The sequence below is a fragment of the Heptranchias perlo genome, chromosome 13 (assembly GCF_035084215.1).
Source record: "Heptranchias perlo isolate sHepPer1 chromosome 13, sHepPer1.hap1, whole genome shotgun sequence".
Taxonomy (NCBI): Eukaryota; Metazoa; Chordata; class Chondrichthyes; order Hexanchiformes; family Hexanchidae; genus Heptranchias; species Heptranchias perlo.
Genome location: NC_090337.1, coordinates 10,957,325 through 11,029,413, shown reverse-complemented (window position 1 = coordinate 11,029,413; position 72,089 = coordinate 10,957,325). Strand labels below are relative to the sequence as shown.

Below are 72,089 nucleotides of genomic sequence, written 5' to 3'. Positions count from 1 at the left end.
TGTTGGGCCGAAGGGCCTGTTTCCATGTTGTAACTTCTATGATTCTATGATTCTATGATTCTAACACCACCTGCACGTTCCCCTCCAAGTCACACACCATCCCGACTTGGAAATATATCGCTGTTCCTTCATCGTCGCTGGGTCAAAATCCTGGAACTCCCTACCTAACAGCACTGTGGGAGAACCTTCACCACACGGACTGCAGCGGTTCAAGAAGGCGGCTCACCACCACCTTCTCAAGGGCAATTAGGGATGGGCAATAAATGCTGGCCTTGCCAGCGACGCCCACATCCCATGAATGAATTTTTTAAAAATCCATGCAATGGTATTGGAGGGAGGCAGGTCTGATAGACCAACACCATCAGAAGCAGAGTAACTGGAAATTTGTTCATTTGCTGCTTGTGGGGTTTTATGGTGCACAGTATGACTGCTGCATACAAACATATGAAAATGACGTGCCGGAAAAGACCACCTGGTCCATCAAGCCTGCCCTGCACTGTAGACACTTCCTGCCCACCTCCTCCCTCCCACCCAACCCCCACGCAACCATGTAATCTCCTGGGAGAGGCAAAAAACAATAAGGCGAAAAAAACCGTCTGGAAAATTCCTCTCCGACCACCTCCCCCTCCTCCCAGGCGATTGAAATCAGTCCAGGAGATCACATGACCAGATAATCCGTTTTAGTGATGCTTCCTACATTGCACGTCCGTGCATACATTAACTGTTCATCCAGTTACCTTCTATATGATGTGATCTCTGCCCCAGTCAAGAGGACATGCGGACAGTCAGCGCCCTCTGACCAGACGGCAGCACATTCCAGAGGCTCGCCACACACGGGGATAAGAAGAGCCTCCTAACGGCTACTCTATTCCTACTCTCGCGTAGTTTAAATTCGTGTCCCCTGGTCCTGCCCAATCTGTCAAACTGGAATAATCTATCAGTAGGCACACAATCCAGCCCTCTCATTATTTTATACACCTGGTTGTCCACATTTGTCCTGCGTAACAGTTCCTGCACTTCCAAGTATTTAAATGGCTGTGAAACGCTTTCAGATCTTTCTGAGAGATGTGATAAGGTGCTACATAAATATAAACTTTTCTTTTCTTTTTGAAGAAGATGTCTCGTATTAGGGTATGGTTCACTTGCACTGGAAGATCTCCAATGCCTTGAACAAGTGACTGCTCTTCGTGGTTCAGTCTACGTCATGACTATCCCACCACAATGGGCGTCTTAGTTGAGTCTTGTATCTAATGTCTCTCTGCCTGAACACTGTTCAATTCCTTTGATTGCCTTGATAACGGGCAGTTGGAAAGATTATCTGTAATCACCAGGCATTGTTCTCTGTCTATATATGCGATAAATTTCAAGGAATCCCACACACACCTGACGAAGGAGAAAGCCTCCGAAAGCTTGTGATTTTCAAATAAAACTGTTGCACTATAACCTGGTGTTGTAAGATTCCTTACATTTGTCCACCCCAGTCCATCACCGGCATCTCCACATCTTAGTTGATCATGGTCTAGAAGGATACGCTGATAGGATTAAATGAAGTAGGGTGGGAGGAGGCTCGTGTGGAGCATAAACGCTGGCATAGAACAGATGGGCTGAATAGCCTGTTTCTGTGCTGTATGTTCTATGTAATCTGTGTAATGGTTTCAGCTGACTTCCACACACATGCATTTCCAGCGGAGGTCACTGCTTAGCAATCAGGAGCTGGAACTCTGACTAATTTAGTTCCTTTGATGTCCAGTGTCAGCGTCATGCCCTCTTGGGTTAGGAATGCCAAGGTCAGATACAGTGCTAAGTTCTCTCTAGTCTGCCCCAGGTTCAGGAGGGTGGCCTCCTACCGTGTGACATTTCCCATTTCCACATCAGCTGCTCCGACTGAGAATTCTGAGATAGTGACAATGTGTGTCGCATTTGTGGGGCATTATTTGGCTGTAGACTCACCTCCTATAAGAACCGTGTTCAGAATGTGGCTGATGAGACGGCACTGCTTCATTTCGGTCGGGAATGTAGGAACAGGAATAGGCCATTCAGCCCCTCGGGCCTGTTACTATAGGAACAGGAGTAGGCCCACTCAGCCCCTCGGGCCTGTTACTATAGGAAAAGGAGTAGGCCATTCAGCCTCTTGGGCCTGTTCCCCAGTTCAATCATTCTATTAGATCATGGCTGATCTGTACTTTAGCTCCATTAACCCGCCCTTGTTCCATATCCCTTGATACCCTTAAAGAAATCTGTCGATCTCGGTTTTGAAAGTTTCAATTGACCCCCAGCCTCCACTTTCGGCGGAGAGAGTTCCAAATTTCCGCTACCCTTTGTGTGAAGAAATGCTTCTTGTTATCGCTCCTGAATGGCCTCGCTCTAATTTTAAGATTGTGTCCCCTTGTTCTGGATTCCCCCTACAGAAGAAATAGTTTCTCTGTATCTACCCTATCGAATCTTTTTATTATTATAAACAGTTGGGATTTTTCAGCCAGCAGACTTTCATCACACCGCTCTGGGCTGGATCAACTATACTATCTTTGTAACATTATCATTACTCTGTGTACATTAAACTTGTAGATTGTCAATAGTTATGTCCCTAAATCTCACCTGCAGTGCAGGACACATTTACGTAAATTAGGTCTTAGGCCCTTCCAAGTAGGAGATGGGCCAAATGTTTTGCTTGCCTGCCATCTCGTGGTCATCTCTATTACATCATCAACATAAAGAAAAAAAGAAAGACTTGCACTATATTTATTTAGTACCTTTCACAACCTCAGGACGCCCCAAAGCGCTTTACAGCCCATGAAGTAATTTTTGAAGTGTAGTCACTGTTGTAATATAGGAAACACGACAGCCAATTTGTGCACAGCAAGATCCCACAAACAGCAACGTCATAAATGACCAAATGATCTGTTTTAGTGATGTTGATTGAGGGATAAGTATTGGCCGGGACACCAGGGATAACTCCCCTGCTTTTCTTCAAAATAGTGCCGTGGGATCTTTTATCAGATCGAGCATCGGTTTAACGTCTCATCCAAAAGACGGCACCTCCGACAGTGCAGCACTCCCACAATACTGCACTGAGGTGGCAACCTAGAATTATTGTGCTCGAGTCTCTGGAGTGGGACTTTGAACCCACAACTTTCTGACTCAGAGGTAACAGTGCTACCTCCTGAGCCACGGCTGTCAGCCCCAACGTCTGCTTCCTTTCAATTCAAATCCGACTTGTCGGTGAGCTGCCTGGGGACTCCGAAGGTGACATTGCAAGGGTCGTAAGAGACTCCATTGCTAGAGAAGCAATGAGGGGACGGTCAGCAGTTTAGTGGGAATGTGGTCAAGGAAGCAGGAGGTGAGTCACATGGACAAGAAGGGCTCAGAGAGGGCATGGAGGGAAATGGAGAGAAACATGGGAAGGTCGGAGCGGGCAGGAAATTGGACATGAATTTAGATTTGAGGTTAGGATCAGATCAGCCATGATCTTATTGAATGGCCGAGCAGGCTCGAGGGGCCGATTGGCCTACTCCTGCTCCTATTTCTTATGTTCTTATGTTCTTATGTCAGGGATACCAGGCTAGAGTAGGGGGCCTGGGGCAGTTTGGCTCGGTAATCAAGAGGAAGGAGGCTGAGGCTGTCGAAGCAACTGAGTGGATCTCGGTGATGAAGAATTCCGTGAGCTCTTTTCACTTGTTTGAAGTGAGAGTGGAGGGGGCAGGAGAGAGGGCTTAAGGAGGCGGTGGAAAAAAGAAGCCGGTGGTAATCTTTGCTCTCCGGGGTGATCCTAGAGTAACAGATGGTTTAGATAGAGGACAGTGAGACAACGGTAGAGCTTGAAATGGTCCAGCCAGATCCGGCGATAGATGATTAAACCAGTTGTGCATCAGATATGCTCAAGTTTGTGCCCCCTTGGACTTGATGGAGAAAAGATGGAGGCCGTACCTGGGGAACAAACAGGATGGGATACATTGGGGTAAGTTATCAGAGGTACAGCCAAGCAAGGAGTCAACACTTTCAAGAGGGGTGAAGAAAACTGGCATGAAAAGAAAAGATAAGTCCATTGGTTCGCGCTCCAAGCGGGGAGCTGCACTTAAAGGGAGCTCAGGTTGGAGAACTGACACTGTGGTATTGTACAGTCCGCACTCCCTTCAACCATTACACCAGGCAGGGAGCATGAACGTAGGAACAGGAGGAGGCCATTCAGCTCCTCAAGCCTGTTCCACCATTCAATTAGATCATGGCTGATCTGTATCTTAACTCCATCTACACGCCTTAGTTCCGTAACCCTTAATACCCTTGCCTAACAAAAAATCTATCAGTTTCAGTTTTTAAATTTTCAATTGACCCCCAGCCTCAACAGCTTTTTGGGGGAGAGAGTTCCAGATTTTCACTCCCCTTTGTGTGAAGAAGTGCTTCCTGACATCACCCCTGAACGGCCTGGCTCTAATTTTAAGATTATGCCCCCTTGTTCTGGACTCTCCCCACCAAAGGAAATTGTTTATCTCTATCTACCCTATCAATTCCTTTGATCACCTCAATTAGATCACCCCTTAATCTTCTATATTGAAGGGAATACAAGCCTAGTCCATGCAACCTGTCCTCAGAATTTAACCATTCTAGCCCCGGTATCATTCTGGTGAATCTGCACTGCACCCCCCTCCAAGGCCAATACGTCCTTGAGTTGCGGTGCCCAGAACTGGATGCAGTACTCCAGATGAGATTGGTGAATTAACCCAATGCAGCAGTGCAATGTCAGATGATGGAGCACATCAAACTCTGAGGCAGGCTTCAAAACCTGGAATCAGGAAGACTGCAATGCCCCTGCAGTGAGAAGGAATCACTCTTGGGTGGTCCTTGTGTACGGGTGGTGTAGAGGGAAATTGACAGTCGCCTGTGAGCAGGACTTCTGGGACAGGTAGACAAAGAAGAAGGGGGCAAAACTGCAGACAAAAAAAAAAGGACAAAATATACCTCCAGACTGAGAAATTCATATATTTTCTATTAATACAGGTACACAAAAGGAAAGATTTAAATGATACAACGATTGAGATAACTGATGCTATGAGCTTGATATTGGAAACATGCTCCGTCTAAATCTTGTATTAACAAACGCCATCAGATTCTCCCTGTAAAAATTTAAATAATCTTTGACAACGCGTTATCGAACTATAGAAAAAATGTACAAAAAGAATGTCAAAATAAAACAGTTATAGTGTCATGACAAACAAATCACAGGATCCACCGCATCAACCATTAATAATGTTGAACCTTCCTTCATAGCACGTAGTGAGGAATCAATCGGGTTGCCAACTCTAGTTGGATGTATTCCTGGAGGTTTCATCACATGACCTCCTGCCTCCAATCGCCCAGTCAAACAGCCCTTTCCCCCACCCACCAACTCCAATATTGTTTATCACTAATAAATGAAAGCGTTCAAAGAAAATGAGAAAAACACACAATTTGTTTAATGGTTTTTCTCCCGGGTTTTGTTCGCAGGAGTGCCCAGGAGATTAATCTTTAACCCATGGGGACCCCAGGACAATCCTGGAGGGTTGGCAACCCTAGGAATCATACAGGAAGTGTTTATAATGAGAGTCAAAAGCTCTGCAATTACCCCAAACCATGCAATTATAATACCGATACACCTGCGTGCATCTTTTTGAGTTGGTGCTGTCAGCAGGCGCTGCATGTATCAGGAAATCACTGGCCTCCTGCCCATGATTTGCCATTCACTGATTCTGCCGACGATTTCCTGATACCCTCAGTCAGTGGGCAAGCCTCTGAGATTTCCGTCACGCTTCCGGTTAACTTATGGTGGTGGGGCAGAATTAGCTCCAGGGAAATTCCCGGTCTTTCCTTATAATTTAATCTACTGACAGTAGCTAAGGACCAGCTTCCAAAATAGGGTCGAGAGTTGGTTCTCATTATTTTTTCGGCTCGGCCAGTTTCTATGACGACCGGCCAATCCGCGACTACAAGTTTTACACATGGTGCGGCAAGCTGAACATCTACCCACTGAATCTGCAGAACAATTCAGTTATTGCCAGGTATATGTGGTCGAATAGTTAAACTTTGAACTTCTTTGAGTAATTAGTGGCCCACCACTCTCCAAACTAAGGCTGCAAACTCCTATCTCTTCCCAAAATGACAGGCCTCTGTTATGGGTGCAGCCTTATTTTGCACGTTGCAGTACATTTCTTAAACAATGAGACTTTATGCTGCTCGTAATTGTTTCCCTGAATTTGTCTCCAAAAAGGAAATAGAAAATTGGGTTTGTAATAGTGTTGAGAAAAGCTATAGGCCTTGTAATAGTATAAGCAGCCCTTATGGCCAAAATAGTGCAATTTGAAAGGCCGATATTGTCCAATCTGGACACCATGCGGGCATTTCGCATGATATGATAAGGAGTGAAGAGTACAGAGAAAATAACAAGGGCCAATATGACTAGCGTGAGAGGTTTTTCAAGAGTAATGTTCCGACTTCGTTCTTGATTTAATTTCTTTAACCTGCGTGCGGTTTTCACACAGAAGATTCCCATGATGCACATTGGGAGCAGAAACCCGAAAATGGTGAGACATATGTTGTAAATCAGATTATGAGTAGCATTCCCGGAACTTGCATAATCGACACACTTAATGACGGTACTGTTGTCACTAGTTTTGACACCATCGGGACCAATGAATGTCAACATGGGGACTACTTCCAAAGTGACAAAAATCCACAGAGCGATACAGATGAAGATGGCAGTCTTCTTCCTTTGAAATATGTGCAGCCTCATTGGGTTGCTCACCAGCAAGTATCGATCAATGCTAATGCAGGCCAGGAACAGCATACTTAAGTACATGTTGGTGTAGAGGATGTATCTGTTCAGCTTGCAGAGAAGATTGCCAAATACCCACTTTTTACCATTGCCATAATAGACCACAAACATTGGAAGTGTGCAGATAAAGACCAGGTCCGAAATGGAAAGATTGAAGAGGTAAATATTGCTGCATTTCCACTCCTTCAGGCAGAATATGTAGCCACTTATCACAATGACGTTCCCTATTAGTCCGAAGATGAACTCAATGGCATACATTGTTGGGATGTAGTAGGCATCCAGGGCATCATTAATGTTTGTGCAAGTCTCATTCATTTCCTATAATTTCAAACAAAAGCAGGTGAATAGGAATATTATATGGCAAGAAAGGAAAATCACAATCTCGAAGCAGTAACAGAAAGCAATTGCATCTTATAAGCATTTAAGCTGTTTTATTTTACAGACAGGAAGTGGGTGTGTAAGGAAACAATTATAATCAAGTGTCACCTTTAAAGAGTTTAAAGCAAACTTCAAAGGTTTGCTCCCTTAACAGTTTGTTGTTTTGATGGTGAGACTTCATCTGTATCTTTTTAAAAAAAAAACAATTTCCTCTTTTTGCTATTCTTGGCTTCCCTAGTCACAGTCTGTACCTGTGAGGCTTTATAGTCAATCCTGTGGAGTGACTCTCCCTCCAATTGCTCCTTGCTTCTTTTTATAACCCCAACCATTGTCCTGGCTGTGATCAGCTAACTTAGGACAAGACCAGATGATGGAACCTGCATCATTCCAGATCTGTGTTTACTTTAGTCACTGTTTTAATGGGCTGAGCCGTCATCTGAAGCTACATGTATTGTGGGAAAGGAACTGCCTTCTGCTTGGTACCTCCCGACGGTACATTATCAAGGTACCTGACGAAGGAGGAAGCCTCCGAAAGCTTGTGAATTTAAAATAAAATTGCTGGACTATAACTTGGTGTTGTAAAATTGTTTACAATTATAAAATGATAGCAGCGAGATCGGACATGAAATCAAATAGCACCTGGGAAGAAGGGAGCAAGAGGTAAGTCAGGATTTGAGCTCACTGTTTTTCCAGGTAAGTCAATATTTGTTCCAGGAGAGATGGAAACAGAAAGCAAGACGGGAAATAAACAACTCAATCGATTTTACTTGAAGAACAGGCCATCTCAATGAAACACTCACTGATTCAAATAAATTGGAACTATTTTCATTCATTCGAGTATTTCATTCACAACTTGGGAAAAAAATGAACCGTTATTAACTGCGACATATGCCCTAGCCTCTCTAAATGAAAAAATAACTGAATTAAGTTATATGTGTCAACTTTTTTAAAGACTTGTATCAATGAATGTAGTCAGCTTGTTACTTTTGTCCAAACTTTGCTCCCAAACCCACGATCTCCACCACCATCATGGGAACACCATCACCTCCAAGTTCCCCTCCAAGTCACTCGCCATCCTGACTTGGACATCTGTCGCCATTCCTTCATCGTCACTGGGTCAAAATCCTGGAACTCCCTCTACGTAACAGCACTGTGGGAGAACCTTCAGCAGATAGACTGCAGCGGTTCAGGAAGAAGGTTCACCAGCACCTTCTCAAGGGCAACCAGGAATGGGCAATAAATGCCGGCCTCGCCAGCGACACTCACACCCCAAGAATTGAATTTTTAAAAAGCGTGGACGTTTGGCTTGAAACAATAATTGGATACAGTACCTGATCCACTAAGATACATTGGGTCTCATGCCAAGTCTGCCAGTGGCCTCATTGACAGCATCAGTGTTAAATGCTCCTGTGCTTCTGTTTGTAACGAAACTTCAAGATCCCGTCCATTCATACAACTAACTGCAGGCTTGTGTGGGAGTTCAGGACTCACTTTCTGCGTTTATCTTGCCCCTTTCCCACCCCTTGGCCAGAATGTCTCTCCAGTGCCTTTGAAAAATCCCTTCTTTCTTCCGTTATTTGCCATTCTGCCCTTCTACGACTGAAACGAGAGACAATACAAATACTTCGACAAAAATCTTTCTACTGCTTTCCCCATGACTCACTTCACCTACCTTATTGTTACATTTCACCAGCAGAAGGAAATGTTTCTCTTAACACATTTGAATACCTTGTCGAGGGATTAGCTCCGTGACATGATATTAGGTATCATTTTGTAAAGGGATTAAACTAAATCCCCATAAAAGGTGATTAGTGCAGATTCTGGCAGCAATTTCACTGCAGCTATTTCCAGCATTCCCATTTCAGAACGAATTCAATTGCCTGGTTTTAAAAAGGACTGGACTTTACATTTCAATGAAAGGCAGGTTTGAATTGAGTGCCATAAAATCTGATCGGACGCATCTTCAAGTCAGCGAGGTGGGCGATTCCTGCTAGGGGAGAGACGATTAGACGTACTGATGGTCACAAAATAAATCTTCCCGCTCTGGAAGGCAGTTTGTTGGAGACAATAACGATTTATGATCCATGCTCTGAAGCCAGGGACTTGCCTTCCACATAACGGGGTTAGATTTGCAACTTGCCCCCTCCCCGAATGTAAAACTCGCGTTGCAGATCGACCGCCCATTATAGAAACCGTCCCATTTTCATCTCCCTTTGAAATCAATGCAAAATAGAAATTGGGCAGGTTTCTGTACCGGGCGACCAATCCGTATCGCCCTGTTTTACGCCCGGACAGGTTGGGGGGGAGCAAGTTGAAATCCAACCCCCAATTTTGTGAACATCATAGTTGAAAGGAAAAGGCACATGCCTGGATTGTAAATAAGAAGCATGAAAATGATGCATCTATTGGATCTTTGTCATCCTGAAATCTGTCACTGGTTTGCCGGATATGGAAAGTGTACCGACACAGTAGAAAGAAAAAACTTGCATTTATATAGCGACTTCCATGACCTCAGGACGTCCCAAAGAGCTTTGCAGCCAATGAAGTACTTTTGAAGTGTAGTCACTGCTGTAATGTAGGAAATGCAGCAGCCAATTTGCGTACAGCAAGCTCCCACAAACAGCAATGTGATAATGACCAGATAGCCTGTTTTTTAGTGATGTTGGTTAAATATTGGCCAGGACACCGGGGAGAACTCCCCTTGCTCTTCTTCAAAATAGTGCCAGGGGCCTCGGTTTAATGTCTCATCCAAAAGACAGCACCTCCAACAATGCAGGACTCCCTCAGTACTGCACTAGGAGCATTAGCCTAGATTTTGTGCTGAAGTCTCTGGAGTGGGGCTTGAACCCACAACCGTCTCAATCAGAAGTGAGAGCGCGACCCACTGAACCACAGCTGATACAGTAATGGAAGGGCCAATTCTCCAACTATGTGCACTGGCAGAAAGCCTTCCCTGCCGGCTGCCCATGTAGGAAAGTCATGGGCACATTATCCATGATTTCCCGTCCATCAGCAGCACATCCACTATCCCAGGGTAGCAAAGCTCTGGTATCTTATCCAATCAGCATCCCCTTGCACATCAAAGTCACAAAATCTGTGACAACTTGAAGATGGCCAAAGCTTTAAAGTCTGGGGTGTGACTTTCTTCCTGACCGGAAGGTTACGCAATTTCCTGGGGTCAGCATCATTTTAATATTTGTGGCAGGATTTCTGCCTCCGTCAGGGAATCTGTCCAGAGGGGCTGTGAGGGAAATTTCAGAAGGAAACCTTAGCTCTTGCCACAACTTTAGGAGGGAAGGTGGAGGGGGGGAGAGGGAGGGGGACGAGAGGGGAGGGGCAGAAGGAGTTTAACTGGCCATTTTGGAATGGATTCCACTCCCCTCAGGCTTTTAAACTTTAAGTCCTCACTGTCTACACACTTGGAGAACCACTGTGTACAAGGAATAAAAGGTGTTGCCAGCACCCAGCTTCACAATGGTCATTATGGGGAGCTCTTCATCACTTACATAGGAACACGAGTAGGCCATTCAGCCCCTCGAGCCTGTTCCTCCCATTCGGCCAGATCATGGCTGATCTGTACCTCAACTCCATTTCCCTGCCTTTGCTCCATATCCCTTTATACCCTTACCCAACAAAAATCCATCGATCTCCGTCTTGAAAGTTTCAACTGGCATCCACAGCCTTTTAATGGTGGTGGGGGAGGGGGGGAGAGAGTTCTGGATTTCCACCACCCTTTGTATTTTCCCATTGTAAATCCTTGAATTGAATGCTCTTTGGCTGAATTTTCCTCTTCCACTCGCCTCAGATCCACCCAAAATCAGGTGGAATGCCAAAGAAAACCTATCCTCTCATCTCCACATTGTGGCCTTGTACAAGAGTGGAAGTTTACTGCAGACCAGGTGAAGTCAACAGTAAAATACACTCACGTAACAAGTAGGGCAACAGCAGATGAGAATCTTTGTAAGAATTTGGTATCAGCTTCGTGAGTTTTAAAAATAATTTTCTCGTTCAATCTGCAATTGTACTAGTGACCTCAGGTTAATGTCACTGAAGCTATAAAATGTGCCTGGAGGATTTAAACTGCACTTTTATTTAGCTGGAATATAAATTATGCAACTTAAAATATTGAAAAATTAAAAAATAATGTTACTCATCAAACTAGCTTGATCAGCCTGCTATGTAATAACTGTTCAAGTACATGTACATGGTAATCTGCAGCATACTTGAAGGCATTCTCCACAAGAATAACGTGATTGTCCTGACAGTGGAACGGCTTGTTAACTCCTCGAGAAGCGTTAAGGTATGTGGTAATTATCCGCTATTTTCGCAGTTACCTCTAATCAAATCGCATTATCTGGAATTGGTGTCAAATCACATTTCCGCGTTCTTGTTAGTTGTTCATTCAGCTCCACAAGAAATAGGCATCTCATCTCCTCTGCTTATCACCGGGGTATACAACAACTTAAAATCACAGAATCGTAGAAATTTATGGCACAGAAGGAGGCCACTCGGCCCATCGTGTCTGTGCTGGCTGAAAAAGAGCTTTCCAGCCTAATCCCACTTTCCAGGTCTTGGTCCGTAGCCTTGTAGGTTACGGCACTTCAAGTGCACATCCAAGTGCTTTTTAACACAAAGAGGGTTTCTGCCTCTACCGCCCTTTCAGGCAGTGAGTTCCAGACCCCCACCACCCTCTGGGTGAAAACATTTCTCCTCAGCTCCCCTCTAATCATTCTACCAATTACTTTAAATCTATGCCCTCTGGTTATTGTCCTCTCTGCTCAGGGAAATAGATTCTTCTTATCCACTCTATCTAGGCCCCTCATAATTTTATACACCTCAATTAAATCTCCCCTCAGCCTCCTCTGTTCCAATAAAAACAACCCCAGCCTATCCAAGCTTTCCTCATAGCTAAAATTCTCCAGTCCTGGCAAAGTCCCTGTAAATCTCCTCTGTACCCTCTCTCGTGCAATCACATCCTTCCGTTAATGTGGTGACCAGAACTGTATGCAGTACTCTGGCTGTGGCCTAACTAGTGATTTATACAGTTAAGAACATAAGAACATAAGAAATAGGAGCAGGAGTAGGCCAATCGGCCCCTCGAGCCTGCTCCGCCATTCAATAAGATCATGGCTGATCTGATCCTAATCTCAAATCTAAATTCATGTCCAATTTCCTGCCCGCTCCCCGTAACCCCTAATTCCCTTTACTTCTAGGAAACTGTAGATTTCTGTTTTAAATTTATTTAATGATGTAGCTAGCTTAAACAGTTGAAAGCAAATATGCACTAGATTTTGAAGAGATTAACCCTTAAACTCCCACAAGAGGTTAACCCTTAAACTCCCACACGTACCAAACTCTCAGTTCACACTGTGTATCCGCACACCGTGCTGTTCGCACTGACAGGCCCCTGTATTTCTACAGTTTGAGACTCAGATGAGTCAGGCCTGCCCCACCTTCAAGTACCAGTTTAATCTAGCTAACCAATCAACTTGCTACAGCAGCTCTCTCTGCTGAAGCCTGACAGAAACTTAAAAATTTAAACTTTAAAATTGAACTTAAACAGTTAATAGCAATTGAACTTAAACAGTTGAAAGCAATATGCACTAGATTTTGAAGAGATTAACCCTTAAACTCCCACAAGAGATTAACCCTTAAACTCCCACACGTACCAAACTCTCAGTTCACACTGTGTATCCGCACACCATCAGTTCTAGCATAACCTCCCAGCTCTTATATTCTATGCCTCGGCTAATGAAGGAAAGTATCCCGTATGCCTTCTTAACCCCTTATCTACCTGCCCCGCTACCTTCAGGAATCTGTGGACATTCACTCCAAGGTCCCTCTGTTCCTCTACACCTCTCAGTACCCTACCATTTACTGTGTATTCCCTTGCCTTGTTTGCCCTCCCCAAATACATTACCTCACACTTCTCCGGATTGAATTCCATTTGCCACTTTTCTGCCCACCAGACCGGTCCATTGATATCTTCCTACAGTCTACAGATTTCCTCCTCACTATCAACCACACGGCCAATTTTTGTATCATCTGAAAACTTCTTAAATCATGCCCCCTACATTTAAGTCTAAATCATTGATATGTACCACAAAAAGCAAGGGATCTGGTACTGAGCCTGCGGAACCCCACTGGAAACAGCCTTCCAGTTCCCGTCAACCATTACCCTTTGCTCCTTGCCACTGAGCCAATCTTGGATCCAACTTGCCACTTTCCCTTAGATCCCATGGGCTTTTACTTTTCGGACCAGCCTGCCACGTGGGACCTTGTCAAAAGCCTTGCTAAATTATCTACCTTGTAGACTACATCAAATACGTTACCCTCATTGACCCACCTTGCTACCTTCTCAAAAAATTCAATCAAGTTAGTCAGACACAACCGCCCCTTAACAAATCCATGCTGACTGTCCTTGATTAATCCGTGCCTTTCTAAACGATGATTAATACTGTCCCTCAGAACTTTTCCAATAATTTGTCCACCACCGAGGTTAGGCTGACTGGCCAGTAACAAGAATGATACCAGAACTGAGAGGTTATAACTATCAGGAAAGACTGACCAGCCTGGGGCTTTTTTCTTTAGAAAAGAGAAGGCTGAGGGATAATCTAATAGACGTCTTTAAAATTATGAAGGGGTTTGACAGGGTAGACGTAGAGAAGATATTTCCACTTGTGGGGGAGTCCAAAACTAGGGGCCATAAATATAAGATAGTCACTAATAAATCTAATAAGGAATTCAGGAGAAACTTCTTTACCCAAAGAGTGGTTAAGAATGTGGAATTCACTACCACATGGAGTAGTTGAGGCGAATATAATAGATGCATTTAAGGGGAAGCTAGATAAACACATGATGGAGAAAGAAATAGAAGGTTATGCTGATAGTGTGAGATGAAGCAAGGTGGGAGGCGGCTCGTGTGGAGCATAAACACCGGCACAGATCAGTTGGGTCAAATGGCCTGTTTCTGTGCTGTAAAATCTATGTCATTTTTCTATGCCTTAAGGAAATATTAGGACAGGTGACCAAAAACTTGGTCAAAGAGGTAGGTTTTAAGGAGCGTCTTAAAGAAGGAGAGAGAAGTTGAGTGAAGGAGAGCGCTAAACTCAGGAAAATTGGCCCCAATGTATTAACTGGCTAGCATTCTGAAAAAATTGCTCTGTAACTCCCTGACAAATATAGTAATGAATCTACAATATCTTTTAACTCTATTTCATTGATTGTTTCAACACAATTATAACATACAAATTGGGCAAGCACCTGGAATTTAATTCCCTCTGTCTCACTCACCTGACGAAGGAGGTAAGCTCCGAAAGCTTGTGATTTTCAAATAAAACTGTTGGACTATAACCTGGTGTTGTAAGATTCCTGACATTTTAGCACACTAGTTAATGAGTTCACATAAAGTCCTTTCTGTGTATTTATGGGTTAACAGCCTGCATTAAAATCGTGCAGACAGGAATTTATGCAGGCCTACAGTTTAACAAATAACCCATATGGAAACAGAATATAAGCCCAGAAATTTTGAGATGCCATTTCATAGAATCATAGAATCATCGAATGATATAGCACAGAAGGAGGCCATTCGGCCCATTGTGCCATTGCTGGCTCTTTGAAAGAGCTGTCCAATTAGTCCCACTCCCCTGCTCTTTCCCTATACCCCTGTAAATTTTTCCACTTCAAGTATTTATCCAGTTCCCTTTTGAAAGTTACTATTGAATCTGCTTCCACCGCCCTTTCAGGCAGTGCATTCCAGATCAGAACAACTCGCAGCGTAAAAAAACTTCTCCTCATCTCCCCCCGGTTCTTTTGCCAATTACCTTAAATCTGGGTCCTCTCCTTATTTACTCTATCAAAACCCTTCATGATTTTGAACATCTGTCTTAACTCTCCCCTTAACCTTTTCTGCTCCAAGGAGAACAATCCCGGTTTCTCTAGCCTCTCCACGCAACTGAAGTCTTTCATCCCTGGTACCGTTCCAGTAATTCTCCAGCCAGAAAATCGGGAGCCCCATAAATCAGGCGTGCTGACCTCTGATCCAGATTTGCCGATTTGCACTCCCATCAAACCAGACTTTGCCCTGGGAGCAGAGTCTCGCAGTATTGGAGCTATAATGAGTGATTTTATGAGACGTCACTCCCACTACTAGTCTCACTGGAGTGGGACTGTGACATTCATAACCCCAATTATCTGTCTGTAGCGATTCTCCACATGGGGCCTTGCACATTTATCCCCATACTGTCTGTATTACATATTGAAAAATAAACAACAGTGTCTCATGACAGTTTAAAACATATTGCTATCTAATTTAAGGATGCTTTCCATTGATTTATTATAATTAATGATTTTCTCCAAATGAGAGGCACACACTTACCCTTTAAGATATATATCCGTATTTGGAGGCTTTTTAAGGTGATGATGCTACCTGTAGCTATACAGATTTTTAAATGAATAGAGATTTCCTGTTTATTGTGGCGCTGATTCAGTGCCAGGTCCATTACCATAATTATTCTGCCCAAATGAAACACATTGTGCTGTGCTTGACGTCTCTCAAGCGGAGCAAAGACTTTATCTTTGTTTTAACAGAGGCGTGTCATATGTTTTTCATTTGCCGTACATTTGTTTCCTGGATTGTTAACATAGTTCCACGAAAGAATCTTAAATAATAAATACAGTGTGCTAAGCTTTGCTTTTGAACAAAGAACAAGGAAGAAATAGTCAAATGTTGTAAAAAAGAAGAAAAGAAAACATTTAGATTAATATAGCACCTTTCACGGCCACAGGGAATCCCAAAGTGTTTTACAGCCAAGGAAGTACTTTTTGAAGTGTAGTCATTGTTGTAATGTGGGAAACGCGGCAGCCAATTTGCGCACAGCAAGGTCCCACAAACAGCAATGTGACAATGTCCAAATAATCTGTTTTAGTGGTGTTGCTTGAGGGATAAATATTGGCCATGACACTAGGGAGAACTCACCTGCTCTTCTTTGAAATAGTGCCATGGGATCTTTTACGTCCACCTGAGAAAGAAGACGGAGTCTTGGTTTAACTGTAAATCCCCTGGGTAGATTTTCAAATTTCTGACTGGGCATGAAGCTGCCGATGTGGATCAGCAGCCCTGCAAAGAAACTGCCTGATTTTCATTGGCATGGTTGTGACTTTTGGGCAAGCGACTGGCGGAACATGGCGGCGATGAAGATACGGCCACCATTTTGAGCCGCTGGCCTAGTTAACATTGGTCTGGCGAGTTGTGGGGCATCAAATGGGCGGCCCCGTGCAGCTCGCTGGATTGAGGCCTCCCAATATCAGGCCGCCTCGGCCGCCAGCGTGGTAAGTGCAGGGGAGGGTCGCGATCAAGGTGGGTGGGGGGTCCCAGGCTGGCAGCAGGCCCAGATTATTTTTGTGGGGCCAGAGGAGCACTCTTGGCCCCATAAAAATAATTCCAAGCTTACCTTGGCTGGGCCTCTTTGGCCTCGTCGCCCACGGAACTGGTCAGGGCGTGCAGGGGGGCACGTCCAACCTATTCAGACCTAAAATAACAGTCGGGGTCCTAGGACCCAGATTTGCATGTTGAAAGGGGCCTACCGCCTGATACAGACAGGCGCATCGTCATCGATGTCATTGCCCTGGGACCGCCGTTGTTGTTGGTTGTTGATTACGCTGACGAGGATGACGATTATGCCACTGCTGCTTTAGAGTACAGCCACCCGATTACACTGCGGACTCTGAGAGGGAGGAGAGGGACTAAAATGCACGGGATGCTGGTGACATGTCGGTGGAAACTCACCCACGTGTAAAGAACGGCAGTGACCACAGGACAAAGGATAATTAACCTCACGTACAATGGGCCTACTACACAGATAGTGTTGGGAATCTCTCATTATCTTGCACAAGGAATGGCCCTGTGATATGATCCAGCCACTCAGGTCAGGGACAGGTAAACTTACTCTTTTCATCCTTTTATAGGATCTCTTTGCCATCTCCTAAATGGATGTTGATTGTACATCACGAGACACTGAAACTGTGACACAAGACAGTTGCCGGATTGCATCTGAAGCCAGCTGTATGTAAAAGTAAAAAAACATTCAGAAAATCAAAAATGAACAGCATTGATTTTACATCTATATTAAATGATATTTTTATTAAAATTCCATTCAGGTGATTTCATCTGACTTTCATTTCCTTATTATGTGTCCTGGTTATTAATATTATTAATTGAAATGAGAATTGTAATGTTATTAAAACCTTGCTCTTCTGTCCTATTATTAACTAACAACTCATGTGAGTTAATCACTCAATTCTCATTTCTATTCAGAGAATATAGAAAGATCTGCATTTATATAATGCCCCAATTGCATCTCTCAAGAATCTCTCAAAAAGATTCGCTTAAGATTAAGTGACTATGTAAACAAATGCAGTCGTCATTTTGCACGCAGGGAAATCCTGCGAACGGAAATCAGATAAATGATTAGCTAATCAGCTTGATCCAGTTAAGAGGACTGTTGACCAGGATGTCTGTCTGCTCTTCAAATGGTGCCTTGGGATCTCCAATATCAACCTAAGCAACAGAAATAGGGTTTTGAGGCAGCATCTCTTCTGAAGGATAACACATGGAATTGTACAGTACTCCTTCAGTAACAAACTGGATTGTCAACGATAGACAATATTCCCAAGTCCTGGAGTGGAGCTCAAACACCCAACCCTCTGACTTGAAGTCAAGAGAACCACCAACTTGGCCCAGCAGGCACACTTAGCCAATAGATTCAGAGTGGTGGTAAAATCAGAAGAGATGTCCACTAACATCTTCTATCAGTCTTGCTCACTTGTTCATTTCTTTAAATTTTTTTTGTTGACAAAGACCCAATCTTTTCACATTTTAAAATCAAGAGGTCTATCGCTTTAAATACAAAAAACACAACCAGTGAATCAAAACTGCAAAATCTCACCCTAGACATGTACACCACCATTTTACACCATCTTACATTACAACAGTGGCTAATCTTCAAAAGTACTTTATTGCCTGTAAAGCACTTTGGGACGTCCGGAGGTCGTGAATGGGGCCATATGAATGCAAGTCTTCCTTTCTTTATTTATCCAATCACTATTTCACTTTTCCCGTTGACCTGGTGGCTTTTGAGGAAAGCGTTGGTATTTGTAATGGAGGTCACATCAATATAGATAATTGCCTTTTTCCATCATGGCATTTGTTGAACTATCTGATCAAGCTGGGACATCCAATGCCTGATAATCTAGTGAGGGAGACTGTGTAACCTATTTTACATTGAGTCCAATGGTGGAAGCATTTGATCCAAGTGGATCTAGTGGCTGAATTTGCATTCATTATATTCATTGGTGTTTGAGATGAGGGATAGGTTTGCACCAGGAAATGTCTTCAATCTTTCCCTGGAAGTGTAGAGATGAGCAATGTATGTTCCAAGGTGGTTCAAGATCACTTCCATAAGAACATAAGAAATAGGAGCAGGAGTAGGCCATCAAGGGATATGGAGATCGGGCAGGAAAGTGGAGTTGAGGTCGAAGATCAGCCATGATCTTATTGAATGGCGGAGCAAGCGCGAGGAGCTCTCAGGAGGCGGGTTGGTCACTAAAACCTTTCAAAGAGGCCTCCATTTCTGCAGGTTTTATGATTTTAGCCTCTGGAGGCCGGGATTCCCAGGTCTTTTGATTTACGCTGTGTGAGAGGAGGTGAGAAAGCCCAAAATTGCAGTTAAGTGCCTTTATAGTACAGCTTGTGGGCCCGGAGGAGCAGGAGTGCTTCCTCCAGGCCCAACAAGCCTGCCTGCAGCGACCTCGCCAATGATTGCAGACGCCCCCCGCCCCCCCCCCCCGACCCAACGATCGCCACTGCCCCCCAACGATCGGGACCCCCATGATGACCCCAATCCCTCCCTCCCCTCCCCCCTCGGTGACTGAACCCCCCCCCCCCCCCCGGTGACTGACCCCTGATTTCCCCGCCCCCGATGACCCCCGATCCCGACCCACCCCTCGGTAACTGACCCCCCCTCCAGGTGACTGACCCCCGATCCTCCTCCCGATGACTGACCCCAATGACTAACTCCTCCCCTGATGACTGACCCCCGATTACTGACCCCCCCCCGATGACTAACTCCCACCAATGCCTCCATGCCCTCATACCCCGAATGGCACCCCCCGATTCCCCCCCGCTGCCCCATCCGTCCAATCTAAGACTTACCTGAACACTTACCTCTTCCTTGCTCTTCATCCGTCTAACTGAGACCAGCCTGTCAATCAGGCCGGCCTGTCGGGCGGGAAACCGTCAAAAAAAATAAAAGACGTCCTTACGTCAAAATTGAATATGACGGGCGGCACAGATTGGATATTTAGGCACCTGCTTTATGCCTGTAAAACGGGCTTGGCACCAATGAATTTCTAGGCCAATGAGTCTGGCCAAGGCTTGCACTCGGAATTCTGTTTGAAGGCCTGACCGACTACCTTTGTCTGTGTCTCCATTTATTCACAGCACCCGGGATCAGAGACTTACCAGCAGAATGGGTGTGAGGTGTTTACCGATCAACGAGACAGGTTAACGAATTGGTTATTTTTTACAATCTGTGGAGAAAGCAACACCATTAGTTTATCAACCACCTTTTGTCTAAGTGCTTTTTTTCTAAACTTGTGTGAATGTAATATAGACTAAATGGTAACATTTTAAAAGGGGGTGCAGGAAGAGAGAGACCTGGGGGTGTACGTACACAAATCTTTGAAGGTGGCAGGACAAGTTGAGAAGGCTGTTAAAAAAAGCATTTGGGATCCTGAGCTTTATAAAGAGGCCTAGAGTACAACAGCAAGGAAGTTATGCTAAACCTCTCAAGGCCTTAGGGAGGGTGCAGAGGAGATTTACTAGCATGGTACCAGGGATGCGGGACTTCAGTTATGTGGAGAGACCAGAGGAGCTGGGATTGTTCTCCTTAGAGCAGAAAAGGTTAAGGGGAGATTGAATAAAGATGTTCAAAATCATGAAAGGTTTTGATAGAGTAAACAAGGAGAAATTGTTTCCAGTGGCAGAAGGGTCAGTAACCAGAGGACATGCACTTAAGTTAATTGGCAAAAGAACTAGAGGCGAGATGAGGAGAATTTTTTTTATGCAGCGAGTTGTTATGATCTGGAATGCGCTGCCTGAAAGGGTGGTGGAAGCAGATTCAATAGTAACTTTCAAAAGGGAATTGGATAAATACGTGAAGGGAAAAAAATTGCTGGGCGATGGAGAAAGAGCAGGGGAGTGGGACTAACTGGATAGCTCTTTCAAGGAGCGGGCAAAGGCATGATTGACGAAATGGTCTCCTTCTGTGCTGTATCATTCTATGTTTCTATGATTCCATGAATGCACTTTGCTTTAAAAGCCCAATATTTAAAAGTAACTCTTTTCCCGATTCCTCTCTGTGGAAAAATGGTCAAAAAAATCCCAAAACGTGATAATCCAACTCCCTCGACTTGATTCCCCATTGGATTGTAGGCATTGTTCTTCATTGTTTAAATACTGATGATTGGTTTGGAACTGTACTAGATATTACGTGTGGATTTTTTTTTGTACAATGTGTTCATTTATGCTTTTACATCCTCTGTATATGTCCTTTATTTGCATTATGTTGACTAATACTCCCTGTTAATCTATCACTTGATACAGTCACCACTCCAGCTTTGCCAAGCTCCACTGATGCCCTGCATCTCAGTATATCGACTTCAAGGTCCTTGTTCTTGTTTTCAAAACCCTCCATGGTCTAGCTCTGCTTTACCTGGGTGATATTCAACAGCTGGACATCCTAGGTCCTATCCTCCGCTTTCAAACTTTTTCTCAAAACTATTTTGCTCTGCAGCTCTCTCCCTGCCTAGTGTCAGAGAACTGACTGATGATGATAGGCTGGAAATACTTGGAATCTTCATCCTTGAAGGAAGGTGAGGGACAGGGGACTTTCTCAAGGTATAGGAGATACTAAGTGGAGTAGGAAAGCTTGATTCCCAAACACAATTCTCAGTTGAACCTTGATTTTGGGACAAGGAGACGTAAACAATAACTGGATAAAGGTACGAATACCACAAAGTACTTCTTCACACAAAGAGTGATTAATAGCTGAAATGGCGTTCCACCTAGAGTAGTGAAGGGAAAAACTCTGGAGACAGGGTGCATTTACACTCCAACTGTAGTGTTGCTGCAAATTGGTTTGGCCCTGCATTGACACTGCAGTTGTAGTGATAATGTGACCATAATGAAGAGATGGGTTTGACATGACATCAGAGCGAAGCGGGGTGAGACTTCCTTGGGGTGGTCAGTTCAGCCCTTACCACTTGACCTACCTGACACGGCCAACAACTCTTCACGTTGATGATAAGCTTGCGGTGTAAATGTGCCCTCAGATCTTGTAATAGGGGCGAACCGTAGGTTTCTATAGAAGGATGTGTTAGATGGGCTGAATGGCCTCCCTCACCACCCCTTATTTTTGTTCTGGAGACTAAAGTTAACTTCTTAACTTCTGCTCTTGCAAACGATAGACCATAAGTAATAAAAATAGATCCAGTGGTTTCCATCCCCTACAGGAGTGTTAGAACCAGTGGTATTGAATCACATTATAGCACATTAAAATACTACAACAGCCCATTGCCGTTTATCAGAATGGTGAGTGTCGCTAATTAACTCTGCTAATGTGGGCATGATTTTAATTTGGAGCTGGGAACTCAGCAGGTGGGTGGATTTGCGTGTGGGGAATCTGGAAGTCAAGTGAGCACGTTTAAATCTGCGATCGCAACTCGATTGCATGCAATTATCTTTACTTCCGGCTTTCACGTCTCCAAGCTGTGCGTCAGGCCTACTATGAATCCGAATGACGTGATTTAAAGTCCGTTATTTGAAGGGCCAGTCAAAGAATGGATTTTGAAGGAGAAAGGAAAAATGGATTCCAGGAAAGCAAAGGCTGCCTCTAGATTTAATGATGCCTCCCCGGATGTACTGCTGACTGCAGTGAGAGCCGGGAGGGAGGTAATGTTTCCAATCGATGGCAGGAAGAAACCTGGCTCTGTGACCAAAAATGCTCGGCTGGAGGTGGCAGGCGAGGCGAGCAGCAGGAGCAGGGTGCCCAGGTCTTGGGTGCAGCGCTGGGAGCGTTTTAATGACCTAAACAGGTTCATCCACAGCCTGTGCTGTCAACGCTCCATTCCCTCTCCCCTCCCGTCACTCTGTATTGGCGTGCCTACATCATCACATAACTCCTCACACCCACTTAAGTGTCAGCAGCAACGACCACCTTTCACTTTCTATGAACTGCCCTTTTATTCACCCACCACTGCTGCTCACCCCAACCTTGATGCAGTGTGATCTATCTGTCTGATAGTCACCCCCTGATGCATCTCTTTCACGGCCAGCCTCACCCAAAGCAATGCACAGGGTGAATACATCACATTCAGCCACTCACAGGTCCGTTCTTTCTCCCCTTGTAGGAGAAGAGAACGCAAAACACATGGGAGAGGAGCCGAACTGGAGGTGGCCCACCACGTAGTGGAGGTGAGGGATGTGGAGGAGGAGGCCATGAAAATAAGTCGGACCGTCGCATGCCTATCCATCGGAGATGGAGGGACTGGCAACCCGCAGATGGCTGGTGACAGAACTTTAACGTCTTTTCCACACATGCTGAATTAAGGGTGCACCGTCACATGACATACAGCCATGCACCGGCGCTGATACTTGCACTTCGGTGGGTCCTGTTAGACAGTTAGTTGGGTTGTCACCTGGTGATTCACCACTCATAAGTGAGCACAAAAGACACTGGTGACAGGGGCAGCTGTGGAGAGTCCATGTCCGGGGTCACACTCCTCTCCAAGCTCTGCTCAACTGGACATAAATAATGAATCTTGGGGGCCATCGTTGAGAAGGAGATTGATAGAGGTGCAGCAGCAAGTTTGTGAGGTAATGGAAAAAGTGCCACACACACACTCTCCACAATAACGGAGAGGATGGAGGAGTCCAACTCTATCGCTAGTGGATTGGTGGTGCAGGTAAGTGCGGGAATGTCTGTGATGGAGGGAGTGGCAGCCTCCATTGAACTTCAAGCACGGCTCTCAAATAAGTCCATGCAGGCCATGACAATGGTCTTGCAGGCTCTGGATGACAACATGTCTGCTGCCTTAAACAGGCAGACAGATACATTAGCCGTGGTCTTAGAACGTGGCACATCTGCTCACCAACCTGCTGGCCAGCAGAGTGGTGGGAGTGATGTAGCGCTGGTCCGGAAGAGGGATGATGGCAAAAGGGGACATGGAAGTGGGGACTCCACTCAAAGCGCCCCCATGTCTCACCCATTGCCCCCTCCTCAACCAATACCCACAACGCTGCCTCCTCTCCCGATGGCCGAGTCTGCCCTTGCACAGGTGCAGATGGACGAGTGTTTGGGGTCCACACAGACTCCAAAACCCAGAGGGCGTAGGCTGAGGGCATCTCAGCAGTCAGGGCAGGGATCTGAGCAACCTGCTATTACCTCTGCTGAAGCCACAGGGGATGCACTACGAGAAGCGGTAGAAAGAAAAAGGCTATGCAATTGTACTTCACGAAGAGTATGTTCAAAGGTGTTTGACGATCTGTCATATTGTTAACTTACATTTTTTTTTGTTATGGCACATTAAATTTAATCATTATCACCACCACTGCCAAGCCTTGGCCATTATTGAGTCCCTTTTGTGAATTCGCCCTTTCATGTGCGTCATCATGAATGTCAACACATGATGCCACCCATTGGGCATGTTGAAGGACTGTTTTGTGCGAAGGGAGGGAGGTGCGGGGTGGGGGGAGGTTGGTGGTGATGGCTGTTACAGGCGGCCTGAGTATTTCAAAGTCTTCAATTTGCACATCTCATTAAGAGAACCTGTCAGAGATGGGGGCATCCCTGGCATCACGGACAGCAATGTGCGCGGCTGCTCTGGCGATGGGTTCCCCATCTTCATTTTCCTCCTCCTCAGATGTACTGTGGAATAGATCCATTGCACCCCTATCCTGATCTTGCCAGTTTGAGGGGCTCCAAAATGTAGATAAATTTGTCTGAATACAAGAATTCTCAGTCTCAACAAAGAAATCTCAGTCTAAACACAAAGAACTCCCAGCCAAACGTCTGTCTGAGAGAACTGAGTGCTCGGCTGCAATACTTGGCCTTTTATTGAGATGTGTCAATCACAGGTTTAAAGGGCCAAATGAGGGTCGGCTGCAACTCGCCTCCGTTTCTATGGCGTGTTTTAGAAGCCACGGGAGACATGTTCAGGAGTAGTTAAATAGGTTTCTCTTGCTGAATCCACAGAAAGTAAAGTACCTAAAGTGTTTCAACTGCCTGAATTGGCCCTTTAAATATGGGCCCACCGGCTTTAAGTGGGAACGGGAATTCCGGGTTTCAGTTGTGCGCACACATCCAAACGCGCCTGGGTTAAACCCAGAAGTGGGCGCGTTGGAGCCGGGGTGCGGTCCTGCTCCAAAAAGCTGCTGCTTTAACCTCTCACTTGCCCCCAACCGACCTGTTCTTGGGGGTTAAAATTACCCCCCAGGGGTTAGCTGCGCCCTGCAGTTCAGGTGAACTATCATGCTATTACGGTCTGGTTACAATGGGAAAGGGTGTGCAACTGCGGTTACAACAGGGAAGTGATGACATTTAATCAAATATAAGAAATGAAAAACAGGTTGTTAAACAAGACTTCCCACAAATAATAATTTGAATATAATTGAAATGTTATCAACACTTCCTCTATGAATAACTTCATAATATGCACTTTGGCAACATGGTAAGGGCACCTGGAATCTTTTGGTAACCATTTGCTATTGTACATACTGAAGAGTTGGGAGAGGCTTAAATCTCACTGTGTGATACTAGTAACAATCGCTGTAACAAAGTCGCATGAAATTCTTCCGTCTCTCATTTTAATAAAGGCATCAATTTGTTTCTTTGATATCACACCGTGTCATCTAAACTTGTGCTGCGGGATGCACTGAAGCAAACTATGGGAAAGGCTACAGTGTGAGGCCGCCCCACCTTGTATCGTATTGTGCACCATGAATCATAAGGAATATACTGTGTTTGAATTGTAATATTCAGATCACACGTGCACAATCTGTAATGTATTGGTTTGAATTGTACTGGTTTGAAATTGTGATATTTACATTGGACTGTGTGTATCTTTAAATTCTATGAAATAAAGTATATTTTGAAATAAAAAAGGGCTATAAATTCGGCTGTGTACAGGCTGTCTTTAGGTGCTACGCAGCCTCCTAAGGTCCCAAAATGGCGTCCGGAATGCGTGCGCGTGGGCCGGACGCCATCTTGGTAAAGGCGCATGCACAGTTAACGAACACCGGTACCATGTAAAGTAGGGGAAATATGCGTTAGTGTGCGACGCTGATTTAAAGGGATAGATACCATTTTGGCACTCAACGCCCCAGCCAACGCACCGTCTTAACCATGAACAGCTGAACATGTCGTAGATGGCCTGGAGGACCTCCCCCATCAGCGCTATTTAAAGGGACCATGCAGGATTTACAGGTTAGTTGCTGGATTACTACTTCTGGCTGCTGATATATTTGTACCTGTTTTTGGAGGTCTCCTATACTTGAATACTAGAACGAGGAGACATAGCCTAAAATTTAGAATCAGGACTTGAAGGAGTGAAGCTAGGAAATGCTTCTACACGCTAAGGCTGCCATGCTTCCTACCTTTCAACAGTGACTACACTTGTAAAGTACTTAATTACATAAGAAATAGGAGCAGGAGTAGGCCAATCGGCCAATTGGCGGTAAAGCACTTTGGGACATCCTGAGGTGGTGAAAGGTGCTGTATAAATATAAGTTCTTTCTTTTTCTTTCTTATAGTAGATCAATATAAAGAGTTTCAATGTATCATATTCATTGTTGTACAACTGATCTAAGCATGGCAGTAATTGCAATTACTAAGTAATTAAGTGGTGCAGTAGGTTAGTCAACCTGTTAACCTCACAGAATTGGGTTCCACTCCAGCTGAGTTTAAAGTTTTCCCTTTTATATTGAGATGGATGGTGCTGGATCCTGACACGTGGGTCATACTGATGCTGAATTCGCCAAAGCCCTGGTGCCTGGCCTTAGAGCATCCGACAGCTTGACTTTGGGCCTGTAGCCAGTTGCGTGAGACTGGTGCATTGGGAGCTGGCGTTATTCTTGTAGGTTTCTTGCGATATATAAACAGCTTAAGGGTCCTTTGTGAAATGTGTTTGGGCAGCCTCATCTCCGTTCTTAATGGATTCTCACCTGCCCATTACAGAGTGCTAATTAGAAAGACAGAAAGACTTGTTGCATTTATATAGTGCCTTTCATGACCTCAGGATGATCCAAAGTGCTTTACAGTTAATGAAGAACTTTTGAAGTGGAGTCACTGTTGCAATGTAGGAATTAGTTGATAATATCACTCAGGAGAGTCCTCCTGAAACTTGAGCGAGACATGGAAAAATGTTGCTGCTTTTATGAGGATTAAATTTAGGTGCATTACTTGGACATAGTAGAGGGAGGTTTACTGTGCATCTGGCATTGCCGTGCCTGAGGTGACAATGCTCGTTGATAATGCTGGATGCCAAAAAAGAAAAGTGGTTCGTTCGCCAATACAGTAAGCACTCGCATTGATAAATACAATGGGGGAGAAATTGGTATTCATTGCATCAGTTTTTAGGGCATAAAACAGTTGTAAAGTATACCAATTTAGCAGTGGGACATTCTGCGCCCAATGTGTACGGGTGTCGGTCCCACTGCTAAATTCGTGGGGCCTGTCTCTTTAGGTGCCTTGGTCGGGGCCTGCCCCACTTGGGAATCTTCAGCAGCCCCGGTGGTCGACCACTAAAAGTAGGCAGTGAAAAAATGTTTTATTTAACGAAAACGTTCCCGTAGAGTCGGAGGGGCAGGAGTGCTCCTCCCACCTCGACTCCGCAAGAGTCACGATTGGCCCCCACCCCCTGTAGCCCACCCCAACCCCTCCATCCAGGGACTGCCGGCGAGGCAAGCGGCCCGAAATTGAAGCCTTCGCTCAGGAGAGCTGCCTGTGGAGGCGAGACCAGCGTCTGCAGCTCACGCCGAGTACAGTGACGGGCCTTGAGGACCAATTTCGATCAGTCCTCAGACCTCTCGCTTTGGGCGTGGGCTGGTCGCACAGCGCTTAGTCTAACGGGTCCAGACGGTAGCCTACAAATGAGTGTTATTGCTATTTTTTTAAAATTCGTTCATGGGATATGGGCGTCGCTGGTGAGGCCGGCATATATTGCCCATCCCTAATTGCCCTTGAGAAGGTGGTGGTGAGCCGCCTTCTTGAACCGCTGCAGTCCGTGTGGTGAAGGTTCTCCCACAGTGCTGTTAGGAAGGGAGTTCCAGGATTTTGACCCAGCAACGATGAAGGAACGGCGATATATTTCCAAGTCGGGATGGTGTGTGACTTGGAGGGGAATGTGCAGGTGGTATTGTTCCCTTGTACCTGCTGCTCTTGTCTTTCTAGGTGATAGAGGTCGCGGGTTTGGGAGGTGCTGTCAAAGAAGCCTTGGCGAGTTGCTGCAGTACATCCTGTGGATGGTCCACACTGCAGCCACCGTGAGCCGGTGGTGAAGGGAGTGAATGTTTAGGGTGGTGGATGGGGTGCAAATCAAGTGGGCTGCTTTGTCCTGGATGGTGTCGAGCTTTTTGAGTGTTGTTGGAGCTGCACTCATCCAGGCAAGTGGAGAGTATTCCATCACACTCCCGACTTGTGCCTTGTAGATGGTGGAAAGGCTTTGGGGAGTCAGAAGGTGAGTCACTTGCCGCAGAATACCCAGCCTCTGACCTGCTCTTGTCGCCACAGTATTTATATGGCTGGTCCAGTTAAGTTTCTGGTCAATGGTGACCCCCAGGATGTTGATGGTGGGGGATTCGGCGATGGTAATGCCGTTGAATGTCATGGGGAGGTGGTTAGGCTCTCTCTTGTTGGAGATGGTCATTGCTTGGCATTTGTCTGGTGCGAATGTTACTTGCCACTTATGAGCCCAAGCCTGGATGTTGTCCAGGTCTTGCTGCATGCAGGCTCGGACTGCTTCATTATCTGAGGGGTTGCGAATGGAAGTGAACAATGTGCAGTCATCAGCGAACATCCCCATTTCTGACCTTATGATGGAGGGAAGGTCATTGATGAAGCAGCTGAAAATGGTTAGGCCTAGGACACTGCCCTGAGGAACTCCTGCAGCAATGTCCTGGGGTTGAGATGATTGGCCTCCAACAACCACTACCATCTTCCTTTGTGCTAGCTGTGACTCCAGCTACTGGACAATTTTCCCCGATTTCTATTGACTTCAATTTTACTAGGGCTCCTTGGTGCCACACTCGGTCAAATGCTGCCTTGATGTCAAGGGCATTCACTCTCTCCACACCTCTGGAATTCAGCTCTTTTGTCCATGTTTGGACCAAGGCTGTAATGAGATCTGGAGCTGAGTGGTCCTGGCGGAACCCAAACTGAGCATCGGTGAGTAGGTTATTGGTGAGTAAGTGCTGCTTGATAGCACTGTCGATGACACCTTCCATCACTTTGCTGATGATTGAGAGTAGACTGATGGGGCGGTAATTGGCCGGATTGGATTTGTCCTGTTTTTTGTGGACAGGACATACCTGGGCAATTTTCCACATTGTCGGGTAGATGCCAGTGTTGTAGCTGTACTGGAACAGTATGGCTAGAGACACAGCTACTTCTGGAGCACAAGTCTTCAGCACAACAGCCGAGCGGTTGTCGGGGCCCATAGCCTTTGCTGTATCCAGTGCACTCAGCCGTTTCTTGATATCACGTGGAGTGAATCGAATTGGCTGAAGACTGGCTTCTGTGATGGTGGGGATATTGGGAGGAGGCCGAGATGGATCATCCACTCGGCACCTCTGGCTGCAAACGCTTCAGCCTTGTCTTTTGCACTCACGTGCTGGACTCTGCTATCATTGAGGATGGGGATGTTTACAGACCCTCCTCCTCCCGTTAGTTGTTTAATTGTCCACCACCATTCACGACTGGATGTGGCAGGACTGCAGAGCTTTGATCTGATCCGTTGGTTGTGGAATCGCTTAGCTCTGCCTATAGCATATTGCTTCCGCTGTTTAGCATGCATGAAGTCCTGAGTTGTAGCTTCACCAGGTTGGCACCTCATTTTTCGGTACGCCTGGTGCTGCTTGTGGCATGCTCTTGCTACACTCCTCATTGAACCAGGGTTGATCCCCTGGCTTGTTGGTAATGGTAGAGTGAGGAATATGCCGGGCCATGAGGTTACAGATTGTGCTGGAATACAATTCTGCTGCTGCTGATGGCCCACAGCACCTCATGGATGCCCAGTTTTGAGCTGCTAGATCTGTTGTGAATCTATCCCATTTAGCACGGTGGTAGTGCCACACAACACGTTGGATGGTGTCCTCAGTGCGAAGACGGGACTTCATCTCTGCGAGGACTGTGCCGATGGTCACTCCTACCAATACTGTCATGGACAGATGCATTTGTGACAGGTAGATTGGTGAGGACAAGGTTAAATAAGTTTTTCCCTCATGTTAGTTCGCTCACCACCTGTCACAGGCCCAGTCTGGCAGCTATGTCCTTCAGGACTCGGCCAGCAGTGGTACTACCGAGCCACTCTTGGTGATGGACATTGAAGTCCCCCACCCAGAGTACATTCTGTGTCCTTGCTACCCTCAGTGCTTCCTCCAAGTGGTCCATGGAGGAGGACTGATTCATCAGCTGAGGGGGCGCTCTCCCAGTTTTGGCACAAGTCCCCAGATGTTAGTGAGGAGGACTTTGCAGGGTCGACTGGGCTTGGTTTGCCTTTGTCGTGTCCGGTGCCTAGTGGTCCATTCAGTTTCATTCTTATTATGATGTTTTTAATGAGATTTTACAACTGAGTGGCTTGCTCGGCCATTTCAGAGGACAGTTAAGAATCAACCACATTGCTGTGGGTCTGGAGTCACATATCGGCCAGACCGGGTAAGGATGGCAGGTTTCCTTCCCTAAAGGACATTAGTGAACCAAATGAGTTTTTATGACAATCCGATAGTTTCTTGGCCACCATTACTGATACTAGTTTTAATTCCAGATTGCATTTTAATTAATTGAATTTAAATTCCCCAGCTGCCATGGTGGGATTTGAACTCAGAAGTCCAGATTATTAGTCCAGGCCTCTGGATTACTAGTCTAGTAACATAAACACTATGCTACCGTACCGCTGACTGACTATTAGAGGACGGACTCAACACATTTGTGTAGAAATTCTCTGCCCAGTAAAACACAGCCATTAATGAAATGTCACACGAGTGTGTTAAACATTCATCTGGTGAAAAAACCAACAACAAATTCTAGGCTAACATAATTTACAACAAACAAATTTTTTAAATTAAATACAAAATACTAGAGACAAAAAAAAGCCAGATGCAAAAGTAAGAAGCAGCATTGTCGGGGGTAGTTGGAAAACCTTTTAACAAGAGCAAGTTCCTTTTCCGACCCCACAGCGGGTAAATTGGCAACTAGAAACAGATTGAATTGCGGCAAAAACCATTTCAGGTTTTCCCAAGATAAGATGCCATCTTTGGCTTTTCAGATACTAACCATCTTTGGAAGGAGCTCATCATTTGTAATTGTGTGTCCACACATGGGATGGTCCTTTTCAATTGCAGCCTGGGTCGTAATGGGGGGGAGCGGATGGTCCATCCATTACAGAACCTGTCCAATTTCCGTTTCCATTGATTCTCAGCAGACATCCCCAAACGAATAGGTCATCTCAATGACGTGCGGATGTTTGTAGGAAGCCATGTATGAGATAATGAATTAACTATTGTCTCCAGCCATTATGTCATATTCATGTTCAGTTCAAACTCATGTTCAGTTCCTGGTCCATTAACATATAAATCTCTCTTTGTGACAATGGCTACAGTATTCGAGGAATTTTAAGGGGAATTTTAAACCTGTGTGAGCACGCCACTTACATGTAAAGTATTTCCAAATACTTTCTGCAAACAAATGGCCTAAAAATTCTATAATGCGACATTGAGATTGGAATCACACATCGGTCAGACCAAGTAGGGTGGCAGGATTCCTTTCCTGAGATGAATCAGTTGGGGTTTAACAAGGTTTCATGATCATTTCTTTCTGGTGCCAGTCCACAACCAACCAAATTTATTGAATTCAATTTCACGATATGCCATGGTGAGAGTATGAACTCACAACCTCTGGGTTTCTAGTCCAGTACCATAACCCCCATCACGCTACCATACCAATAACCCCCATCACGCTACCATACCAATAACCCCCATCACGCTACCATACCAATAACCCCCATCACGCTACCATACCAATAACCCCCATCACGCTACCATACCCATTAAACTTCAAATGCAATGATGAGTCTAGATTATAACCCACTTCAACAGAGAACATTACTTTTTTAGGTTCTATCGATGACTGTACCAGTTTATCAAGTGAGTAGTTGAGCCTTACAGACCGGGCAGAGTGGTGATCCATTGGGAAAGACAGTGGAAACTGTGCCCAGGTCCAGACATGATGTGGAGATGCCGGTGATGGACTGGGGTTGACAATTGTAAACAATTTTACAACACCAAGTTATAGTCCAGCAATTTTATTTTAAATTCACAAGCTTTCGGAGGCTTCCTCCTTCGTCAGGTGAACGATGTGAAAATGTTCACATCGTTCACCTGACGAAGGAGGAAGCCTCCGAAAGCTTGTGAATTTAAAATAAAATTGCTGGACTATAACTTGGTGTTGTAAAATTGTTTACAACAGGTCCAGACAGTCATGTTGTGAGCATCTGTCTATACTCTCTGACCGTTCAGTCAGTTCAGAGGAAACTCAGTGTGGATTACGTCATACTTTAGTGGTTGTTATACTTCTGTGATTTTAGTGTTGGCATAATCGACATGTGATCAACTATGTTATATTGTACATTTATGTTCCCTGGTGGTGCAGTAGGCAATTTGTGGCTATGTTCCCAGGTAGTCTAGACAGCCTTGACGCTGCTCTGCAGCGAGAAAGAAAGAAAGACTTGCATTTCTATAGCCCCCTTCATGACCTCAGGATGTCCCAAAGCACTTCACAGCCAATGAAGTATTTGTGAAGTGTAGTCACTGTTGTAATTTAGGAAATGCGGCAGCCCCTCAAATAATGAAGCAGTCCGAGCCCGCATGCAGCAAGACCTGGACAAAATCCAGGCTTGGGCTCATAAGTGGCAAGTAACATTCGCGCCAGATAAGTGCCAGGCAATGACCACCTCGAACAAGAGAGAGTCTAACCACCTCCCCTTGACATTCAACGGCATTACCATCGCCGAATCCCCCACAGTCAACATCCTGGGGGTCACCATTGACCAGAAACTTAACTGGACCAGCCATATAAATACTGTGGCTACGAGAGCAGGTCAGAGGCTGGGTATTCTGTGGCGAGTGACTCACCTCCTGACTCCCAAAGCCTTTCCACCATCTACAAGGCACAAGTCAGGAGTGTGATGGAATACTCTCCACTTGCCTGGATGAGTGCAGCTCCAACAACACTCAAGAAGCTCGACACCATCCAAGATAAAGCAGCCCGCTTGATTGGCACCCCATCCACCACCCTAAACATTCACTCCCTTCACCACCGGCGCACTGTGGCTGCAGTGTGCACCATCCACAGGATGCACTGCAGCAACTCGCCAAGGCTTCTTCGACAGCACCTCCCAAACCCGCGACCTCTACCACCTAGAAGGACAAGAGCAGCAGGCACATGGGAACAACACCACCTGCACGTTCCCCTCCAAGTCACATACTATCCCGACTTGGAAATATATCGCCGTTCCTTCATTGTCGCTGGGTCAAAATCCTGGAACTCCCTTCCTAACAGCATTGTGGGAGAACCGTCACCACACGGACTGCAGCGGTTCAAGAAGGCGGCTCACCACCACCTTCTCAAGGGCAATTAGGGATGGGCAATAAATGCTGGCCACATCCCGTGAACGAATTTTTAAAAAGCCAATTTGCGCACATCAAGGTCCCACAAACAACAATGGGATAATGACCAGATAATCTGTCTTAGTGGTGTTGGTTGAGGGATGGGGTCTCCTCCTGGCCACACGTCAGAAAGAAAGGCTGAACAAGAACGAAAGCCTTTTTTAAACAACCCTATTTCTCTCCTGTGGGGAAGGTGATTCCACAAAGTATTCCAATAGCGGGAGGGTCTCAACCATCATTGGAATCTCATCTTGTCATAACCTTCCAGTGCTCTGGAACTTTTGTTTGGCATCTTGTGGTACTGGGGAAGCCATTTTATTTGCACCCACCTCCTCAATGGTGCACGTTCACGATTCTGACTATGCTCAAAACCGATAGGAGAGAAATTATAGTAAAACAACCTGACATCAAAATAAAATTAAAAATAAAACATTACAGCTAATCTAGGCACTATAGGATTTTTAATCTCAGGGCTGTGCATGAACCATAGAGTAGTGATAATGTGGGGCTTCAACTATCCTACTATAGACTGGGATAGTAATAGTGTAAGGGGCAAAGAGGGGGAGGAATTTTTGAAGTGTATTCAGGAGAACTTTCTTGGCCAGTACGTTTCTGGCCCAAAGAGGAAGGAGAAATTGCTGGGAAATGAGATGGGCCAAGTGGAGCAATTTTCAGTGGGGGAACATTTAGGGAACAGCGATCATAATATCATAAAGTTTAGATTAGCTATGGAAAAGGACAGGGACCACTCTAAAGTAAAAATATTCAATTGGAGGAGGGCCAATTTCAATGGAATGAGAATGGATCTGGCCCAGGTAAATTAGAATCAAAGATTGGCAGGCAAAACTGCAATTGAACAATGGGCTGCCTTTAAAGAGGAAATGGTTCGGGTACAGTCTAGGTACATTCCCACGAGAGGGAAACTAAAACCAGAGCTCCCCAGATGACAAAAGAGATAGAGAGTAAAATGAAGCAGATAAAAAGGGCGTATGACAGATGTCAGGTTGATAATACAAGTGAGAATCAGGCTGAATATAGAAAGTTCAGAGGGGAGGCGAGAAAGGAAAAAAGTGGGGCAAAGAGAAAGTATGAGAATAGACTGATGGCTAACATTAAAAGGAATCCAAAAGACTTCTATCGGCATGTAAATAGTAAACGAGTAGTAAGAGGAGGGGTGGGACCAATTAGGGACCAAAAAGGAGATCTACACATGGAGGCAGAGGGCATGGCTGAGGTACGAAATGAGTACTTGTCTTTACCAAGGAAAAAAATGCTACCAACAAGAACGAAAGCCTCTTTTAAACAACCCCAATTTCTCCCCTGCAGTGCCCAATGGAGAAGGTGAAACTACAAAGTATTCCAATAGTGGGAGAGTTTCATCCATCATTGGAATCTCATCTTGTCATGACCTTCCAGTGCTCTGGAACTTTTGTTTGGCATCTTGTAGTACCGGGGAAGCCATTTTCATTTGCACCCACCTCCTCAGTGCTCAAAACCGATAGCAGACAAATTAAAGTAAGGCAACCTGGCATCAAAATAAAAATAAAAACAAAACTTTACAGCTAATCTGAGCATTCTTAGATTCTTAAACCATGTGCTCACTTGGCAGAGCCCCTTCTGTGTACGATTGGCTGACGACGAGCATTAAGGCTGTAGATTAATCACAAGACAACAGTCCCCTGTGAATGGGATCCCTGCTTTTCCTGAATCTCATTGAAAAGAGTTGTCTTCATGTTATTCATTTTCCAATCAATTTTTTTGTTAAATACTGAGAGGCGTAAATAGTGTAGATTTATTTAACTTGGACTCATGAGGACGAGAGGACAGGAACACAATTAACAAAAGCTTCAAACATATGTGGAAGAATTTCAGTTCCCTTCCCACCACACAATGTGGATTAGACTTACAGTTAATAGGATAGATTTTCAACTTGATGCCTGGGTGTAAAACCAACGTTGGCCGCCCGTTACAGAAACCGCCCGATTCCCATTTTTGTGATTTCAACAGAAAGGAAGGTCGCACGGTTTCTGTAACTCAGCGGCTGATCTGAAATGTCGGTTTTCCGCCCGGGGAGCAAGTCGAAAATCTACCCTAATGTGTCAAATAAAATCTTTAAAAAGCACTGGGTGGAGATCTGGTTAGGAACAGGATTGAAGCAACAAAGGTTAAGTCCAGATACAGTTACTCAATGCTGTAGGAAAATGTTGACTTTTAAACTGCTGGGCTGTTGGAAATATCTGAGTTAAAACCTTGCCGTGCGATATTAGAATGAACACAATCACTCCTTTGTCCACCAAATTAACATTTTTACTGGCTAATATATCACAGTACAAATTGAACTGTCAAGAAACACAATTGGTCTGGGATGAATAATAAGAACATAAGGAAGCTCAGAACAAAACAAAAGGCCATTCAGCCCATCAAGCCCACTTCATTCTGAGTCCATGCACGATTATTCAAAATGGACTCTTCTTCCACATAACCTGTTGTTCCCCTATTTCTGGAACACTCAGTTCCTTCCTCAACTATTGTGTATAAAATGTCGTTAATGTCTCTAAATCTCACCCAGATTCTCAACAGATGTTGATCCAGCTGCTTTTTAAAAGGTGCCAATTGATCCCAATTCGACCACCTTCTCTGGATATCTCTTCCACATGTCCACATGAACAGAGAAGTGCTTTCTATTCTCTAACCTTGGTTGAGATGATGTGGAATGAAATCAGTCGGTTAGAGTTCTCCACAGAATAAAGATGATTCATAACTGTGGAAGGAATGGGTTGGATGAATCAAATGGTCTTTTCTGGTTCCATGTTCCTAAAATTCTTCTCAATATTATCAATTCCCAATAATGAAGGACTAAGAAAAACAAAAATGATTATGTTCTCATACAAGTAATACACCAAGCCTTCAAGAAGCAAATGATCATTTATTTTAATTCAATGTCACAATAGTTTTTCATACCATTTTAATGTGCAGATAACTGAGTTAGAAGAGAAATGAATTGTACTGTATGTCTAAAATATTCCCAAATGGAAATCTTCAAATTACAAAAATATTCTTATTTTACATTTTGTTTACACTGAGATTAGAATAGATCATTTTTTTTGGGTGGGGGTGGGGGGACGCTCCATCTGTACCAACATTTCTAGGATTCTGTGATGTGACATGCAAGAATATAACACAAAACATCATTGTGTCACATCATCTCAATCAACATCAAGTGTAGCTGTTCCCATCACTTTGTAATCGGTGTTAGTTTGATTGTTATACTGATGTGATATACAATATAACAAAAAAAGTTGTGCATGATATAAAATTTTCCCATGAACACAAGTTACTAGTAAGTGACATAACAGTACACTCTCCTTCTAAACTGTGCTTACACTGTTCACAATACTTGTTTGTTTTTCTCTTTAGGTGTGGTGTGAAAGGGGAACTGTATTCATGAAAAGTGTTTGGCAAACCTTTTTAAAATTCAAATATTGTCTCCATCTCTCCTGAAGGCATTAATTCCTTGCAGGGGAGTGATCTCACAGGCACTAGAATCTCTGGAGGTTGTAGGGCTGGAGGAGGTTACAGAGATAGAGAGGGGCGAGGCCATGGAGAGATTTGAAAATAAGGATGAGAATTTTAAAATTGAGGTGTCGTCCGACCGGAAGCCAATGTAGGTCAGCGAGCACAGGTGGTGATGGCGATCAGGACTTGGTGCGAGTTACACACCTCTTCTAGCTTTTCTCTGACCGAAACTAAAGAAAGTTTGCCAAAAATGTTTTCCCAGAGCCAATGCCCCTTTAATAACTTCCGCATAAATTTTGGCAACATGGTGATATGAATCTTACCAGGGAGGTATCTCAGACAGATGTGGTACTGACTGGCAAAGGGCAGACTAGGGGGAAATGCCTAAAGTTTGCCTGTTGCTAAAGTTACAATCACCAGAAATTTAAGCCTAGATTTCCGAAGCCACTGTTATTTTAATGCTGCCATGGATTTTAAACCAGTTAACAACAGCAATAAAATAATGCTGATTGGGAAATCCAATATTTCACTTCTGTCCATTGACACCACATGGATCATTGGTGCAGCTTGGATGCTATGGGACTATTGAGATACGCAATATTCGTAACGATAAATGAGTTAACTCATTCATGTGAAATCCCCTTGTTATTTTAACTAAGATTAAATGCCTTTTTCAAACAGCAAGCACGAATTCCATATGAACGTATTCATGTTACTGGTATCACACAATGGGGTAGATCATGACTTTGTGCGATCGTGTAAAATGGGTGATAGCGAGTCGGCAGCCTGTTTTAAATCCATCCCCATTCCGTTGATTAAATGGAAATAAAAACGGGGAGAGATGTAAAGCGGGCTGCCGACTCGTTAACACCCGTTTTACAGAATTGCACAGGATCTACCCCAGTGTGATTTAACCTATATATCTATGTTCAAATAAAACCTCAAACGATGTCACGTGTGTACAGACAGAGCTGACATTTTAGTGCTGAAACTAGTCAGCCTTTGCTAATGATTCATGGTTTCCTACCAATCATCCATGTGGAAACCTGGGAGCAACTCATCACTGTCAGCAACTTCATTGTCCTAGAAAGGCTCCAGCGATGGAATATTGTGGCCCTGCAAGACAGGCTGATGTGACCAAATAGAGAATGTCCCTCTATGGGTGAATACAATTGCCACACTTGGCCACTGGTTGGTTATGAATCCTCGCGGTAGATTTTCAACTTGCCGCTCTGGCATAAAACTGGCATCACAGATCGACCGCCCGTTACAGAAACCAAACGATTTTCATTTCCACTGAAATCAATGGAAACAACTTTCATTTATATAGCGCCTTTAACATGCTAAAACAACCCAAGGCGCTTTACAAGAGCGTTATCAGAAAAAAATTGATACCGAGCCACATAAGGAGATGTTAGGAAAGATGACCAAAAGCTTGGTCAAAGAGGTAGGTCTTAAGGAGTGTCTTAAAGGAGGAGAGGGAGGCGGAGAGGCAGAGAGGGTTAGGGAGGGAATTCCAGAGCTTAGGGCCTAGGCAGCTGAAGGCACGGCCGCCAATGGTGGAGTGAGGAAAACCGGGGATGCGCAAAAGGGCAGAATTGGAGGAGCGCAGAGATCTCGGAGGGTTGTAGGGCTGGAGGAGGTTACAGAGGTAGGCAGGGGTGAGTCCATGGAGGGATTTGAAAACAAATGAAAATTTTAAAATCAAGGCATTGACGGACCGGACAGCTTCTATAACAGGCGGTGATCAGCATTTTCAGTGTTATGCATGAACAGGAGTTATTTTCAGCTGTTCCAGAAATCACTTAAAGGCATCTTAAACCACCTCAGATAAATCTAGCTGGAAAATCACATTCCTTGCTGTATTAATTGCTGTTTGCAGTATATTGGGTAATCCAGTTAAGAAAAGGATGGAGCCTTCCACATATGAATTTATGTTATACAGCAGGCAAATTATTCTGTTTGATGTTTGAATACAGGGGCTGATAGTGTCATCCCATTAGGGCCAGGACCACTGCTCTGGAGGTGGAGAGGGTTTATTACTCATTCTTGGGATATAGGCGTCACTGGCAAGGCCAGTAATTATTGCCCATCCCTAGTTGCCCTTGAGAAGGTGGTGGTGGGCCTTCTTCTTGAACCGCTGCAGTCTGTGTGGTGAAGGTTCTCCCACATTGCTTTGAAGTTAGGGAGTTCCAGGATTTTGACCCAGCGGCGGTGAAGGAACGGTGATATATGTCCAAGTCAGGATGCTGTGTGACTTGGAGGAGAACTTGGAGGTGATGGTGTTCCCATGCACCTGCTGTCCTTGTCCTTCTAGATGATGGAGGTCTTGGGTTTGGGAGGTGCTGTTGAAGAAGCCTTGGCGAGTTGCTGCAGTGCATCCTGTGGACAGTACACACTGCAGCCAATGTGTGCCGGAGGTGGAGGGAGTGAGAATTCCATGTACGTTTTTACAAATGAGCTGATCTCTCCACGCAATGCAAGGGCACCTGGTGCCTCAAGAAGGCAAGATCCTTTTTTGGGGGCGAGGGTCTGGGCGGGGGAAGGAACAAGGCAACATAGAAAAGACCCAAATAGTTGAGTAGGAGGTAAGTCAAGTAGGACAAGGGGAAAATTCTACAGGCCTTTCTTTGGATTCTTTGTTTGCAATGGGTGATGAGCAACTGAACTATGACTCAGATGTTCCAACAATAATGTGGGCAGTAAGCCTAATTGCAATGAAAAATGGGACTTTCATGAGCCTGTGCGCAATATGTGCTGGCCGACGGTATTTAGGTATGCTTGACGCATTAGGCATAGAGTCGGCCTCAGGCCTCTCCACTTGATTATACAAGGAAGCAGTGCCTGATGCATATCAGTGCCTTGTTCGTCACACTATTGGCCCCACAAAGTTATTTTACGCTAGTGATACATTCTGATGGTGATGGTGACACACTTACTGATGATGGTTTTTGTACTGTGCTGCAGGAATTCACCATAGCCCTCTCCTATGAAACTATTTTACTCTTTTACTGTTACAACTTTATTAAACCAGGATGTCTTGAGCCTAAATATCCATGTGAAATCTTGTATAGGAGCAGCTAGCACACGGAACTAGACCAAAGAGGAAAAATCTCTTGTTTCTCGACTCAGTACCAGTGGACTGAATAAGGTAGGCCTAAATGGTGATACGTAGCTAGGCCTCAAGTCCTCTACAGTGTTGTCCAATAGAAATGGCTGACTAACCATAAGCGTGATTATAGTGATACTGTTCTAGCCACTTGCAGTAATTTTAGTAGAAAGCACCTTACATACACTCACAAAATCCAGGTAAATGTACTTCACACATATATTTACTTAACAAACATCGACCATCATTCAGTGCAAAACTTTGCGGTCCTTCTCGTTCACCAAAATTTGGAATTCTGTCCTGAATTGATCAGGCCCGGCACAGCTTAGTGCAGCTTCTAGGTTTCTCTCCAGCAAGTTCTGAGCGGTACTTTGACTTCCTCAGAGCGATTGGTGAGAATGTTGACTCGCACAATGAGACACATCAGACCCGGCCCTGTTCTCTATCCAGTCCCGGCCCTGTTCTCCATCCAGATCCGGCCCTGTTCTCTATCCAGACCCGGCCCTCTTCTCCATCCAGTCCCACCCCTGTTCTCCATCCAGACCCGGCCCTGTTCTCCATCCAGATCCAGCCCTGTTCTCCATCCAGACCCGACCCTGTTCTCCATCCAGACCCGGTCCTGTTCTCCATCCAGATCCGGCCCTGTTCTCCATCCAGACCCGGCCCTGTTCTCCATCCAGATCCAGCCCTGTTCTCCATCCAGACCCGACCCTGTTCTCCATCCAGACCCGGTCCTGTTCTCCATCCAGATCCAGCCCTGTTCTCCATCCAGATCCAGCCCTGTTCTCTATCCAGACCCGACCCTGTTCTCCATCCAGACCCGGTCCTGTTCTCCATCCAGACCCGGCCCTGTTCTCCATCCAGATCCAGCCCTGTTCTCCATCCAGACCCGACCCTGTTCTCTATCCAGACCCACCCCTGTTCTCCATCCAGACCCGGCCCTGTTCTCCATCCAGACCCGACCCTGTTCTCCATCCAGACCCGGTCCTGTTCTCCATCCAGATCCGGCCCTGTTCTCCATCCAGACCCGACCCTGTTCTCCATCCAGACCGGGTCCTGTTCTCTATCCAGACCCACCCTTATTCTCTATCCAGTCCTAGCCCTGTTCTCTATCCAGACCCACCCCTGTTCTCTATCCAGTCCCGGCCCTGTTCTCCATCCAGTCCCGGCCCTGTTCTCCATCCAGAACGTGATTGGATGCTGCTTGTCCTTTGCCATGAGGTACCCTGTTGGAGATGCTCGTTATTGGTTGGGCTTGATTTCTTCCGCTGGCCTGGAGTGATTGGTCAAGGTGACCACGATGACAGCTCCTCTCTCCCTACAACGATACTGGTGTTTCCATGGTGCTGAAGTTTTCACCCATGCTACACACCATTTTACCAAATAACCAATAAGCAGTCTGCCCACGCAGTGTCAATCTAAAACGTTTCCACCGAAAACCAATGGGTGAAGACTGCTTCTGCTGCCTGACAGACAGAACTAATCCCTTTTAATGGCAATATATGTTGATATTACAGAGTGTGTTTTCCCCCCCTCCCTCTCCTTGCCGTTCCCCCTGCTCCGTTCCTATTTAAATGCTGTTCATCTACAATACCTTTCAGTTTTGAGGAAGAGTTTATTACATATTTGTGCTCTCTCGATAGATGATGCCTGACCAGGGGTATTCTGTTTTTGTTTTTTAAGTGTAACCTACGCAGGAGAAGGAGGAGTGTGACAATGCTTGTGGTGATAATCCAGAGCGATACTGAAATACTTTAACTGCACAGACCACAGTAGAAGCAGAATAACGGAGGATGCTAAGTATAGTATTGAAACTTTCTATCTGGTTATATTTTCACACAGGTTGAGCTTTGCAATAAAGGTTATACGTGTAAAGGGATAGGAACATAGGAATTGCTAGACGATCCATCTATTTCCCCGTCTATCAGCCTGCTAGATGCATGATGCAACAATAATGGAGTTGTGGCTTATCAGTAGCATTCAATCTACCAATTAGTCTACATTGGACATGAGGCGAAGATAAAACCCCACTGGTGGAGACCTTTGGGAACCATAGGTCCAAAGTTTCCTCCCGGGCATTCTACACATACCACATGTCATGTCACAAATTACTCCTATACTATATCCTAAAATGTTATTTTCTGAAAGAAATCTACCCAATTTGCATATGAATGAATCAATTCTAACTGCTTCCACCGTCTCCCTAGAAAGCCCGTTCCATAGATTGACCACTCACTCACTGAAATAATGTTTCCGCAGATTAGTTTTAAATTTACTCCAAGCACAGGCCGTGTCGTCTGGTTCTACTGTTCTGGACAAGGTGAAATAGCTTGTCACGGCCTATGTCCTGGCTACCAATTGTGTTTTTTTTTATTTATAGAACCGTCGCATCTGAACCTATATTTAGCCCAGTGGGTCTGGTGGAGCTGGCTTCTTTCGATCGGAGAGCTCCGGCTTTCTTAAGAAGGTGGCTTTCAGTTTGTTGAAAAATTGCTCCCTGAAATTGTCCCCCAGCATGAAATAGAAAACGGGGTTTGTAACTGAGTTGAGGAAAGCTATAGGCCTAGTGAGAGAGTAAACAGCCTTTACAACTAACTTGCCACACTCCGACATGCTGACGCCCTTCATTCTAGAAGCAAGGCGGACATTGCGCATTATGTGATAAGGGGTGAAGAATGTGATGAAAATGCCAATGGCCAATATGACCAACGTGAGGGGCTTTTCCACCCGAATCTTGGTGCGCTGTTGCTTTATTTTCTTCAGGGCGCGTGCGGTCTGGATGTAGAAGATGGACATAATGCAGTATGGCAGGAAAAACCCAAAAACTGTGAGGTACATACTGTAAATCAGATTCCGGGAGGCATTTCCCGAGCTGGCGAAATCAGAGCACTGGACGAAAGTGTTATTGTCTGTGCTACTGATATCATCAGCACTGATAAAAGTGAATATGGGAACTAACTCCAGTGTAACAAACACCCAGATACTGACACAGATGATAACGGCATTGCACTTTTTCTGAAAGGAGTGAAGCTTTAGCGGGTTCCTCACCAGCAGGTACCGATCGAAACTGATGCATGTGAGAAACAAAATGCTCGTGTACATGTTGGTGTGAAGGATGTATCTATTTAACGCGCACATTACCGGACCAAAAGTCCACCTGTTCCCGCTGCCATAGTAGACTACGAGCATGGGAAGCGTGCAAATGAATGTCAGGTCTGTGATGGAAAGATTGAAAAGGTAGATGTTGCTGCACTTCCATTCCTTCAGACAGAATATATAGCCCCATATCACAGAGAGGTTGCCTACAAGTCCGAAAAAGAACTGCATTGCATACATGGTTGAAAGGTAATACTTCTCCAGCTGTGGGTTGATGTCTGAGCATGTGTTGTTCATTGCCTGGAAATTAAAAAAAATAGATGTAACTCAATATAGGCATAGCAAAACGGCTTACGATATATCATATGCACATCTTATAGTTTTAGAGCAATAGTTGTGATATTCCAGACTGAATTATGTGAAGCTATGCTTACTATTTCAATGTTTCATTATACAATAGTTTCACTGTATCAGGAGGTATTTGGCTGATTTTTTTTTACTCAATTGATAGATTCACAAGGTGAAGAACAATCAAGATCAGTTAAATTGAACAGTTGGCTCAACCTACTTAGAGCCATAGAACAATAGAAGTTTACAGCACAGAAGAAGGCCATTCGGCCAAGTATGTCTGTGCCAACTCAGCAATCTAAAAACCAACCTCCCCGCCGTGCTCGCTCCAAATAGCCCTGTTTCTTCTTCTGCTTCAAACGTTCACTCACTTTTCCCCTAGAAGATGCCCTGATCCGTGCCGCAACTATTCCCTGTGACAAGGCATTCCATGCTCCAGCAAACCTCTCAGAAAAGAAAGCTCTCCTAACCTCTCTTCTCTTTCCCTTAGTCACCATTTCAAATTGACGACCTTCTTGTCACTATTCCTCAACCAAAGGAAATAGTCCTTCCCTGGTGACCTTTCATAATTTTAAAAACCTCCATTGAATCTCCTGTCCAAGGCGGGTAACTGGAGTTAAGATACAGATCAGCCATGATCTAATTGAATAGCAGAACAGGCTCAAGGGGCTGAATGGCCTCCTCCTGCTCCTAGTGACCATGACCTGAAACTGACTCTTCATTGTTACTCAACATGAGCTTTTATTTATTTTTTGCTCCTTGAAGTCACTGCAATGATTGCTTTTGCTATTTTCTTGCCCCACTGCCTCCCCCCACCACTCCCCCACCCCGACCCTGCAATTATCTCCCTTTCTTTCAGGAAAGGTGTGACCTCTTGCCAAATGCAGCACCGTTAGCCGCTGCTTTCTGCTTCGCTCAAGTGGCCGTTGTTCGTGCGTCAACCTAGACTGTCGGTAAGACTTTGGACTGTGGAGGGCACCACAGCCTAAGCCAGATCCTGTCCTTGCCCACCATCCTTACACCAGCACTTTCCGGCAGGAACGCTCTATAATGATCAGAATTCCTGATTTCCCAGGAGTGCTGACACCAATCATATTAAAGGAAGAAGAAAGAACTTGCATTTATACAGCGCCTTTCACGACCGCAGGACATCCCAAAGCAAATTACAGCCAATGAAGAGATCGATGGATTTTTGGTCTCTAAGGGAATCAAAGGATATGGGGATCGGGCAGAAAAGTGGAGTTGAGGTTGAAGATCAGCCATGATCTTCCTGAATGGCGGAGCAGGCTCGAGGGGCCGTATGGCCTACTCCTGCTCCTATTTCTTATGTTCTTACTTTAAATTCACAAGCTTTCGGAGGCTTCCTCCTTCCTCAGGTGAACGATGTTCACCTGAGGAAGGAGGAAGCCTCCGAAAGCTTGTGAATTTAAAATCAAATTGCTGGACTATAACTTGGTGTTGTAAAATTGTTTACAATTGTCAACCCCAGTCCATCACCGGCATCTCCACATTATGTTCTTACAACATGGTTCCACAAGGATCAAATAATGGGGGTGAAATTGATCTTCGGGGCAGTAACGTAAAGCCGGCGGTAGCGAATCGGCCGCCCATCTTACATCCTGCCCAATTTTCTATTCCAAGTCAGAGGAAGAGTCCCACGGTCTGTTCCTGCACACTTCAATTCTCATTCTCTGTGTCAATGAAACTTTGTTTGAAGTGTAGTCACTGTTGTAATGTAGGGAAATTCGGCAGCTACTTTGTGCACCGCAAGGTCCCACAAACAGGAATGTGATAATGATCAGATTATCTGTTTTAGTAATGTTGTTTGAGAGATAAATGTTGGCCAGGACACCGGGGAGAGCTCCCCTGTTCTTAATCGAAATACTGCCATAGGATCTTCTACACCCACCTGAGAGGGCAAACGTCTCATCGGAAAGTAGTTGCGATAGTTATGAGGAGAGACTTGAAATACTAAGATTATTTCAATGGATGGAGCAGAGAAGGCTTTAAGGCAGTGGAGGTAAAAATAGATGGATGAGATAGAATGGCTTTCCCCATCCATATCCACCTTGTAATATTAAACCTTTATTATTAAACCTTTATTAAATTGGGCAGATGCATATTGAAAAAAAGTAATTATTCTATCTGATGAAGATAATCATCTGCTACTATAGTGCTGAAATTAGAAAATACAAAATATGTATCTTACCATATTTGGGTGTAGTTTCCTCCACTAAGTCAGAGGATGTGACGCTGTGGGGAGTTCACGCCTCCAGTACTGTGCCCAGTTTTTGGTAAGAAGGACTCGTCCAGTAATTCACGAAGTGCTGGTTTCATAACCTGGAAGGATGTGAAATAATTTTTTGTATTCTGAAAAATAGAAGGGAACCAGCTTCTGTTAAGTGGAATGAAAGTATTCTGCCGACAAAGACACGAGGAATGAGAATTGAAGTGTGCAGGAACAGACCGTGGGACTCTTCCTCTGACTTGGAATAGAAAATTGGGAAGGTTGTAATATGGGTGGCCGATTCGCTACCGCTGGCTTTGCGTTACTGCCCCGAAGATCAATTTCACCCCCATTATGTGATCCTTATGGAAACTTATTGTAAGAACATAGGAAATAGGAGCAGTATGGCCCCTCGAGCCTGCTCCACCATTCAGGAAGATCATGGCTGACCTTCGACCTCAACTCCACTTTCCTGCCCGATCCCCATATCCCTTGATTCCTCTAAAGTCCAAAAATCTATTGATCCCAGCCTTGAATATACTCAACGACTGAGCATCCACAGCCCTCTGGGGTAGAGAATTCCAAAGATTCACAACGCTCTGAGTGAAGAAATTCCTCCTCATCTCAGTCTTAAATGGCCGACCCCTTATCCTGAGACTATGATCCCTAGTTGTAAACTCTCCAGCCAGGGGAAACAGCCTCTCAGCATCTACCCTGTCAAGCCCCCTCAGAATCTTACATGTTTCAATGAAATCATCTCTCATTCTTCTAAACTCCAGAAAGTATAGGCCCATTCTGCTAATCTCTCCTCATAGGACAATCTTCTCATCCCAGGAATTAATCTAGTGAACCTTCGTTGCACCACCTCTAAGGCAAGTATATCCTTCCTTAGGTAAGGAGACCAACACTGTAAACAGTACTCCAGGTGTGGCCTCACCAAAGCCCTGTACAATTGTGGCAAGACTTCTTTACTCTTGTACTCCAACCCCCTTGTAATAAAGGTCAACATACCATTTGTGTACAAATTGGCTGCTTTGTTTTTCTATATTCCAACAGTGAAGGGTTTTGATAGACTAAATAAGGAGAAATTGTTTCCACTGGCAATAGGGTAAGTCACCAGAGGTCACAAATTTAAGATAATTGGCAAAAGAACCAGAGAGGAGATGAGAACAATTGTTTTTACGCAATGAGTTGCTATGATCTGGAATGCGCTGCCTGAAAGGGCGGTGGAAGCAGATTCAATAATAACTTTCAAAAGGCAATTAGATACATACTTGAAAAGGAAAAATTTGCAGGGCTATGGGGAAAGAGCAGGGGTGTGGGACTAATTGGATAGCTCTTTCAAAGAGCCAGCACAGGCATGATGGGCCGAATGGCCTCCTTCTGTGCTGTATCGTTCTATAACAGTGACTACAATTCAAAAGTATTTAATTTACTGTGAGTAGCTTTGGGAGGTTGCTATATCCTTTTTCTTGAGTAAACTATTGAAATTTGCTTAATTTTAAACAGGCCGGGACACTTCTTCTCTTTTGACTCCGGTCTAGTGTGTCCTCCGCTCCACCAGGATGATCAGTTGGCACACTCCTGCACACTGGAGTACACTGCATCTCTCCCCACAAAACCTATCCCTCCTCAAAACCTATCCCTTTGACCACCCTTTCAGTCACTCTTCCCCCCCAACTCCTGCTCAATGACTGTTTCCAACACCACCCCACCCCCCTCCCTGTGAATTGCCTTCGGAAGTTTTGCTCTGTTAAAGATGCTATATAAATGCAATCTGTACTTATAAAAGGTCCAAAATAAGGGCTATCACAATTATCAAAAGAATTAAATTGATCTCAGCTTTGACATTTCAGCACTGAAGTGAACACTGCCAGAAGTCAAGGGGGAATAGTTTGTAACATCCTGCACAACTAGGCAGTTAGTTGTGCTGATGCCTCTCCTTGTACGTTATACGTTCTTTCCTTGTATTTGCGATCTTCTTTAACTGGCACGGTTTTACTAGTGCGCCCTGTGCTGACTACCGTAAGAAACATCTTATTGTAAAAAACCTAAGTGGGTTTGTATCTGAAATTCCAATCAGTGAGACAGATTCATTTTGTTTAGATCAAAGCCGCCTATCACTTTCGGTCCGGAGAGAAAACAGTTTGGCCTTATTTTAGCCCAATTAACCTTGCAGTAGTGTGCACTGGGAATAGAATGACAAAGAGACCAGTTGAAATAAAAAGTTGGCACCAGTAAAAGTGCCCGTGAAGTTGTTGGATTGTCGTAAAAAACCCAACGGCCCCACATCAACGTGGTTGACTCTTAACTGGCCTCTGGAGTGGCCTAGCAAGTCACTCAGTTGTATCAACTCAGGGCAGCTAGCGATGGGCAATAAATGCCAGCCTTGCCAGCGACGACCATATCTCGAGAATGAATTTTTTAAAAATTCCTGTCCTCATAGGGATAACATTTTTAATAGAAATTAGAGAAGTAAGGAGCTGAAATGATAATTACACTGAAAATAAAATTACAAATAAAAAATGAAAACGGTTCACAACAGTGTTCTGACTGTCTGAGCCTCCTTATTAACCAAACCCACATTATCTCCCGTGTACTGGCTATGTGAACTCGTGATTGTCTGAATCATTTTATAACAAAGTGTTGGGGTTCATTTCTAGAGGGATAGAATTGAAAAGCAGAGAAGTTATGTTAAACTTATATAGAACCTTGGTTAGACAACACTTAGAGTAATGCACACAGTTCTGGTCTCCATAACACAAAAAGGATATAGAGGCACTGGAGAAGGTGCAAAAAAGATTTACAAGGATGATGCCAGAGTTGAGAGGTTATACCTATCAGGAAAGTCTGAACAGGCTGGGGCTCTTTTCTCTAGAAAAGAGAAGGCTGAGGGGTGACCTGCCTAAAATTATGAAACAGTTTGATAGGGTAGATGTAGAGAAGATGTTTCCACTTGTGAGTGTCCAAAACTAGGGGCCATAAAAATAAGATAGTCACCAAAAATCCAATAGGGAATTCAGGAGGAACTTCTTTACCCAAAGAGTGGTGAGAATGTGAAACTTGCTGCCACAAGGAATAGTTGAGGTGAATAATATGGATTCATTTAAGGGAAAGCTAGATAAACACTTGAGGGAGAAAGGAATAGAAAGTTATGCTGATAGAGTTAGATGAAGAGGGGTGGGAGGAGGCTCGTGTGGAGCATAAACACTGGCATAGACCAGATGGGCTGAATGGCCTGTTTCTGTGCTGTATGTAACTATGTAACAGGGCGACCGATCACATGTTCATAGTTGAAATGAAGGCAATTTCAGAAATCAGCTCTTTCACTTTATGTTTGTTTATTTATTATTTCTTCCCAATTTGGTTCTTTCTGATCAAGTGTCCATGCCTAGTCCAGGAACGGACCCTGTCCAGAAACTCCCTAAAAGGATGATGAAACTCCATTTCCAAAAAAAGCAGTTTGTTTCCCTGATGACTTATTGGTAAACATACTTTATTTTCTGGCATTGAGCCTCACCGATAAGGAATGTCCCTGGTTCGATTCCCGCCCTGTACTGAATCAAATGATTTCACCCAGGTCAGCAGTAATGGTGCTATTTTTGGCCTCAGTGCCCAAGGGCTAAGGAAAGGCCTTTGTGCCCACGGACTAGGAGGAGGAAAGATTTTAAATGATAAAGGGATTCGATAGGGTAGATACCGAGAAACTATTTCCTCTAGAGCAGGAATCCAGAATAATGGGGCTTAATCTCAAAATTAGAGCCTCTCTGTTTAGGAGTGAAATCAGGAAGCACTTTTCACACAAAGGGTAGTGGAAATCTGGAAGTCTTAAAACCCAAAAGTCTGTGGATGCTGGGAGTCAATTGAAATTTTCATGACTGAGAGGGATAGATTTTTGTTAGGTAAGGGTATCAAGCGATACGGAGCAAAGGCAGGTAAACGGAGTTGAGGTTCAGGTCAGCCATGAACTAATAGAATGGAGGAACAGGCTTAAGGGGCTGAATGGCCTACCACTACAGTGAGTAATCAACGCCTACATGAAAGAGGTGGTGTAACTGAAAGGAGTAAAAATGAACACCTCACTATCTGGTTATACTCCTGCTGGATAAAAACCCTTACAAGAGTTAACACATGTCCTCAGCAATAGTCTTACATAACTGCTCAATTCCTAGTGTTAAGTTACTAAATGTAAGAGCAGTTGTGTTATTTGGCACGTCAGGGACTTTTTCGGGCCAGTCCCATTAAACGAGAATATCACTTAGCTGATTCATACCACAAGCCTTTTGTCTTTGACAATTGCTGACTGATTTAAAAGAGTAACACGAGATAGTTAATTTTTTAAAAAATGTTTTACGTTTCCTTCTATTCTGACAAGAGTTGTCGAGACTCTTCTCACTTCCCATTTGGATGGGAGTGCGTGAGACTGTGTACTGCTCTCTGTCAATGCTGAGGCTGACCGGCTGCCATGGGCAAGTAGGGTATGCAGGGACAAGTAGGGTATGCAGGGACAAGTAGGGTATGCAGGGACAAGTAGGGTATGCAGGGGCAAGTAGGGTATGTAGGGGCAAGTAGGGTATGTAGGGGAAAGTAGGGTATGCAGGGACAAGTAGGGTATGTAGCGATTACCTAGATTACTTCCTGGTCCTCCCCCGATGGAATGACGTACTACGAGATGACAACTTCATTAAGAAATACACCTGAAAACTGATAATTCCTGTTTAAGGAAGATACATTTGAGAGTGAGCAGGGAGCCCACTAACTTACAATTGGCAGCCTTCAAATTGAGACTTTAGATGCCTTCAGCAGGAACTGAATGTCGATTTTTTTTCTTAATAATTAGGGACCCAATCACTCTATTTAGTTTGGGAATCTCCCTCATTCTGTCTTTCCTCTTGAATGGAACAGATAGATCTTTCTGAGTTTTCTCCTCTCCCCCTCCTGAAGGCATTCGGGTGTGAAAATGGACATGGATGGAGACACAAAACAGGTGGTATCGCATTTTCCAATAGATTTGTTGCTAGCCAAGGGTATTAAAGGATATGGAACCAAAGCGAGTGGATGGAGTTAGCATACAGATCAACCATGATCTCATTGAATGGCGGAACAGGCTCAAGGGGCTGAATGGCCTACTCCTGTTCCTATGTTATACTCAAAACACAATTCTTCACCACTCTTTTGTCTCCCTACCCTAATCCATTCCATTTTCTTTTTCTCCCTTCTTGGCATCCACTATTTTTTTTTCACCTTAAGGTAAGGTGCTTTTAGCTGTTTTCCTGCAGATGATGAGCACTGTATAAGTGCAAGCTCTTAGTGTAGCAGTTGCACCAAGATAACAAAACTGGTCAATTATATACAACAACACAACTTGCATTTATGAAGTTGTCTTTAACGTAGTAAAATGTCCCAAGGTGCTTCACAGGAGCATAATCGGACAACAATTGACACCGAGCCAAAGAAGGAGATATTAGGACAGATGACCAAATGCTTGAGGTAGGTTTTAAATAGTGCCTTAAAGGAGGAGAGCGAGGTAGAGAGGCGGAGAGGTTTGGGGCGGGAATTCCAGAGCTTAGGGTCTAGGCAGCAGAAGGCACGGCCGCCAATGGTGGGGAGAAGGAAGACCTTCTTAGCCAATGCAACAGAATTGCTGCCTGCTGGCTCCCTCTTTGATCTTCTAACTACACCTTGAACTTAGAGGACCTGAAATCCTTTGAGGCTTCTGCCGGTCTCCTGCTGTAAATCCAGTGGGAGATCGGGAGAACTTTTAGGGAAATGGCGGAGATCCGCTCACACAGGGTCTGCGTGGTGCAATGCGGTAGACAGTGGCTTTCCACTTCTAGGACATGGGATCAAATTCAGACTGACGGGCTGAAATTCCCCTCTGTCTGTTGGTTGTAAGAGTCCTATGTGAAATGACTTCGGGCAGTCTCGATCTAAGGTGCGTGCAGCTACAGCAATAAACTGTCCCTAATTGACAATCTCACTCAGAGAGGCCACAAGAAGGGATGATGTGGGAAATCCCACCCTGGGACAGTAGGAGACAGTCTTCTGAATTCAACAATGAGGCGCTTGTTCGGGCAAAGGAGAGGGAGCATCACTCTGCAGCGAGCTTTGCAATACCCGACCCAGGAATTCTTAATGCTGATGCCTGAAATGGAAAGCACTCCATTTCTCAGTACTAACATCCCTCAACTTGATAAGCACACGGAATTAAAATTGAGGAAGGTATTTTGTATTTTGTTTCATTTTTAACCCTGCACCCATCATTTCCTAACCCTTGATTTTGAACAGTGACCTCCAGTGGAATATAATGGTATCTGAAGTTGCTGCAATATACAGTCGGAGAGAAAATCTGGAAAATACATTTGGTCCAAGTATTATAACTGTTATGTTCTTGTGCGAGGTGAGGCACAAACGTTTCTGAGCGCCAATTCATCATTGTGTTGCAGTTTCCAGTGAAACGTGAAGCAAGACTAAAGTCACTATGTTAATCAGATATTGCAGCAACCTGTTATGCTCCACACTTTGCTACTTTACATTAACTGATATCTGCTCATAAATACAGGGACTGCTCAGTTCCTGCTCGTCCCCTCCCCACCATCTGAAATGGTTCTATTTCCAAAAGTTTTTTTTCAGTGAATTGGTGTTGGACGTCATTTCTCCATCATCGAAACGTTTTTACAAAAAACACTGTGGCATTGCATCAAGGCTGTGTCATGTGTACCCTACTTTCAGAGCCAACAGAGCCCTTGTGTGTTCACGATTTCACAGTAGTACCTTAAGCAGGTTGTGGATCATGGATAGCACCCTCACCTCTGAGTCAGAAGGTCATGGGTTCAAAGTTCTACTACAGAGACTTGAGTACAAAATCCAGGCTGACACTCCCAGTGCCATACTGGGGGAGCACTGCACTGTTGGGGGTGCTGTCTTTCGGATGAGATGTTAAACCGAGGCCCCCTTCTGCCCTCTCAGGTCGACATAAGAAGATCCTGTAGCACTATTCGAAGAAGAGCAGCGGAGTCCTGCCAATATTTATGCCTCGACCAACATCACTAAAAACAGATTGTCACGGTGACCAATACAAAGTGTCTGGTTGGACGATTAAAGGTGTAACAATCGGATATTTAATGGGACTGGCATGTTGTTGGGTGGAGGTAGGGTTTGAATAGTAAAGGTTTGAGGATGGATGAACGTTCTGAAGTTTAGTTTAATTACAAGAACAAACTGCAACTTACATTTATGTAATGCCCCTGATATGGTAGAGCATTTTACGAGGTGGAAGAGATTGGTGCCAAGCAGTAGATGAGAAAGAAGGGAAGCTGAAAGCACAGTCAAGGAGATAGGCATTTAAGAGGCGTTTGAAGGAAAGAAGAGATGCAAAAATGGTTTTATGAGAGTGTTGCAAAGGACAGGGGAGTAATGGCTGAAAGATCACCCTCTAATAGTAGAAGGAACTGAGGATGAGAAATTGTACATTATCTACAGGGATCAGAAAATTTCTATGCAGAACTTTTCCTCAGGAGATTTAATGGGAGGGGGTAGAATTCACGACAGGATAAAGAAGCCTTTTCTTCACGATGACATAATAGATGTTCCTGGCTGGGCGATTTGACATAATGGCCAGGAATTAATGCTTCTGTGCTCATTGGCTGACCATTTTCTGCACAAATGTAAGGAGTCTTACAACACCAGGTTGGACTATAACCTGGTGTTGTAAGACTCCTTACATTTGTCCACCCCAGTCCATCACCGGCATCTCCACATCATTTTTTGCACATTCATTTTAATGTGTGGAAAACTCTTGGTCGGCAGAAAACAGAAAACCAAGGGGCTTCCTCAAAAACAACCACTTAACTAAGGAAGCAATATCATGGAGAATTCTCTTTAGATCAGGTTTGAATAACAGAGTCACATCGCACTGTTACAGTTACCACAAACTGGCCGAAGGCAACACAGACACTGGGCCGGGGTTGTGTTCCAGACGCGTGGTTTATTCTAAAATTTCGAAATAATCTGTGTATGTGAACAAAGAACTCTTCCTCTTCAGATGCAATCATTTACATTTTTGTTATTACACCATGAAGAAACATTAGAAAGAAGAAAGTTTAAAGTCACATTAATTTCAACTCTGAGAATCAGAGGAGAATTTTTTTCTGTTGTCTGTTTTGTGCTCCATTTGATGCAACCCAACGCTGGCCATTCACCTCATTTGCTTTCTGTGGGATCTTGTTGTGCCTGCCTGACTACACTTTGGGAGGAATTCCGTGGCACCAGTAATTCCCGCGGTGGGGGGTTCTCCCACCCTAATTTCAGGGGAAGATCAGCGGAAACTCCTGGAAAAAATGGCAGGAATTCAATCCCTGGACGCTTAGCATTTTGGGGTGTCTTGAGGAGATGATAAGGCACTGCAGAAATGCATATTCTTTCTTCTTAAAACTGGTTGGGAAATGTCCATATTTGTTAGCATTTCATAATAGTGCAAAGATTAATATGTGTGATCTCAGAGAGAGGGATGAGGATCATGCATCTCGCAAACTTTCCTATATCATTTTGAAATCATTTTTCACAGCATAGTTTGGGAGTTTATGCATATTTTTCATGTAGAAATTCACAATTATAGACACTTTCTTACTGAGGGCACAGCAATTTTATTTATGTGTTATGTTTCTTCTGTGTCAACAGATTTGAATCTAGTCAACAAAACAGGTAAATTCATTACTCTCTCCATTTCATGTGTAGCCGAAGTCATAGAATGTCACATTATCCCTCAACAACATCACTAAAACAGTTTATATGCTCATTATCTCATTGTTGTTTGTGGGACCTTGCTGTGCACAAATTGGCTGTCACGTTTCCCTTCATTACAACAGTGATGACACTTCAAAAGTACTTAATTGGCTGCAGAGCATCCTGAGGTCATGCAAGGCGCTATATAAATGCAAGTTCTTTCTTTCTTTTACTCCTCTTTTTCAAGCAGCTTTTTAATTCCTTGTTAAAAAAAAATACAGAACGTGTTTCACCATCAGGATTTTCCACTTCACCTCTTCTGGCGCATATCAGGAAATTCCAAATTCCCCAGCCTGCGATTTTCTGCCTGGAAAATCACACGTTGGGAGTGCGGATGTGAACGGCCATTGTGCACTTGAAACATTGGCAAATCTGGGCCTACGTTTGCAAACAACACCAAATATCTGGTAGTTTCTTCAAAGAAAAGAGTTCCCGGCTGGCTTAGTGGGTAAATGTATACCGTCTGGTGCGCCACACATACCAGGAAAGTCCCAAGCTCAAATCCTTGTCTGTGCTGATTTAACTGAGCTCAGTCGGATTGGTTGTGGTGTGCTACAATTTTGTCCAGCGCCCCTGGTTGCTATTCAGTTACCCCCTGCTGGAAAGTAATTGTGTGAGGTCGGGGTTGCCAACTCTGGTTGGGCGTATTCCTTGAGGATTCATCACATGACCTCCTGCCTCTAACTGCCCCGCCCAGTCAAACAGAATTTTCCCCCTATTTCGAATATCTTTATAATTAATAAGCAAAAGCGTTCAAAGAAAATGAAAATAACACACAATATTTTTTTAATGCCCCAATGATTTTTCTCCTGGGTTTTGCTCGCTGTTGAATCCTGGAGATTAATCTTCAATTCCTGGAGACTCCAGGGCAATCCTGGAGGGTTGGCAACCCATTGAGAATTTAGCATCCGTCTCAAGTGTGATGTCTACCTGTCTGGGGTCACATACAATGAGTGAACGGGTACTAGAGGGATGCTGACAAATAAGGAAATGCACTTCAGCAAGACTTTGTGACCTTCAGGAACGAAAAGGGAGGAAGCATTTTTTTAAAATGTTATTTAAATGCATGTGGGACATCAAAAAAATACACTGAACACTGAGTTCAGAGTTCTCTGAATTCAGCACTGAGTCAAGCTCTGTTTGCAAATAAAATTAGATTAAAGGTAAACTCATGCCCTCTACCCTATCACAGAGCTTCCCTTTTGTTCTTTCCACCCCTCCGTTCCCACCCCCCCCTCCTTTCCCCGGCTCTGTACTTACTCAAAAACTTTAACTCTTTAGCATCTTCCAGTTGTGATGAAAGGTCTTCGACCTGAAACGTTAGCTCTGTTTCTTTCTCCACCGATGCTGCCTGACTCGCTGAGCTTCTCCTGCGTTTTCTGTTTTAATTTCAGATTTCCAGCATCTGCAGTATTTTGCTTTAGATTAAAGGTGTATTGCCCTCTTAGCAGGCAATCCTTGCATTTTCAATCTCATGTTTCATCAGCTGGGACATAGTAAACAGCAATCAAAGAAAAGAATATTCCACATTAGTGGAACATAACTTCTCCAGAATGCTCTCTAGACTTATGCTGGTACACGAGGGCTATCTCAATGACTCATTAAAAAGAGCTGAAACCAGAACTGATATTTATAAAGGGAGGTTGGCTCTCTTTCACCATAAAACAGCTAAGGTCTCACAGCTGACTGTTCCCTCCCCCAAGTCAGCAAACTCCTCATATTGGCATTTTAGTCGACGGTAATTTAGCCCGCATGTCGCTAAGCAATCGCTGCATTTGCTCGCCAACAAATCTATTTTTGTGTTATCTGTGTTTGTTGTATGGCGATAACAGGGGCTTATTTAAAATTTATCGAAGCAATTATTCTTGATGGAGGTGCTATCAGAGCTTACTTCCTTCATGAGTGGGTACTTGCAATGCTGGGAATGCACACAGGAGCAGGCATGAGTACTTTTAATGGTGTTTGGCCAATTTAGAATGAGCTCTTGCACATTGTGACATGGAGCAATGACAACATGAGGTTACAGCTGCAGTCACATTCCCGAGCCACTGGAGCTTCGTCTCTTCGCCAAATTTTCCATGTTTCTCTCCCCCTCCGCCATCCTGCTGTAACCATTTACACCTCCTCTGGGCCCATCCAATTGCCCTATCACTGCCATTCTGGTCGGCAATAGTGGGTCACTGTGTGCAGCCATATTTATGGGGAGGCGGGGAGGGAGCGGTGAGGGAGGGGTAGGAAGGGGGCAGGGGTGGGGCCTGGAAAACCAGAAATGCGAGTAACGCGGGGGTCCTGCTGGCTGTCGGGCGAGAAGGCCTGTGCTGGTCGGGCACAGCCGGGGAGCGGAAAGGAGGGAGGGAGGGAGCGATCAGGGGTCGGGGGGGGAGATTGGGGATGGAAGGTCGGCAGAGATTGTGGATCGGGGTTGAGATTTTTTGAGGGGAGGCATCGGATCATGGGGAGGGAAGCAGGTTGGCTTGGGCGGGGTGCAGTCAGGGGGAAGCACTCCTGCTCATCCTGGCCCAAAAGCAGTTCTGGAAAAGCACTCACCTGCTGGATCCGTTCAGCTGCCGAGCCCTGGGAAACCCGGCCTGCAGCCATTATATTTAAAACTGTGATAAAATCTGAGGCATGCAGCCTCATTAACATATTTAAATAACTGACCCACCTCTGGAGAGCAGGTTAATCGCCCACCCCCAACCCACCTCCATTAAAACCGGAAATGGGCGCGTTGGGGGCGAGCTGGGGTCGGGTTTCCGATTTTTGAAATTTTACCCTCCGCCCCTCTCCCGCCCACCCTAGGGGGGGGGGTTAATATTCCCCTGTTAACTCTGTTTCTCTCTCCACAGACACTGCCTGACCTGCTGAGTACGTCCAACATTTTCTGTTTTTATCACAATCTGCCTATGTTAAATCACCAATCTGAAACACACTGCAGTGGTGAGGATCCAATTGCAGGCTAGGAAGCTGCTCGATTATCATTCCGTATAGGTCGAAAATCGGGGCAGGTTTTACAATGGGCGGGCGATCCACTGCGCCAGATTACCGCCCAGGCAGTGAAGGAGAAAATTTACCCCAATCTGCTTTTGGTGGTGTTTGGTTGAAGGGTAAATGTTGGCCAGAATAGCAGAAGAATTCCCCTTCTCTTCTTCAAACAGTGCCATGGAATCTGACAGACTGGATCTCAGGTTAACATTGCATATGGAAGACAGCACCGTCAACAATGCAGCACTCCCTCAGCGCTGCACTTAAGTGTTAACCTGGGTTATGTGCTCAAGTCCAGGAACAGGGCGTGAACCCAATTACCTCGGACTCAAAGGTGAGAGCAAGCCACTGAAAAAAATAAAATGTTTTGTGTCTGTAAGATTGCAGTGTCCTTGTTTGCTTTCTGATCAGTCCAATACTGACCAGATTGCAAAGCCGAAAGCAGATAATGGACGTTGTGTTTTGTGCTTCTTAAATATCATCAGATAGATTTTCAACTCCTCCCACAGTGTAAAATCGGCTGCCTGTTATAGAAACTGCCTGATTCTTATTTCCGTTGAATTTAGCGTCCCTTTGCAGTATTGCCATTTCCCAGAACCATCTCCGACGCTACCAAAACCCACTGCCATCCCCGTAATTGCTGCGAAATGCAGCCCCTGCCTCCTACCACTGCTAAACCTACCTTCAATCTGCTAGGGATTGTCTACCATCTTCCTGAGTACTCTGGGCTTTAAGAAGGTAAGAGGTGAAAATTAAATAAACAGGTAAAAGAACTTAAAAGAATCAATGATACTCATTTGAATTAACAAATTTAAAGAGGTGATTCTGCAATCCCGCACTCGCAGTGGGGGAGCTGCACCCAAAGAGAGCATGGGACGAAGATGGAGATACACACTGCAGCCCCGATTCTCCAACCTACAATCCCTGAAAACGCCGCTGTCCACTGGGACCACAAAATGGCGGGGCCACTCCTTAAATCTCCTCAATGAAAAATGTTTTCACAGAAAAATAAAGAGTTGGGGAATTCGATTCCCAAAACACTGGTTAAAAATCCCAGAATGTTGCATAATAAATGAAGGACTTTGATGTATTGATGCAGAATGTTTTCTTTTGTGTTTGGCTTATTAAATAATTGCCTGGGTGGAGCACAAAGAGGAAGATCGGATGGGGAGTATTGCACACCTGCCAACAGGTGCGGTAATGTAGTGGTTATGTTACTGCAGCAATGATCCAAAAAGTCTGAACTAATAATCCAGAGAATGAGAGTTCAAATCCCACCGTGGCAGTTTGAGACATTTGGGGCTCGATATTAGGAGGGAGGCGGGTTGGCAGCGTGGGTAAGGTGCCCAGTGAATTCGGGGTGCTCCACACGCGGTCGCAGCCTAATTGAAGGCATTTATCTTGGCTTCCGGGCTTCCCGTTCTAGACCTGCGCAGAGGGCGGACTGCGCACCCCCATCACAGGCTGTCAGCAGGAGGAGCCCTATTTAAAGGGGCAGTCCTCCAATGCTCCTCCTGCAGCAAACAACCAATTTAGGAGCATGGAGCAGGCCAGAGGCAAGGCTGCTCCAAGGTTCTCTGACTCCTCACTCCAGGTGCTGCTCGACGAGGTGAGGAGGAGGAGGGAAATTATTTTCCCTTCGGATGGGAGGAAGTGTCCTCCCTCCACCACCAAGAAGGCCTGGCTGGAGGTGGCCGAGGAGGTCACCAGCAGCGGCAATGTGTCCAGAACCTGGGTGCAGTGCAGGAAGAGATTTAATGACCCAACCAGGTCAGCCAAAGTGAGTATACTTACGCATTCTCCCACACTCCGTCTTCCACATCACCTCCACCACCACACAACTCCTTCTGCACTGCCACCACAACGCTCTCGCATCACTCCTCACATCCACTCAACCATCATCCTCACCTTGCCTGCATATACTCATCGCCCCAGTTCCCATTCGAACACTACCACGCAACCCAATCCTCATAAAATCTCATGGCTATGTCTCACATGTACCCTCCCATCCATCTCCCTCACGCACACCCCCACCCACACCAATGCATGCAGCGAGTCACCATGCAACCATCACTCAATCACGCCTCTGTGTTTTGCCTTGATAGGAGAAGAGATGTCAAAATGCCCAGGAGAGGGCAAGGACCGAAGGGGGCCCGCCACACCAGGTGGCATTAACAGATGTGGAGCAGCGGGCACTCGAAATAAGCCAGACGCTGGAGTGCCTGTCCATGGCGGACGCCGAGACTGGGAGTTCACAAGCAGCTGGTGACAAAGTTTGGCCTCCACCACCCTCCTCCTAACAATGTCCAAAGTGACAGATATCCCCACCATCACAGAAGCCAGTCTTCAGCAAATTCGATTCACTTCACGTGTTATCAAGAAACGGCTGAGTGCACTGGATACAGCAAAGGGTATGGGCCCCGACAACATCCTGGCTGCAGTGCTGAAGACTTATGCTCCAGAACTAGCTGCGCCTCTAGCCAAGCTGTTCCAGTACAGCTACAACACTGGCATCTACCCGACAATGTGGAAAATTGCCCAGGTATGTCCTGTCTACAAAAAGCAGGACAAATCCAATCCGGCCAATTATCACCCCATCAGTCTACTCTCAATCATCAGCAAAGTGATGGAAGGTGTCGTCGACAGTGCTATCAAGCAGCACTTACTCACCAATAACCTGCTCACCGATGCTCAGTTTGGATTCCGCCAGGACCACTCGGCTCCAGATCTCATTACAGCCTTGGTCCAAACATGGATAAAAGAGCTGAATTCCAGAGGTGAGGTGAGAGTGACTGCCCTTGACATCAAGGCAGCATTTGACCGAGTGTGGCACCAAGGAGCCCTTGTAAAATTGAAGTCAATGGGAATCAGGGGGAAAACTCTCCAGTGGCTGGAGTCATACCAAGCACAAAGGAAGATGGTAGTGGTTGTTGGAGGCCAATCATCTCAGCCCCTGGGCATTGATGCAGGAGTTCCTCAGGGCAGTGTCCGAGGCCCAACCATCTTCAGCTGCTTCATCAATGAACTTCCCTCCATCATAAGGTCAGAAATGGGGGTGTTCGCTGATGATTGCACAGTGTTCAGTTCCATTCGCAACCCCTCAAATAATGAAGCAGTCCGAGCCCGCATGCAGCAAGACCTGGACAACATCCAGGCTTGGGCTCATAAGTGGCAAGTAACATTCACGTCAGACAAGTGCCAGGCAATGACCATCTCCAACAAGAGAGAGTCTAACCACCTCCCCTTGACATTCAACGGCATTACCATTGCCGAATCCCCCACCATCAACATCCTGGGGGTCACCATTGACCAGAAACTTAACTGGACCAGCAATGTAAATACTGTGGCTACAAGAGCAGGTCAGAGGCTGGGTATTCTGCGGCGAATGACTCACCTCCTGACTCCGCAAAGCCTTTCCACTATCTACAAGGCACAAGTCAGGAGTGTGACGGAATACTCTCCACTTGCTTGGATGAGTGCAGCTCCAACAACACTCAAGAAGCTCGACACCATCCAGGACAAAGCAGCCCGCTTGATTGGCACCCCATCCACCACCCTAAACATTCACTCCCTTCACCACCATCCACAGGATGCACTGCAGCAACTCGCCAAGGCTTCTTCGACAGCACCTCCCAAACCCGCGACCTCTACCACCTAGAAGGACAAGAGCAGTAGGCACATGGGAACAACACCACCTGCACGTTCCCCTCCAAGTCACACACAATCACAACTTGGAAATATATCGCCGTTCCTTCATCGTCGCTGGGTCAAAATCCTGGAACTCCCTTCCTACAGCACTGTGGGAGAACCTTCACCAGACAGACTGTAGCGATTCAAGAAGGCGGCTCACCACCACCTTCTCAAGGGCAATTAGGGATGGGCAATAAATGCTGGCCTCGCCAGTGATGCCCACATCCCATGAATAAATAAAAAAAAGCTGGGGTTGTTCTCCTTAGAGCAGAGAAGGTTAAGAGGAGATTTGATAGAAGTGTTCAAAATCATGAAGGGTTTAGATAAAGTAAATAAAGAGAAACTGTTCCCATTAGCAGAAGGGTCGAGAACCAGAGGGTACAGAATTAAGGTGATTTGCAAAAGAACCAAATGCGACATGAGGGAAAACTTTTTTTGCAGCGAGTAGCTATGATCTGGAATGCGCTGCCCGAAAGGGAGTTTGAAGCAGATTCAATCATGGCTTTCAAAAAGGAATTGGATAAATACTTGAAGGGAAAAAATTAGCAGGGCTATGGGGAAAGAGCTGGGTAACGAGACTAACTGGATTGCTCTTACAAAGAGCCAGCACAGGCACAATGGGCCGAATGGCCTCCTTCTATGCTGTAACCATTCTATGAATCTATAATAATACAGTCCATACTCCTGACATGAGACTCTCCTTATGACTGTAATATTACAGTTGCGTCAGTGTCACAGTGAATGAAGTGAAAATGTTCGTAATATGGGACTCCCAGTGAGACTGGAATTTCCCTGGATCGGCTGCCAGTCTGAAAGGTAACGTAGTATTTTGCAATTTCATACCATACGCTGGGAAAATATGTCACGATAAATACTCAGTGAGTCGCAGAGCTGATGTCATTGACCACAATCTCATCACATAAGCAGCATAGTTACCATGAGACAATGAGTAAATGTTATGGGCAATTAGTGTTTTCCACATGAACACACATCAGGCTACTGATTTAAAGGTGTGGCACGAAGTGATGTTCTTACTTATGGATGCCAAGGCCTTTTAAACATTTATCTGATGGTAAATTACTTTGGTTACCATCCAATGAGGAAGGCTTCCATTTCTGATAAATAGCAATGTGACATTTTGCTGGCACTAACTTCATGTGCCTGATCAGTACACAATGGAGATAAGCATCTTAACAAGCAGGAAATTCGATCATCGCCCCTACAAGAGAGCAGGAAGGCATTAATCTAGTTGTATTGATTATAAAAGGTATATAACTATGACACAAAAAGATACGGAGGGCCAACAATGAGGATTACTAGGTTGCTTTAGTAGCGGAGGTAACAATGATAAGGAGAGCAGAGATACTGAACGTTGTACATCACTACCATCTGCTCAAGTCATGATCTAGCCAGGAGAACATAAGGTGGTTGAGTTCTATCTCCACATCAGAGAGGACCTGACAGGAGATGCTGAGCACCTCAACATCGTAAAGAGGACTAATAAAGAAACAACAACATTCGCATGAAGGATGGTACTTTGGATTGGGGTTCACCTGAACAACAGGAGAAATGATACTAAGTGACTTCAGAATCTTAAGTGAGTTCTCCACACCTGTATCCTTCAAACAAGGTGCAAGAGCAATAGTATAAAGAGCAGATTTATGTCAGAATATCAACCCCTCGATGTTTTGATTCCTAGAATAATCTTTTATTGCCATTCAGTGTGACTTCATTCAGGGCTGAAAACACACCAGAATTGTGCTATAAACCAAGATTGGTATTTGAAGCCACTGGGGTATGTCGTGTGGGACTGGCCCAAATATATGTACTCCGTGACTGTAATATACAGTGCTTCAGTCTTGTGCTGTAATATCATCTGAAGCTATTGTTTAACTAATACCCTCAGAAGTACAGCAAATCCCATATTAATACCAACCACCACCAGCAACTACTAAGCATCAACCGACACTACCACCCACCACCATGAGGAACCACCAACAACCACCATCACCAACCACCAACAACCATTTCTACCAATGACCGTCAATACCCAGCACTAACCCTCACCAGCTATCAACAAGTAATACTCCTTTAATGCAGTGAACATTCACGGGCTCTTCACAGAGGCAAAGCTGATGTAAAGCAGCCATAAGAGAAAGTGAATTTAGGGGAGGTGGCTGAAAGCATGGTTGAAGAGACAGGGTGTGAGAACGTTCAGAAAGAGGTAGGGTGAGAGTGCCAAAGTGCTTGGCTAAAACAGCCAAATGCCCTGCCACTGACAGTGGAATAGAGAGAAAGGGGATGCAAAGGAGAGCAGAGTTGAATGAGTGTAGTGTATTCAACGAGACAAATGGTTGGAGGAGTTCACCGATGGTGGGTGGAGTAAGGCTAGGAGTGATTTGTAAATGACAATGAGGATTTTGAATTCAATGCACTGAGAGAAACAGAGCCAGTGGACATTGTGAGGGGAGAAGAGATGGGAAGATGGGACTTGATGTGGGTTAGGATATGGTGGCAGAATTTTGGATGAACCATGAGTTTATATAGGGCGGAGCTCAGGACGCTGACAGGGAAAGACATTGGAGTCAAGCCTGGAGGTGAAGAAGGTGTGAATAAGGGTTTCAGCAGTGGCGGGGGTGAGATAAGCATGGAGATAGGCCACATTGTGGATATGGAAATAAACAATTTTGGTGATGGACTACATGTGGGTGTTGAAGTTCAGCCCAGGATCATTCAAAACAACAGGTTTGATACCCCGTAAATGATTAGCTGGTGGGGATGGAATTGGCAGCTAAGATGCAAAGTCTTTAACAGGTATTGGACATTGATGTCAAGTTGGAAAATGGTCTGGCTTATCCACAATTGCAACTGTCGACATTATTGAATGCTGCAGAGAGGTCAAAGGGGACGAGGAGGGATAGCACAGCATGGTAATAGTCACAGCATGGTCTCGGTGCTATGGAAAGGGGAGACACTTGACTGAAGAGATGCGAACAGGCAATTAGGGGACAACTGAGTGCACACATTTGAATTTACAGTGAGATTTGCGTTGACGAGGATGCTGCAGTTGTGGATGAAGATGGGGTGAGGGTGACTGTTTTGACGGGTGAGGAAGTGTCTGAGGACAGGGAACTGTTAACTGTGCCAGTTAGTATTGGGCCAAGGAAAGATAGCTTTGGGAGGATATCAAGGTTACAAGAGGTGAATTTCATGGACGAGGGCCAAGGCAAAATGGAGAACAAGCTAGAGTTGGAGTTGGGGCTGGGTTAAGAAAGGGGTTCAGGGCGGGGGGGTGGTGCTGGGTCAAGAAAGAGGCTGGTAGTGCGGGGGGGGGGCGTTGTTAAGGCAGTGCCGAAGGATTGAGGTTAAGGAAACTGAGCAGATAGTCTCAATTTTCAAGATGGAAAATTTCACAAACTTCTCACGCTTGGCATGGGAGGTGGAGGGCCAGCAGAGGAAGAGGGGTTAGAGGAGATGGCTTGTCATTCATAGGAACATAGGAAGAACATAGGAACATAGGAACAGGAGTAGGCCATTCAGCCCCTCGTGTCTGCTCCGCCATTTGATAAGATCATGGCTGATCTGTGATCTAACTCCATATACCTGCCTTTGGCCCATATCCCTGAATACCTTTGATTGCCAAAAAGCTATCTATCTCAGATTTAAATTTAGCAATTGAGCTAGTATCAATCGCCGTTTGCGGAAGAGAGTTCCAAACTTCTACCACCCTTTGTGTGTAGAAATGTTTTCTAATCTCGCTCCTGAAAGGTCTGGCTCTAATTTTTAGACTGTGCCCCCTACTCCTAAAATCCCCAACCAGCGGAAATAGTTTCTCTCTATCCACCCTATCCATTCCCCTTAATATCTTATAAACTTCGATCAGATCACCCCTTAAGCTTTGAAACTCTAGAGAATACAACCCCAATTTGTGTAATCTCTCCTCGTAACTTAACCCTTGAAGTCTGGGTATCATTCTAGTAAACCTACGCTGCACTCCCTCCAAGGCCAATATGTCCTTCCGAAGGTGCGGTGCCCAGAACTGCTCACAGTACTCCAGGTGCGGTCTAACCAGGGTTTTGTATAGCTGCAGCATAACTTCTGCCCCCTTGTACTCTAGTCCTCTAGATATAAAGGCCAGCATTCCATTAGCCTTATTAATTATTTTCTGCTCCTGTTCATGACACTTCAATGATCTATGTACCTGTACCCCTAAGACCATTTGGACATCCACTGTTTTTAACTTTTTACCATTTAGAAAGTACCCTGTTCTATCCTTTTTTGATCCAAAGTGAATGACCTCACATTTGCCTAGATTGAATTCCATTTGCCACAGTTTTGCCCATTCACCTAATCTATCAATATCGCTTTGTAATTTTATGTTTTCATCCACACTGCTTACAATGCCACCAATCTTTGTGTCATCGGCAAACTTAGATATGACACTTTCTATGCCTTCATCTAAGTCATTAATAAATATTGTGAATAATTGAGGCCCCAAGACAGATCCCTGCAGGACTCCACTGGTCACATCCTTCCAATGTGAGTACCTATCCAATATCCCTACTCTCTGTCGCCTTTCGCTCAGCCAAAATCCGAACCAAGTCCGTACTTTTCCCTCGATTCCATGGGCTTCTGTCTTAGCTAACAGTCTCTTATGTGGGACCTTATCAAATGCCTTCTGGAAGTCCATATAAATAACATCCATTGACATTCCCCTGCCCACTACTTTAGTCACATCTTCAAAAAATTCAATCAGGTTTGTCAGGCACGACCTACCTTTCACAAATCCATGCTGGCTCTCTCTGATTAACTGAAAATTCTCGATGTGTTCAGTCACCCTATCTTTAATTATAGACTCCAGCATTTTCCCCACAACAGATGTTAGGCTAACTGGTCTATAATTCACTGGTTTCCCTCTCTCTCCCTTCTTAAAAAGCGGAGTGACATGTGCAATTTTCCAATCCAGAGGGACAGTTCCTGAATCTAGAGAACTTTGAAAGATTATAGTTAGGGCATCCGCAATCTGCTCACCTACTTCCTTTAAAACCCTGGGATGGAAACCATCTGGTCCTGGGGATTTGTTACTCTTTAGTGCTATTATTTTCTTCATTACTGTTGCTTTACTTATATTAATTTTATCGAGTCCCTGTCCCCAATTCAATTTTAGTTTTCTTGGGATTTCCGGCATGCTATCCTCTTTTTCTACTGTAAATACTGATGCAAAGTACTCGTTCAACATGTCCGCCATTTCCCCATTGTCAATGACAATATCCTCACTTTTAGTTTTTAAGGGGCCAACACTGCTCCTGACCAGCCTCTTTTTCCTAATGTAACTATAAAAGAAGAGCAATTTGGAGCTGTCCTTACCTCCAGGATAATTTGGGAACAGTGAATGTATGAACGCATCTGAAGTAATAACCTTGCATTTACTTTTCAATTGCAATTCATCAAACCCTTAAAAAAGTGCTGTTGCCATGGTGAGGGTGTTGCAGTGTTGCCGTTGTGAGGTGTGTTTTTTTTAATTCATTCATGGGATGTGGGCATTGCTGGCGAGGCCGGCATTTATTGCTCATCTCTAATTGCCCTTGAGAAGGTGGTGGTGAGCCGCCTTCTTGAACCGCTGCAGTCCGTGTGGTGAAGGTTCTCCCACAGCGCTGTTAGATAGGGAGTTCCAGGATTTTGACCCAGCAACGACGAAGGAACAACAATATATTTCCAAGACGGGATGGTGTGTGACTTGGAGGGGAACGTGCAGGTGGTGTTGTTCCCATGCGCCTGCTGCCCTTGTGCATCTAGGTGGTAGAGGTGGCAGGTTTGGGAGGTGCTGTCGAAGAATTCTTGGCGAGTTGTTGCAGTGCATCCTGTGGATGGTACACACTGCAACCATGGTGCGCCGGTGGTGAAGGGAGTGAATGTTTAGGGTGGTGGATGGGGTGCCAATCAAGCGGGCTGCTTTGTCCTGGATGGTGTTGAGCTTCTTGAGTGTTGTTGGAACTGCACTCATCCAGGCAAGTGGAGAGTATTCCATCACACTCCTGACTTGTGCCTTGTAGATAGTGGAAAGGCTTTGGGGAGTCAGGAGGTGAGTCGCTCGCAGCAGAATACCCAGCCTCTGACCTGCTCTTGTAGCCACAGTATTTATATGGCTGGTCCAGTTAAGTTTCTGGTCCAATGGTGACCCCCAGGATGTTGATGGTGGGGGATTCGGCGACGGTAATGCCGTTGAATGTCAAGGGGAGGTGGTTGGACTCTCTCTTGCAATGGCTGAGAAATGGATCTTGGCGGGCAACACAGTAACATCATTGCATTAAAGGTCATATCTGCCACTAGAATCACGCCTTCAATAAAAACTGAAAACAAAAATAGGAAACTGCATTGCATAAGCTTGCTTTGCAACAGGTTCTACTAACTGAGCCTGTGTCATAATTCCTAGTGCAGCGACTTTGCCCCTTCAACTGATATTTTTGTTTTCTGACCCTCCGGTTTTCTTCCACTGCCCCCACCCTGCTCTTCCTTTGTACAGTTTGTCAGGTACTGGCAGCTCTCCAATATCTCGCCGAAGCAGCTATTCTTCATTAATGAGCGCGGACAGCCAGCGGTGATGTGCTGTTCAACCGTGGTGATCATCCAACCCTGTCCTCACCTGGTTTCCACGCAGTGATCAGCCATTAAGAACTGCAGTCAATTTCCAACTCCCTTCCTTCCCTAATCCATGGAAACTCAGACTAATTGTTCTGACAGCTGACCGCGGTTAGAGAGCATAGACTCGATGGCGAATCGGGACCTTCCTGCTCTGCATGACTCGATGCCGCAACACATAACCGCTCAGCCATTTCATTTAATTATTTTTTCTCTCCTCCTCGACGCTTTTAACAATCACTATGGTGCCGAAAGAGATGATAGGCTGACTGCTGTCTTGGTTTCTTGCCAGTGCAACTTTGCAATTGGCCGCAAGGAGGATTATGGGACATCCCTCTTGGAGATGGTTGGTCTTCCTTCCCGCCCTCACGTCCACACATCAGCAAAACTGAGATCAAAACCACGGGCACAGACTGAGATATAACCATCCTACATTACCTTGTCCCCTGTTATATGGGTAACATGGCGGGGGTGGTTGGGGCGGGGGGGAGAGGTTATTTTTATTGTCATCACTTGGGCACTAAACTGGCAGAGCGGATCACCCGCCATAATAGAATGCGCTCGATTTTCATTTCCGTTGAAACCTGCTGGTTTACCCGCCCAGGCGGTGAATATGAAAATTCCGCCAATGGTCTCTGAAGCCGTGTCTCAGCGGGGAGCACTTGCACCTCTGAGTCAGAAGGTCGTGGGTTCGTAGTCCCACTCCAGAGACTTGAACACAAAATCTAGGCTGACACTCCCAGTGCAATACGGTCAGGTGGATGGAAAAAGATCCCAGGGCACTATTTTGAAGAAGAGCAGGGGAGTTCTTCCCAGTGTCCTGGCCGATATTTATCCCTCAACCAACATCACTAAAACAGATTATCTGGTCATTATCACATTGCTGTTTGTGGGATCTTGCTGTGTGCAAATTGGCTGCCGCATTTCCCTCCTTTACAACAGTGACTACACTTCGAATGTACTTCATTGTCTGTGAAACGCTTTGGGGCGTTCTGGGGTCGTGAAAGGCGCTATATGAATGCAAGTTCTTTCTTTCTGTTTACCAAATTAGTGTCAAAGTTCATGCTGAAAAAACAGCAGAATCCACACTTGAGGTGACCTGAAGTAAAGTCACACAGAGAAATAGCACTGTTGGTTTACAGTGGAATTATCATTTATTTTTCTATTGTCTACCCTTTCAGCATTTTAAAAATACAGTCGGTAAGCCAGCACAAAAAATACCACACACACAACTAAGAATTACTCACCACACTGGAACAGATCCTAGAAGGAGCAGGTAAGTTACTCCAGCATCACCATAGGTCAGCTCTTGTCGCAGTCCTGTTATGTTTGAGTTCAGTCTTCACAGTTCTATCTGAACAAGAGAGGAAGTGAAGAGAAAGCAAGATCCACAAAGAGGAAGTGGACATTGATGCGCCTGATGATTGCTCTATCAGCCTTCTTTGCTTGCTGTCACCTAGGAACTGATACTGCAGTCTTGGTACAGTGACACCAGGACCACTGCTCTCTGGGTGCGGCATGTGTTTGAAGTGCAGAGAACCGGCCTCGCACTATAATGTGAGGTGAGTTCCTTTGCGTGAAGTTGCAGAGCTAACAACACATGGTGCAGGCGGAACTCAGAGCTGCTCTGGGGGCAGGCGATGGGGCAGCAAAAAATGGCACCAATTCATGAAGCAGCTTTGGAAGTGCTGCTGGAGGAAGCCCTGCCAAGAAGGGCGGTCTTCTTTTGGAACTGAGGGCCACCCTCTGGAGAAGAGGAGCACCAGAGGTAGCTGAAAGAAAAATTGTTGTCTTCACCTGTGCACCAAACCTGGGAGCAGGTGAAAAAGAGATTTGCTGGTTTTGGGAAGGTTGACAAAAGTTTTGCTCGCATTTAACTCTATTTTGTAATGTTGACTCACCAGGCACCTTAAACAGGGCTTCAGTGTAAGTTTAGCGCACAGAGAGATAATACGCAGCACTCTGCTAACTGTTGAGGTTCTTTCCAACTGTGCTTCCCCCACCCCTCCCGATCCTGCCTAAGCCTTCTCCCCTTCCTAATCCCTTCCTAAAACGTCCCCCCCTCTCGATCCCTTCCCAAACCCAACCCCCCTCCCAATCCCTTCCCAAAACCTATGCCTTCCCAATCACTCCCCCCTCCCAATCCCTTTCCAAAACCTACCCCCTCTCAATCCCTCCCAATCCCTTCCCAAACCCTACCCCCTCCCAATTCCTTCCCCCTTTCCTGTTCCCTTCCCAACCTATGTTTCCCCAGGGCACTGTGTAATGCTGCCATAGCAATGCCTTTGACCTGTGGCCCATTGCACAAGGCAAGCAACAAACACCCAAATACACAACCAAGGAAAGGTACTTGCATGCTGCAAGTTCACACACTCACATAGCGGCTGTGGGACAGGGCGCTTGGATAGCCCCTATTTTCTCTCAGATTCCTCTTTTCAGCAAATGCTTCTTTTCTATCTGCTTGCAGGGGGAAACTAAACTTAACGGGTGGCAGTACGTGAGGTTGGTGAAGGATCACCCAATACATGACCCTTGACTCTTTCCAAGGTCTTGGAGATTCTGGGCATGAAAGCAACAGAAGGAGTTATTCCATACTGGGATCATTGTTGGAGTGGAGGTCTCAATCGTCATGGAGACGAGTGACAACAAGTGGGTAGAAACTGCCCCGAAACGGCTGAAATGATTTGGATCATGTTCTTGGTCCAGCTGAAAAGTTGTACGACTCAAAGAGCATTGGTTCCAGTCGAAAGCAAAGTGGTGTCTATGGAGAAGATCACGGGCCCTGATTTTAACTGCCCCTCCCCCCGGCGGAAACCGGGCAGGGGGAGGCAGTTAAAATAATGTGGGTCACTTACCCTCCCTGATCCCACTGCCATCCCATCATGTCAAGATATTAACCTGCTTTTTTGAGCAGGCAAGTGGGACACCCGCAGGATGACACCCTGATGATGTCATCAAGACCCGATCTCTAATTTTGAGCTGAGGCCTGAGGGGGAGTGGGGGTGTTCAGTGAAGGCTCCCCCATCAGGCAAAACCTGTCGGGAGCCTGATCCTGAGCCAAAATGTAAGTTTAAAGTTTTATTTTAGGTTTCCTTGTGGACCAGAAGGGGTTGAAGTACTCCTTCAGGCCTCAGAAGGAAGCCTTGGGCCTTTCTGGTGTCAGGTTATCCCCCTCCCCTCCCGATCTTTGACAGATGCTTCCCCCACCCATCCCGATCCTGCCCAGAGCCTTCTCCCCTTCCTAATTCCTTCCTAAAACCTTACCCCCTCCCGATCCCTTCCCAAACCCTACCGCCCTCCCAATCCCTTCCCAAAACTCTGAGTAAATTGCTGTCTCCTGCGAGGGAGCATGTATTCAGCTTTGTAGCAGTTGCTAAATCTGTCTGTTCTCTCTGGTCCAATGAGTGTGAATCTCTCTGATCTACTATTTCTCTAGTTGGAGGACAGAGGTAGTCATGACTTTGTTGAACCTCCAGTAGGGAGGGCACTACATTATAAAAGTACCTCATTCTCAAATGTATAGAAAGTAGAACACTTGCCATAGTTTACTCAAAAAAAACCAGAAGGAAATTGTGTCTCTAAGTTCATCTGAAGCTCACCCTGTTTTAGTCACCAATATCAAGCATCTGAAATCATATCATTGTAAGAATCTGTATTTTTAGATATTATTTCAACAGGATTTGGCATCATGTGTAGGAACAGATTAATAATATCGTGGGCTGGAGGATGTTTCCCCACTGAGTGAACAAGTGCTGGAGGGAGTGTTGAGTAATTCCAACCAAGGGAAGGCGGGGGAGTGGCAATATGTGACACTGATCTGTAGCCACTTAGTCCATAATCATTACAACAAGGTGAAAGCCTAGATTTTCTCAATACATGGGGGATAAATCAGGTGGAACTAACCAGAGGTTGGGGCAAACTCCAGGATGCCACTTAATGCAGCGTTCAATTTCCCAATACGGAAAGCATTTATATAGACTACAGGATGGCCCAGAGCGCTTTACAGCCAATGAAGTACTTTTGAAGTCACTGTTGTAATGCAGGGAAACACAGCAGCCAATTTGTGCACCGCATGGTCCTGCAAATACCAATGAGATAATGACAGTGAGGTCCATGCCAGCACATGGACTGCTGAACACAAAATAGGGATGCTGAAGCAACAATTCTGTTGTTTGGTTGGACAGCTCAGGCAGGATCTTAGTCTACAGTCCAGCCAAGATTTCCAAAACCATCACTGCTTGCAGCACAGTGCACAAGGCTGACAGCCAAAGAGGAGTGAGCATGAAACAGGTTGAAGCAGATGTCTATAGGGTTGCAGGCCCACGGGAAGTGGATGAGGACAACATAGAGGGAGATTACGTACAAGCCAGCAGATTGGGGTGGAACTCTGTTATAGCACATCCTACAACTGACTAACATTGTTTTTTCCATAAAAATCATTATGGAAAAATTGGGCTTCTAACACGCCTGCTATTTAACCTCAACGTCCATCATTCAGCCTCCCCCCCATCACTTGCTACCC

General features: G+C 45.1%; 2 protein-coding genes across 2 annotated transcripts; both read right to left on the bottom strand.

Moving 5' to 3' along the window:
* Positions 1-6,154: 6,154 nt before the first annotated feature.
* Positions 6,155-8,013, bottom strand: LOC137331004 (succinate receptor 1-like). Its single transcript, XM_067994594.1, has 2 exons — positions 7,981-8,013; positions 6,155-7,120 (listed from the first exon to the last, which is right to left on the bottom strand). The coding sequence occupies exons 1-2, from the start codon at positions 8,011-8,013 to the stop codon at positions 6,155-6,157; spliced, it is 999 nt and encodes a 332-aa protein (XP_067850695.1).
* Positions 8,014-38,115: 30,102 nt separating this feature from the next.
* Positions 38,116-68,901, bottom strand: LOC137331003 (succinate receptor 1-like). Its single transcript, XM_067994593.1, has 3 exons — positions 68,815-68,901; positions 45,455-45,615; positions 38,116-43,197 (listed from the first exon to the last, which is right to left on the bottom strand). The coding sequence occupies exons 2-3, from the start codon at positions 45,455-45,457 to the stop codon at positions 42,205-42,207; spliced, it is 996 nt and encodes a 331-aa protein (XP_067850694.1). The 5' UTR covers positions 45,458-45,615; positions 68,815-68,901; the 3' UTR covers positions 38,116-42,204.
* Positions 68,902-72,089: the final 3,188 nt, after the last annotated feature.

Coding starts and splice junctions, on each gene's coding strand:
- LOC137331004 (XM_067994594.1), bottom strand. CDS start 8,013: ATGAATGAAAATAGTTCCAATTTATTTGAATCA. Junction 7,121..7,980: donor GTTCCAATTTATTTGAATCA/GTGAGTGTTTCA, acceptor TTGAAATTATAG/GAAATGAATGAGACTTGCAC.